This window comes from Syzygium oleosum, unplaced genomic scaffold (genome assembly GCF_021117445.2).
Source record: "Syzygium oleosum isolate NSW1041296 unplaced genomic scaffold, Sole_v2.1 Sole_v2.14, whole genome shotgun sequence".
NCBI lineage: Eukaryota > Viridiplantae > Streptophyta > Magnoliopsida > Myrtales > Myrtaceae > Syzygium > Syzygium oleosum.
Genome location: NW_026607498.1, coordinates 6,655,252 through 6,719,333, shown reverse-complemented (window position 1 = coordinate 6,719,333; position 64,082 = coordinate 6,655,252). Strand labels below are relative to the sequence as shown.

Below are 64,082 nucleotides of genomic sequence, written 5' to 3'. Positions count from 1 at the left end.
CTGGGAAAATTGGCCGGAAGGATTACATTGAATTTCTCATAGAGGTTTATGACAAAATTGACAAAATGAAAAATTAAGACTGAATTGACATATGTATAATAGATTTAGTCCATCGGTGCCGTCAGCTTCCATTGGCCCTATATTTGGGGCGGGGTATTGAGCCCCTCTATCTTCATTGAGAGAGAGAGAGAGAGAGAATTTGATCATTTAAGATATGGAGGTAACTCCTTTAACTTTAAATGATCCCATTGTCCTTCATGTGTTATGATATGAAGGTCATTAGGATCAGATAGGTGTGGCTTGCAAATTCAATATTCGTGATTAATTGCACGAATTCAAGTTATAAACGGAAGAGAAGCACAAAAGAAATTGAAAACTTTTGTGAAAGTTGGTAACATAGGTTATATTAGCGTATATATGTTTTGCTTACTTCATCCATGATGGATTCTGGAAGAAGAAACTGCAGGATTTTTATTTTTCGGATGATCAATATTTAAAGTTTCAAAGTTAAAAGATATATATAAATGTACACACATATGTATACATACATAGACCAATAATATGAATGTCGCATGGTTTGTATATGTTATGCTTCGTCAAACGTAAGGAGCATTTCAAAATTTGGAGAAAGCAAATGATGCATGCATGGTTGGCGGTTGTATGCAATATTGGCACGCCTCGTTTGGTTTGGAGAAAATAATAGGTTAAATCCATGTGGAGTACGTAACCACAAGCGGAATGTGTTAATAATTCCATTATTCTAAGCTCCACGCAAGACTCCTTAATCATCATCATCGTTTTAGATACACCAAACCTAAACAAAACAATGCATGCAATTGACCTAGCTAATCAATTAATTTATTTGAGAATAGCAACTCAATATTATATTTGGACCGGCCAAATGAGTATGTGATACTTGTGAGGTTCGAAGAGCTAGATTTTGCACATTAATATTCAATTTTATTCCGCTAAGAAACATATGTTATTATTTCCGAGAAAACTTAGGTTATTAATCTTATCTAGACAACTATGATGTTAGGAATCCAGCACGCATTAGCTGCACTTGGACATCTGACCATGCACAAGTCAACTGTATATATTAGAAGAGCCCTGGCCAAATGAGTACCGGTTGACTTTTGCTTCGCCATCTTTTTCATTGACCTAGCTAACTTGATCTAGCTAGCGAGGCTGAAATTTCTCATATGAAATTTCAATTGGCTAAGCACATCTAGATCATGGGTACATAAGAATTCTCACGTCTAATGACTTCGGAATTGTGCCGATTCGAAGCAAACCCTTTTTCACTAACCTAGCTGATCATGGCATTTCGTGCACTAAATTGAGGATCGATTTGGAAATGACATGCTATGTATTAGTTCCCATGCTATACCAGAACACCTATACACTTTATTCTTGAGGTTGACCTTAATATTACTTCAGAAAATAAGGGTCGAGAGGACGTAGGTGACGCCTCCATTCACGAAAATTAAATCGTTGACTTGGAGAGATTGGTGACACGAAATGGCATGACATGGCCACCGCACGCTAGTCAACTTAAGACAAAGCCCTTTTTTGTCTCTATTCGAACGAAAAGTCAACCGTTTTGTAATCTACATGCTGAAGGTCAGCAATGATTTTTGTTTTTCCACAAACAAGCTTACAATGGCATATGTGAAACTTTATTTTAAGCAATCTCATTTCCTGCTTTCTTAGTTTATTTAACACTTGGATTGCGTTAGGACGCTCACGGGTAATTTCTGAATTGGAATCTTCTCAAGTTAGGTCGTAACTGCATCTTTTCAAGTTCTCCCCTTGAGAGATGGACATTTTAACAATAATGAAGTTTAATGCTCCAAATTAATTCTTCCTTTTTATGTTTTTTATTCTTTCCTTTTCTTCTTCTTTTGCTTCAACTCTTCTCCAATAGAGCGACCCTTGCAAGCAAGCTCGGAGCGTGTGCCCATATGTAGAGAGAGAGAGAGAGGCGACGAGTAACTAAAGTGAGATGCGATGATCCGGGGAGTGGGCGATGGAGGCATATGGCCAAGGTGGCCACGGCCCGGAAAATGGCGAAGGGGAGGCAGAAACCCAATCCAAGTAGAAGATTTCTATCTGTTAAGAACATATCTCAAGTTTGAGCCTATAAAAGAAACATGATCCAAGTAAGTTTTCTAATTTGAGCAAATATCCTAAAAGGGTTTTCCCGTGTTGGGTACAAGTATTACATGTATAAAAAAAAAAGACAAAATTTTACTAGGTGATTGCACACTAGAGCAAATAAGAGAAGCGTTGGGGTTTTCTTTGTACGAGAAAACGTGGACTGCATCCCAAGTGAATACTCGTCCACGTGGCACGGAAATGGAGGTGTATCATGCCATGTCAGTCAAAAGAAGGCGATTAAGTCACACTATGGGATTTGGGTCTTGAGGATTAGGTGCTTGTTTCACGTTTGAACAAAGAAATGTTAGGTAGACTTATCTACGGTCGCAATGACTCGTTCACGCGACCAATCATATCATTACAACTTATGATATTCGTATCTCTTTTCCAAACGACTCAAACATAAATTCTTTTCAAATTCTCTGCCACGTGATTGACTGGACAATCACCACACTACACGTATTTAGAATTGCAAGACTTAAATGGATTGCATGCTCCAAAACATTTACGCTAAACCCGGAAAATATCTTGAATAAAGTCAGCACAATTAAGCTAAATAAATCGTATTAAGTAGAAAAAAAACACTACCAATTAAAATTTTCAAGAAAAATTACCAATTCAGTTCTATACTTACAGTACGGATGTCAATTTAATCATAAACTTTTACATTTTGCTAATGTAGCCCGTCCTGCCTATTGCCGCTAGAAATGGTTGACGTGGCAATCGATGTATGATGTTGTTTCAAGTAAAATTGTCTGCGTTAGCGTGCCATGTAGGATTGCTAGTAATGGTTGGATGCCACGCCAGCAATTTCCAGCGACGATTGCCAGAAGAATTACATTAAAATTGAAAATTTTAAAACTGAATTAACATCTGTATGATAGGTTTAGTACTATTCTGACACTTATCCGAAATTTTCCAGCTTCATTTTTTGGGCAACTTTTTCGGACACGTTCGCATTAGTAATACCGCACGTCGCGTTTGTACAATATCATTGCTTCCATGGCATTCTTTCTACCAAATGCCCGGCGTAAAATGAAGACGAAAAACAAAGGGCGATTCGATTCCGTACCAAAACAGAATTTCGATTGGCAGTATGACATAAGCAGTGATGCTATCCGCAACTGAAATTTGGGCGGATAAAAGTCACGTACCAAGTTTTGCTTTCTTCAGTTCAATGTATAAATTATCTTCCCGTGCAATCACTATTGCCGGCCAAACTTAATTAATTTAATTATTTAGTTATGGATAAATTGATATGTGAAAAATTGAAATAATTAATTAATTCACATAAAGCCGTCTTTTCGCATAAGAACTTTGTCTAATCTTAGAATTCTAATATTACAAATGCTTATGCGAAGGAATTGTTAAATTGGGTAAACTCCTAGGAAAATGTTTTACCTGTGTGCCAATGGATGAAACGGTTTGGCTAAGTGCGGAACGGCCAAAGCGGATAATAGCTCTCGATGCAATGGAGTATCATACATAGTAAGATCCTATTTAACAGGTGTGCGGTATAGGAAGTGGGTGGGTACATATCAACTTAATCCGATGAGGCTGAGGAGTAATCATCAGAGCGAGATGGGCGGGCAGGGTATGACTATCGACAGGCTTTTAGGATGGCAAACGGGCACGAATGAATAAGGTCGCGCATCAAATAGGAAATAGCATTTTTTCGAATTGCACGAGTTAAATTATGATCGATTAACTCATGAGAGACGCCTTCATTCCGAAATCAAGCCTACTTAGACGAGACCAATATTACCGACATGGGTGAAATCCCGCACATCCTACGAGTTCACATTCATGCTCAGTTATTCTTATCCTAAACACTCGTTAACAGAACTCATCATAAAAAAAAAAAGGGTCCACGAGCAATGTCGGCCCGGGGAATTCCGGCTGGTCGACTTCTGTCCGCCGACTACCCCTACCATGGGGGCCCCCCTTAGAAGCTAGAAAGTCCCTCTCGGACGCGCATCCCAATGGGTGGCGCGTGGACCCATTCCGGCGTCAAGAATGGGGGGGGGGAAAGCCAAACCATTTTACAGAGGGAAAAAAAAGAGAGGAAAAGAACAGAAAAAGGAAGGTGAAATGAAGAGAGGAGAGAAGAACGGGTCCACGAAAAGGCGATTTGGCATTCGCATTCAAAGACGAGGAGAAGGTCCAAGGAAGCGCAGTCCCGGCAGAAGAAGACAAGGGGCGCACAGATTGGCATGACAGTGAACGGTGACAATTCGTCTCTTTCGCCTTTTAAAATTCTTCCTTTTTCTTCCTCTGCTGGGTGGGCGGATAATGGCCAATTTGCTTTCATGGGTACGCTCCTACTGTACGTTCAATGCACTCAACGAGGGGTCGCTCCCCCCTCTGGCCCCCCTTTCTTTCCGTCGTCTTGGCTTTCGAGATTCGTAAAGGGCAACTTAAGATTGAATTTGGACAACTTTGGGCGTATGATTAGTGAAGGGGTAAAGGTTGGCGTATGGTACGGTCCAGGTGTCTTGCTGTTGGTACCTGTTCCAAGAAGTGTTGATGAATTTAGTCAAACCTACGATGTGGGTCCACTTGGACTGGTTCGTGTGGTCAAAAGAGGGGGTTGAGTATTGGAAGCATAGGTTCATGATCCTGTAAATTGTCGTCAAATTTGGAGCTTCTTTAGGGGAAAAATGGATTAAGTTGGTGAACTTATTATCACAGCCCCACCAAGATGCTTGCGATCAGAAAGTCACTTCATATATAAATATGTCGTGGTCATAGGGTCTCTTGTCACGAAGGATCGAATGATTTGAAATCAAAAATGATTTTATTGTCTAGCACAATGCTAGATAAGCACACATTTAGACCTGTTGTTTCATTCAAAGCTATTCCACACCACTAGTGAACTCAAAGGTTTGGCGTTAGCGAACATGTTATCGCAGCCCCACCAAGATGCTTTCAATTAAAAAGTCTCTTCACACGAGATATGTCGTAGTTATCAAGTCTCTTCTCAAGAGGGATAAGATGATTTGAAATCGAAAATGGTTTTATCGTAATGCGCTATGCTTGCTGCACATATTTGACTTAATTATCTTGTGTACTCATCAATGGGATTCTAAATTCTAAACCAAATCTCACAAATGGAGATTTTGTATTTGTTATTCACATTCACATACTTTCTCATATATCTTGCCCATTGCGCGCTCTCACAAAAAAAATATTGCATAGTCTAGAAACCAATTCGACTAAACTTATCTCAACACTTAATCATATGGATCCCACCATGCAATCCACGTAATCAATTATTGAGATGATATTGATTCTTATTATTTATAGATCATGCAATAAGCTCTCACGCTCACCAACTTATATTTCTCACTGTGTAAACAAAACACTATCCACATGACTGATGAAAACGAATGTGTTTAATACCACTAAAAATCCCAAACTGGTACACGCATACCACATTTATCCCAAATTAGTTTTCGTGTTAAGAAAAATCCCAAACTAGTACGTTCATGTCATATTTACCTCAAACTAATTTTCGTGTCATAAAAAATTCTAAATCGGTACAACTGGCCACATATATTCCAAACTAATTTTCATGTCATAAAAAATTAGGGATTTTAGCATATTTTTGAAACTTGAGGGAGCTCTAAAGAAAAAATTAGCAGATTTTAACAAATTCTCAATTTAAGATTTTTGGTAACGCGAAAATTAGCTTGAGATAAATGTGGCATTGGTGCACTAATTTGGGATTTTCTAGCGACAAGAAAATGAGTTTGAGGTAAATGTGATAGGAGTATACCGGTTTGAAATTTTTCGTGACACGAAAAATTAGTTTAGAACAAATGTGGTACGGGTGTACATCAGCAGGATTTTTTGTGGTATTAGCCAAATGAATTACATGCATATGAGTACATAACCAAAAACGACCGCCAGCAATTACGCATGCAAATACGCATTTAGTGCAGAAAATTTCCTTCGAAGAGAGTGACTCGACCGACAGGGAATATTTTATATTTGTGACGTCATATTTTTCTTTTTGCGGTGGTCGAGTTCTTTCGTGACGTTACTAATATAAAGATAATGTGCAGAAAATTGACCGGTAAAGTGAGGCGATAATCTTCAAATGGGCAGTTAAAATAGTGGGCTACGATCGATCATTTTTTGGAAAGCATTTTACAAATCATTCATTTTCCTCAAAACAAATGGAACATAACTTTTGCAATTTAACAATAATATAATCTCTTTTACATGAATGATCTCATCCTAATATAAAAAAAATTAGAGTTCAATGCATCACGGTCATTACATTATCATCCGAAAATTCATGGAAAATAAGGCATTTCAAAGTTATGAACGGACGGACGGCTTGAGGATGACATAGGACTTAGGAGTCGACATCAATTGTTCTAATCTTTAAAAGAAAATTAAGCATGGTCAAAGCTCGATTTGGCTCCATAAAACATTTGAGGGCGGTTGCCCCCCAACCCTAAAGTCAATTAACACGTGGTAATATTTTGTGCAATTTACGAAATAAAAATGCAAAAAAGTCAACGAATTACAGAAGCTTGCACCATGCATCTAGAAAAATAAAGAAAAAAAAGAGTGCATGGGGCATGGGGTCTTCGTTCAATTTCCATTACGTTGGTCGTTAGATTTAATCATGCCACTTAATTAGTGATTAAGCACAATAATAAACTATTGGTTGCTTGAGACACATCTAGGGTTTGGGGGAGTACTAAATAGTGTTATTATCATGCCACCATGCAAGAAAGTATAGTGGACTTATCAATTTGTAAAGTTTCTCGTACGATATTGAATGAATCAAGACTCAAAATTTGCAAGAAAATATTGATTGTATGAGCATTGTAATTCATGTCATTAAGAGGAGCGCGACGTATTAGACTTCGACAAACACCTATGGTCGGTAGTCACACTCCATTAGCTGATGGCGTGGCGTGTGAAGATCGCTCGCTTAGATTATAGATTGAGCTGGAAATTTTAGGCATCAATTAGCAACATATCCATTTTATACGAATACTTTCAGCGATAAGTGGAATTACGCATATCAAATGATATATATGCATGACTATGCTTGGTTCGATCTATTTTTATTTTCCTTTATTAGACGAAAATATTCTTCACAAACATGTTCAATTGGAAAATTAATCAATGATAGGCTGTTTCACTGATAAGTGTCAATGAAATATCTTTCCTAGTGTAACGGAACAATAAGTAAATCAACAAAGGGTTCGAAGGATATTTTGTTGATTTTTGGGCGGGAAATGTAAATGGGGAGAAATCTAAATATATTGAAACTGGGAATAATCGATGCCAACTATGTAAAGGGTTACTCAAATGTAAAGATAAACTGAAGGTACAGATGAAGAGTAGGTGTTCTTTCATTAATTGGTGGTCCTTTACAAAGAATACAACTTTAATACTTGTACTTCTACAATCGAGGGTTATTCAACAATTAGAATTGAAAACTACTCTATGTGACTCCTACTATTTAGTAATGCCTATATGCAAATAGTTACAACTTTTGGGATTCCTCATCTCCACGGTTGCATCCAGATCTGTCAGCACACAAGTCTATCGGCTCCATTACTTGATAATTACTTCTTTGATGATTGCATACCAGTCTATCGGCGCCATCTCTTGATGGTTACATCATGTGCCCTTCCATTAACTGAATTTACCGACTTCCTCACTCTGTCACGTAACCACTGCTCATTGACATCTCTCCGTTGGTCAAAAAACATTTATTCTCGTTAACTGATTACACTTTACCGACTAATCGCTCTCAATACTTAGCCATTTCCAGCTTCAGTCGTTGTTCAAGCAAACTTCCTATCGATCAAATTGCTGACTCCAACACTTAAAAGACATTTTTTGGTATCAACATAAGCTCCGATCACAGGTTATGAGAATGGCAAAGGCGCGAGGTGTCGTACTATACAAGGCGCAAGACAAACAATTAACCTTACTTTCCCCATGGAAAATCTTAAAAATTCAGATAAAATCAATGTAACTTTCATTCCCCACAAAAGCTGTTGAGATATTAATTCCACTAGACGACCATGCACACCTTTTTTCAAGATTTACATTAATTGTTAACTTATGTAAAGTGGTGATTTCCCATCTCAGCCGATTTGTAATCATTTCCTCCACAATAAATGCGAAAAGGAGACTAATGTGGGTAGGGCAAAATCGATCCACATGCATCCAATCTATAAGCTGCGGCGAAAAAGATGTTAGATTAGCTTGCGGGACGAACGGCGAATTTTAACGCAACGCTAGATGAGGTCGATTCGAACCTTCTTATTCTGAGGGGAAAAAGTCAAGCCTCTCGTGAATTTGTCTCTGCATGCAGGTTTTTCGGTTCGGATCGTCGTGAACGAATGAAGGTCGCCATGAATTTCCTCCCAAAAGGCAAAGTCCGATTAATCGGCTCCGATCCCATGCACCGCGTGCATCAGATGTGCGTGCGTGGTACCACTCACCCCTGACACGTTTCTAATCAACATCGCATAAAACTTTGATTTAGGGTTTGCATATATGATTCAAAGAGGGGAATTTGTGTAAAAAGTTTTAAATTTACTATACGGAGACCAATTCGATCCTGAACCTTGTAATTGTACCATTTTAGTCCTAAATATTTTGACTATTTGCTAATTAAGATGTAAAGATTTCAATTGTGTCACTAAAGTCCTAAACCTTTTGATGATTTGCCAATTTAGTTATAAACTTTTTAACGATTTGCCATTATAGTCATTCTGACCGAATATCTAAATAATAGGTTTAAGACTTAATTGGCAATTATCAAAAGGTTTAAGACTAAATCGACACGAAAAAAAGACCTAGGTTTAAATTGACAAATCATCAAAATGTTTAGGACTAAATTTGATACAATTGAAATGTTTAAGACTGAAATAGCTGCCGTACAATAGATTTGGGACATTTTGGACGATTATCCCCTCTAGAAGACCACATATATATCGACTACAACTAGAGTTAAACACGAACTTAATTGATTCACGAGACATTCTTGTACTCTTGTCGGTCTATGTCATCTCAACATTAGTATAGGACATTGTCTTTCACGCGCTTGCTCCATGAGAGCCGTTCGAGAGAGAGAGTGAGAGAGAGAGGGGTCATTCTCTCTCTAGAAATTCAAGTCATGAACGTGGGTTATACCCATTCAAAGGAGGAAAAAAACCCAACTTGCATGGTCGTGTCCCTACCATGCAGACGACGCGTGTTGCATAGAGACTTTATCACTTCTTGGCCAAATACCTACAAAGCGAACCGCTCCCAAAACGTCGTCACCCTTAGCCCCACCACCTTCGGAACTACGCTCCAAAATCCGTCGTCCCGCGTATTATGTGCGTCGTTTGTGTGTGTGTGTGTGTGAGTGTCTACTTCGGGACTCCCTCTCTTGAATGGTATGCTACCCCATTCTCCAACTTTTCTGTCCCCATTAAATTGCAAAAGGTTGCCTTTTTGAAAACTCGTCATCCTTCTCTCACCCATCTCCCCGATCCCGAAGCTTCCCTTCTTCGCAACACGCACCTTGTTGTCATCGACATTGATGGGTTTTTGGCCTCTTTCGTCTGGTTCTGGGGTCAGTGCGTCGTCATGATCGAAAAGGGTAGGATGGATCTTTGTTTGCTCAAGTCGGTACGAGGGACAAGCTGTAACTTTTTGGGTCTTTTGCAAAATGTTCATTCTCATTTGAATTTTTGGGGCTTTTTCTCTGATTGTTTTGATTTTGGGGTTTCCATGACTATCGTCCTTGCGAAAAATAGTGTTTCAAAGATAGTTGATTAGGAATAATCACCGGAGGAGGAGGAGGAGTCGTCTAATTCTAGATGGTCCGACCAAATCCATCAATTGATTGCGTGTTTGAGTATATTAGGAAAATGGGGACTTCTCCTTTCATGGTCCTTGGTCAGCGCTCTTTGGTCGCAACCTGAATTTATGATCATTAATGACTTATGCCTCGACAAGTCATCAAATACAAGCACGTAGCTTGATGTGTAGATACGCCATTACTGACTCAATGACTCCCAAATGGTTCCATCTCATGTGGTTACTCAAAGTATTTGTTTTAAGGGCTTGGCCACGTGAACCCGAACGGACCGATAAGTCGTTGCAGACAGTCTCAAAATAGGACTCCCTCCCGCATGGATGAACTAGGTCCATGCCCAATCCGGCGAGTGCAGGAAGTGATCGTTTAGAGAGAGAGGGAGATGGGTTATTACGTGGGGGTGTTTGGTGTAGATGCGGTACCAATCCAATGGTCGATAAGATGGTAACAAGAGATGGACATAGGTGTGAAAATAGTGTCTCCATAGCTCAATCTGCACTTTCAGTATTTCAATGTGTGGTTCTTACGATAAGTGAGTGAGGATTCTCTATCTTGTGCGGCCTTTCTATTAATGTCTCAATAGATTGTATGTAAATAAGGTACACAAATCACGATTGAGATATGTCGAGAGATTCATGAAAGTATCGTTCGGGTCAGGGGACCCACGTCCATTATTTTTCATATGCTAACTAACAAGAGCTGGCAAATCTCAATAAAGGGTCATGGTAACAGTACTTCAATTTGGTACATATATAGTTCATCGAACCCTGTCTGCTCGTTTTCTATGATACAACTAACGGTGGAATCACATCTAAGGCATGAACACGTTTATGCATGAGAACGAACGCAGGCAACTTATATGCTGTAGTATAGGTGTATTGAGCAAATGGTCTTGCCATTTCATGTATAATTAAGTGAAGTTATTGGAAAATTAGTCAATCAGTCATAAGCTTATTGTACGGATTCAAATTCAATCTTAAACTCCCCAATTTTGTCAATTTTGTTCTAAACTTTTGCGCGAAATACCAATGTAATACTCCTAGTCAATTTTCGCCAGAAATCTTTGACGTGATGGTTGAGTCATCGATGGCCGTCCTACTTAGCATACCGCCACGTCAACGATTTCCAATTAAAATTGACCGGAAGGACTACACTCGGATAAAAATTTATGAATCAATTGGCAAAATTGAAAAGTTTATGGTTGAATTAGTATATGTACAATGAGCTTAGGGCTGATTGGATAATCTCCTCGCTAAAATTTTCTCCCATCCTACAACAAGTCTTTTGATTACCAGATATCAAATTTAAATACCATTCATATTCATTTTTATTTCAATTTTATTATAATTTAGAGACATAAGGGTAGAGACCGGCTACCTGGAACCTCAAGAAACACCCCACAAGTCCATGAACCGGTTAATTTTCGGGTTTTTATCTGGTTGGAAAGATTACACATGGATTGAAACTTAGAAAAGAAATAAGAAAATCGACTTTTGGTTAGACACTCCAACAAAGTAATGGCAAATTACGACCTACGTACATTATCAAATACATATTGATGGGGAAGGCATGTAAGTGACTCGTTGGCGTGAGCACATATGGATGGATATCTATATCAATCTCAGATTAAACTACTCATCAAAGGTCAACACAATCTTTTTGAACGTAGCCCTTTTACTCTTTCTTCATGGTTTATGAAATTTCTTTGATTACTTCTTAGGAGATCGTGTGTTGGTGAGTCATTCGCCACGTGTTACGCTTGAATGCTACATAATCTCTCTGTCGAAGAAGAATGCTTCACCAGATGGAGAAAACTTGGCAGGCGCGAAAACGAATTTAGAGGGAGTAAAAGGATGAGGAAGAAGAAGAATAAGTCAATTTGCGCACGACATTCAAGATCTTGTTAGAATGGTAAAACCCTAATGACGTAGAAGATGCGCACGACATTCAAGATCTTGTTAGAATGGTAAAACCCTAATGACGTAGAAGAAGCGGGAATGATTTGATCAACCGAAGATACGCACATGACGAATGACGAGTGTCCAAGGAAGAAATACGACGGGGTCGCCATTTTTGATTTCGCTTCGTTTGAACGATGTAGTGAGAACTAAATTATTGATTATCATGCGGAAGGATCACTCTCCACGAAATGGTTCGTCGTGAGGATCGGTATTCTCTTAAATTATAAGGATAAATTAAACTTATCTCGCAAGAAAATCCAGTCAGCAAGCAAATTTTTCAAGATTTAGATTCATTCATATTATAAAATTATTTTAACAAATTTGAAAAACTCTTGATTGATTTCGCTTCGTTCGAATGATGTAGGGAGGGCTAAATATTTGATTATCAGGCGGAAAGATCACTCCTCACGAAACAATCGTCGTGAGGATTGGGATTCTCTTAAATTACAGGAATAAATTAAACTTTTCTCGCAAGAAAATGCAGTTAGCGACCAAATTTTTCAAGATTTATATTCATTCATATTATAAAACTATGCTAACAAATTTGGAAAAACTCCTGATGAAATTGAACACTCACAAGAAAAGCCTAGAATCCAATAGTCACAACTCAAGCCAAGCGCTACGTTGCCAGTACACGAGCCTTTAGCAGATAGAGGCTTCTCTACCTATCTCAATTATTCTTCGTCATAAGCGATTCTAATGAATAAATGGATCTTGATTGTTCATTGCATAGCTTCAAATGTCGAATGACTACTTTGTACAAGAATTACGACAAAATACATGTGCGGCATGACTGGATTCAATAGCAGAGTGGTAAATAGCGCTATCTGGGAATGTTGGAAAAGAAAGAAGTAAGGGAACAAGATATCGTCCAAGAGGATCTGTGTTCTTATTTTTGTGATTCAGAATAAGAATGTTTTGATAATTATGCCTATAGAGAAATCTAGATTTTGAAAACTAATATGACATCCCTAAATTTCTACAGCACCAATAATTGATATTCTCAATTTAAGCGTGCTGGAAAAAAAAAATCAAACCCTCAAATCACATGATGCGATCTTTGCCCCTGTGCAAACCCGTATCTTCCAATAGTGTCTTTGCCAACGGCTTTCTTTGAAGAAAGGGTTTTGCGATCTGAGATTGCCCGTTCGAATTCAGGATCTATAAAATTCGATGCCAAAGAATTCACGAACAGATTCGACATGTAACATCATGATGCGCAAAACAAAAGAGACTGAAACATTTTTAAGTACCTCCAACATAAGTCCAAAAACCAGAAGATGGACGGATCAATCAATTCAAAAAAACAGAAAAGAAGAAAGGAAGGCAGCATCATGTCCCCAATACCAATACCATCCGAACTGTTTTGGTCAACAGGAGCAAGTGGTATCGGATTCAAAAAATGCCTAGGAACAGGAGGACGAGTAGAGCCCCCTCTTACACCCCTCTAGGGGGCTCATGCTAGGTTGGAGATGTGGACTGCAAAAGATATCGATTAAATTCATCTAGTCGTAGACTTGGAAAACTCCCCCTCTGGCTGTGGCCAAAACCGAAGGGCTGTTTCCGGTTTCCTTCCGCCCTTTCTTGATCCACTAGGCGCCAGTCGCCCTCACGGTCAACACCCCTTACTTTTTGCCATCGGTGCTGACACAAGCTCAAGCGCAAGCTCTCTCTCTCTGTCTCTCTCTGCGGTTTGGATCATTCGATGATGATCGACCCCAGCAACGTTTTAACGATTTTGGATAGCTCCAAAAGTTACATCCACTCCACTCGTTCATGCCCATGAGATTGGAGGGGGGAGGGGGACATCATTTGTCTTTTGCCTTAGATGAATCGAAGGGACGGAAGTTCAATTGTCAATAGCGATTGGATAGCATCGATTGGAACGCGAAACCGTCAACAGATCGAACTCACAAAGATACGAGCCTCGTGTATGCAGAATTCTCAATGCATTTGGTTTCGATTCTCTTTACCGTGTTAATTACTAAATAGTCGACTCTTGACTCGAATTAACGGAAGGATTTTAACCGTTACACTAGGATTTAGGTACCGACACACGAACAAATCTCGATTTTGGTAGCCATATTCCTTTTACTAACAGGTGAAAAATTTTCCATATCGGTGTACCTTATGTAAAATCTTCAATATAATACACATTTTATGGGGAGCACACACCCAGAATTAGCTGGAGGGAGCTTCCGTATGTGAAGCTGGAGCTGACAGTGAAAGGTTTCTCTCTCTCTCCTCTCCTCTTCTCTTCTCTTCTCTTCTCTTCTCTCTCTCTGAAGAAAAAGCCTATAAATACCCCCTCCTCCTCCGCTTACTCTCCTCACACCAAACCATTCCCTCCTCCTCCTCCTCCTCCTCCTCAAACACAGAGAAGAGAACCAATATCGATTCCCTCATCCTCTGTTTCAGTCGAGAGAAAAACAGAGCATGGAATTGGCCACCATCCTCTTCTCCGCCGTCCTCGCGGTCCTCGCCGCCTCCCTCCTCCGCTGCGCCCGCCGCCTCCTCGCCTCCGCTCGCCGGAGGCTCCCCCTCCCGCCGGGCACCCTCGGGTGGCCCTACCTCGGCGAGACCTTCCAGCTCTACTCCCAGGACCCCAACGTCTTCTTCGCCAAGAAACAGAGCAGGTCCGGCCAGAAAAAAAAAATTTAATAAATAAAAAAACAGCACTCGCTCCGAATTCGCAGCATGCTCGAAAGTTACCGGAATTGGGTTTTTCGCGTTTCCTGAATTTTTTTTTTTTTGGGGGGATTTTCTTCGTAATTTCGGCAGGTACGGTTCGATATTCAAGACTCACATACTGGGGTGCCCCTGCGTGATGATATCGAGCCCGGAGGCGGCGAAGTTCGTCCTGGTGACGAAGTCGGACCTGTTCAAGCCCACATTCCCGGCGAGCAAGGAGAGGATGCTGGGCAAGCAGGCCATCTTCTTCCACCAAGGGGACTACCACGGCAAGCTGCGGAAGCTCGTCCTCCGAGCCTTCATGCCCGAGGCCATCAGGAGCAGAGTCCCCGACATCGAGTCGCTCGCCGTCGATTCCCTCCAGTCCTGGGAAGGAAGATTGGTCAACACTTTCCAAGAAATGAAAACGGTGAGCTTCTTCTTCTTCTGATCCTTCGGTTTTCCGGTCGCCTTTCGCGGCGTCGTCGATTTTGGTCGGCGCAAAAGGGAGGAGAGAAAAAAAAATGGGTTTCCTTTGTTTTTCCACGAAAACAGAGCGATTCAATCTCCTCAAATTTTAAAAAAAGAATTTCCTCAAATTAATAAATTATTGTTTGGTATAATTACGGTGAACGAACAGTGAACTTTCTCATAACAGTATCAAGACAGTATCTTCCATCTTTCCGCACGTGAATTCGTACGTACACAAAGACGTGGCAACCTATGATTACCTTTTGTGGAAACAGAACATTTTTGGATATAGCGGAAAAGTAAGATGCTGCGTCTTTTTAGGAGTCTCGGGACTGATCGAACTTGTTATCTTTGCAGTACGCGTTCAACGTCGCGCTACTTTCCATTTTCGGAAAGGACGAGATCAAGTACAGAGAGGATCTCAAGAAGTGCTACTACGTGCTCGAGAAGGGGTACAATTCAATGCCCATCAACCTCCCGGGCACCCTGTTCCACAAGTCCATGAAGGCCAGGAAGGAGCTGGCTCAGATCTTGGCCAAGATCCTGGTCACTCGGCGGCAGATGAAGCTCGACCACAACGACCTGCTCGGGTCCTTCATGGGCGACAAGGAGGGCCTCACCGACGAGCAGATCGCTGACAACATCATCGGCGTCATCTTCGCTGCCCGCGACACCACCGCCAGCGTCCTGACCTGGATCGTCAAGTACCTCGGCGAGAACCCGAGCATCCTCGAGGCCGTCACGGTAAATCTCCCTCGTGGGAAAAATTTTTATTACCATATTCATGCGGTCCACCTACACCTCGAATATAGATGAGACCCACAATTATGCGAGAGGAAGCATAGGCAGAGGAAAAATCTCTCAATCATGCTGAATATACAACTATAGTTTTCACAGGGCACACAAGCTGTAACGCATGGAGAAATAATATATAAAAATGAGCAATTGTTTAATAATTTCACTATTCAAAAAAAGCATTTGTTTATGCTTGCGTTTGTGGCTTTACAGGAGGAGCAAGAAGCCATAAAGAGCAACAAAGAAAAGAGCGGTGAAGAGAACGTTTTGACTTGGGCAGACACCAAGAACATGCCGATGACTTCAAGGGTCATCCAAGAGACACTCAGAGTCGCCTCCATTCTATCTTTCACCTTCAGAGAAGCTGTTGAGGATGTTGAATATGATGGTGAGTAGTGAGATACTTCAACACTTGGACCGTACAGTTAGATTATTAAACATTTATCTACTTGCAAATGCTAAAGAAAATTTGTTTTTTCCCCCTGTTTTTTCTGCAGGGTATCTCATACCAAAGGGCTGGAAAGTCTTGCCCCTCTTCAGGAACATTCACCACAGCCCGGAAAACTTCCCAGAGCCTGAGAAATTTGACCCCTCTAGATTCGAGGTAATGTTCTTTGACAGTGACGTACATGACCTGTTCAAGAATTTTTTGACCCCCCGAAACAAAAGGAAAAACAACAGTCATTGAACAACATCTAATCATTGTTATTCTTTTTAACCACTGAACAGGTTGCTCCAAAACCCAACACCTTCTTGCCATTTGGAAATGGAATCCACTCATGCCCAGGGAATGAGTTGGCCAAATTGGAGATTTTGGTGCTTCTCCATCATCTGACCACCAAGTACAGGTTAGTCAATCCAAATATTTTTACACAGTACTCTGAAAGAGAGAGAGAGAGAGGCTCAGTTACTTTAAATAATACAGAAAATCTGACATGGGCTTTTTGTTTGTTTATGTTGCTGTGCAGGTGGTGTATAATGGGTTCACAGAATGGAATTCAGTATGGGCCATTTGCTCTTCCCCAGAATGGATTGCCCATCAGATTATATCAGAAGTCGTGAAAAGAGAAAAAAAAAAACAGTACATGAAAATATTGCTCCAGAAAAATAATCCAATGCATAATATTCAAGCAATGGGAAAACAATCTACTTGCCAGAAAAGGATCACTTGGCAGTGAAGATAATAAGGAGAGACAAGCCAAAGTCTTCCTACAAGAAGAGATCAATTCCTCTGTTCTTTTTCGGTCAAGACAAGCTCAGAGAGACGGAGAGAGAGAGGGGAAGATTCAGATCAACAAGTCTCATCCCAGATGGGAGTCAAACTGTACAGAAGAGTGAGTGAATAGGTCAAGAGTAAAAGGAAAAAATCTCAAAAGTCCAACCATATCATGCTCAATTTTTTCTTCATAGGATAGGAAATAGATTCCCTCGGAATGGTGGGATCAATTTAATCTAAGCGGTCGTTTTCGCAATTTTTTTCGCTAGTTTTGTCACTGCCTACAAATGATGAAGTCCGCAAGGCATTCATGAAAAATATTTAATGGATTCTTGATACAGATGACTCTCTCTCTCTCTCTCTCTCTCTCTCTCTCTCTCTCTCTCTCTCTCTCTCTCTCTCTCTCTCGCCTTCAACAACTTACAAAATGCCACATTGATAGTTTGCATGAAATGGACATGTCAAAGAGATGACTTTGAAGCTCTGTTGCAGATTTTTGAGAATTTGAGCCTCAGAAAGCTGTGTGATTGCCAATAATTCAGTCTGTACGACCCAAAAATGTGAAATGCATGTGTTTCCTTTTCCATAACATGCTTGGACAATCTGTTTTCATTGTCGAAAGCGCAATGTTAACCAATCAAGACTAAACAACAATCATTCCGCGAAACTCAAGACAAACGCGGTGCACACATTGACTAAAATGCTGTAATGCATTTCAGTTCAGATGCCGAGGATTATTCGCTCTATTTTGGCATTTAATATGAAAAAAAATTTGTGTGAGAACTGCTTAGAATCAATGTTGCTGCTAATCAATCACCCGTGATTATTTGCTAGACAACTAGATTTGCAAGTTTCGTCGGCCGTGAGGGGCGAAAGTAGTTCCACATGAATTCTAATGTAAGTCCTCTCAGTTAACCATCTAGTGCAAATACTTGAAATTATCTGGCAACGCAAACTGTCACTCATCTAGTAATCAACCTCTGGAAAACACTCTCGGACCAAAGTTAGGGAATAATTTTCAGGACGAACTATAGCAGTAATGAAGAAATTTCAACTTCATCTCGAGGGAGGAAGAGACGCCGGAGATTGTCAGTGCCGCCGCCGGTCGATGAAAATATGGTTAAGGATTACCATTTGGCGACGATAGTAAGTGAATGACGCTCCGTTTCTCGGTCAGAGGTCACTGCTACTTAGGTTTTTTCCCGGATTGCACTGCAAAATCAAAACAAGGTGGCATGCTGATCACGGAAGGAAAAGCCTCAATGAGTTCCTATTTATTCATTGCCCTCTTCCTCTTTCTCCGTCTCTCTGGAATCTTACGAGGGGAGGGAAATTTATTCCATGGACCCGGATGTCATTTGAATCATAGAATTTGTGGCCCTATCTTGATCAAGTGGACCCACCAAATTCAACGGTGTAGACATATGCATGCACCTCTTTCTCTTTCAATTTGCAATTTCAACAAGGAGTGTGGTCGGCTCATTTGTACTGTGCTGTCTTGAAGTATGTAGCACATCAAGAAAGCAATAACACATTTGTAGTTCGATGGACAGATATTTCCTAAACAAAGCTATGTTCAACTATATGATGCAGTGACAAATGCGGTCAAACAAGATGGTTTTAAAATGATGAGCTGTAATGCATAATCAGTAGGCGGGAAGGCCAAGACGGATAGCGACATATACTAGCAAGCTCCCGCATGCCAGATACAATTGGGTTAGCAAAAGAGAAGAATTAGCAGAATCCGTCAGCTTGCCACAGAAGTAATCCAAAAGTATGCAAATGAACTAACTCTTGAGATGGAACTTATTCCTTGACTCAACAGCATGCGAGAGCGCAGAATATTGCCTAGAAGCTTATGGCCCTTTGGTTGGAGGGCTCGAGTTACATGTTCGTTCTTCGCCAATTGACTATATATGCCGCCCTGAGCGATTTTGGCTGAACTGCTTTCGCCGTTATGGCTAGTCCACTACTTAATGATTATAATAACGCCATCTTTATAGATTGTTCAATACCTTGGCTAGTATTACGCACCAGTAGAGATCAAGGAAGACATTCCCAAGCTTTTTGGGTGCTTCAACTGATGGTCGGCCGAGAAATATTCAGAAAACCCGAAATCCTGTCGTGTCATAAGAACCTAATACAAAAGCGACATTTTCAAAATCTGTTCATTCCTTGCTTTACTAGCGACATTATCAAAGCGTCTATATAGGAACATGGTAGATGCTTTCAGGCAGGAGTAGGGTTGGGGTGCTGAGTGTTTTATAGGGAAAATTGTCCAAAAAGTTCTAAACCTTTTAAGTTTGCCAATCCAGTCCTTACCCTTTGTCGAATATCTAAATTCGATCCTATCAACGATGCAAGAAAGTAATGAAAATTCGCACAACACAAGAATTTACGTGGTTCAGCAGGGGAGATGTTCCGCCTACCTACGTCCATGGGGAGAAAAGATCCGTTTCACTAATAACGTGGAAAAGTGTACAGCCACTCTTTCTCACCTCCTGCCTCTATTCTAGAGACCCGTTTCGCCCTAAATATATATAGCGAAACCCTACATGGCACAAATTACAAAATTGCCCACATAGCCTAAAATATTTAGCTTTCCCATATAAATCTTTCTATGAGTGAACATAAAACGCCTCTGGCGGCCCGGGGGCACTGCCCCCACGACCCCCACCGGAGCGGGACCCCCGTGCTGTCCAGTCGTCAAGGGGCCTTTCGGAACCGCCTCATAAGGATCTTGAATAACAGAATACAAGACATCAACCTCAACACCCTTTTCACTTCTTGCCAATTGAGTCCATCCGGCCAATTTGACCAGCCGATGTTGACGTGGTAATTTTTTAAATTTTTTTTAAATTTTTTTAATCTTTTTTTTTCTTTTTTTTCTGACTTCTTCCCTCTGGCCGGTCCGACGACTAGCAACCAGCCAGAGGCGAGGGCCGGCAAGGTCGACCTCGCCGGCCAGAGGAAAGAAGGCCAAAAAAAAAAAATTTGGAAAAAAAATAAAAAAATTATTCGAAAAAAATATTTAAAAATTGCCACGTCAGTGTTGGCCGAACGGCCGGCATCCACGTCAGCTCCAGGCGGCCAAAATTGGCCGAATGGACTCAATTGGCAAGAAGTGAAAAGGTTTAGGACTCAATTGGCAAACTTGAAAGGTTTAGAACTAAATTGGCAAAAATGCAATAGGTTTAGGACTTTTTGGATAATTTTCCCGTTTATATGTCATTGGATATTTGGTTTGGTATAGGTAATTGGTTCTCTTAATGGGTTCTAGATCAGGCTATAGATGAACAATAAGACAGTTTCAAGCAAGCACAAAAAGGTAGGATATTCAGCTAACAAGGAGCTGTAGTCTCATTTAGGGGAGTTCATTCCTTCCTTATGTACGGGTACCTCCCTTTTAAGTAAAGGTAAGCACTATAGTTATAGCAAGCAAGCATATCCTTTTTTTTCTACTTTACAACTGTTGTATTATTTAATTGTAAAATGTTTTAATCCTGAAATTATAGACTAGACCTATACTAGTGCGCAAGCGGGTTTAGGCTATAGGGCCACATATCATTAGGTTTATCCCCAGGTGATCAAATCATTACTGTGAGGTGACTCTGTCCTTCTTTCTTACGACAGAGTTCATTTAATCCCTTGACACCATTATCGAAAAAGAATCTATCTAAAACCTAGGAAAGGGATTTAACCAAATTAGATTTGTACATCAAAGACATTATACGCATTAGACCGCGAGGACCACTTTGTGAATGCTCGTTTTAGAGAAGCCACTAACCAGCAAATATTGGCTCCGGTTAATAGTTCGACTTTACCCTGACCTCATATTAAGGAACCAAAAGTGAAGTGCTAATACTAAGCTCCGAGAGTTTCGCTTTCCTCTGGTAGTTTTTCATCCTATTTTTCGATGAAAAGATTTAGCTACGGCGAGATCAATACAATAGATAGAACGACTCTTACTAATCAACCACCAACATGCTAATTCCCTTAGGTATGGGCTCCTCTGATAATTAGTTTTGAGGAAGGCCTTCAAGTCGAGCTTCTAAGTTTCATCCCTAAAGAAAGTCCATATATCGACTGGTGCTGTCTTCCTACTATAATGCTTCTAATCTCATAAATAGATCGCAAATGGATACAGCCTTCTGAGCTCCAAAATACAGAATGTCACGTATAAACTCAAGTCTAACTCCCATGGTTATAATTCTTCCCTAGCCCCACTATTCCGTTTCTGTATTTTAGAACGGAGAGCCAGCATGGCCTCCAAGCATTGAAGCCGAGCTATTCGGACTTCGGTAACGCTATCCCGTAAAACAGTCTTATTGAGGCTAGGATTAAGACCGAATACTTCGTATTATTCAAGAGCGGGGGAACTTCGGGGGAAGCTATTTTCTCACCAAGAAAACTCGAGAAATGAAAGAAAGACCTGTAAAGTGCTTCTTTGCTCACTACGATTGCACTATGTCATTATATTACACAAAAGCTCAGGGGAATTATTCCCGACTCTTTCGAACATGAATAGTGAGTGAGATCCCTCAGTATAAAGGTCTTCCTTGGCTAAGTTTTTGAATCCTCCTGCGGAGTGACGTGGCCCCCGGGCGTAGTAACAGTTTCGGATGCGGATCACAAGTCATCCAAACCCCAACTTGCCTTCGCAATCGTGAAGACGCTAGTCAATTCATACCTATCATGGGAATCTGCACACAGATTCACTCGCTATCGGATTCTGATAAACAAACAGACTAGCTCCCCAAAAAGTTTTGCCATTTGTACAAATTACATATGGCACACATTGTTCGACAGTTGGCCGAATAACACACCAACAAATGGTCATTTTTCGGCCCCTCTTTGTCTGACCCCAGACAAAAGCAAGAGATTAGAAAACCAAGATCATCCATGAGAGAGAAAGTCAAAATTGGAATCGTAGGTTGCCCCTCGTTAACAAGGCTAGAAAAGATTTGATGGACTTGGGACACCATGCATGCCTTGCTGTGATTCTCTGCTGGGATACTCTAATATTTTTATATTCCATTGATTGAATTCAGATGCCTCTTCTATCATGTGATGTCATGGTGATTTCTAGATTAGTAAAAGTTTCAATGTTGACAGTCAAGAAAAATGTTCAACCTTGCCAACACAAGCCAAAGTGCTGACCAGACCAGGGGACTTTCAAGTTCTTTCAAGATAGCTGAAGTCCACATGTCTGTCAAGTATATTGTTAGGCGTCGATGTTGATGGAAAATTCAGGAGTGAGCGTCTAAATCCAAGCCTGTGGAGCATATTGATCGTGTTGCTTGTTTAGAGCGAGTTTGATCTCTTCGTAGGACTTCCAATTGAATGAACTTCCTTCAAATTCCAGTGACGTGGAAATAGCTGTTTTCGGCTGACCACCTTTTCTAGAATCCGACGCCGCGGTATTTGCCCACTGCATTTCGCCGAAACGCTTTCCTCAATCGGTTTGTTGCATGTGTTTTCGTTCTGTCAATCATCTTTTAGGCATTCGATATAGGAAAGAGAGGACCATTTTGTTTTCTTGCATTGTACAGTTGGAATGAGGAAACAAGAATCCTCCTGGCCTCTGCCCAATATAACATGTGATCTCCCTAAACTGCAAAATCATTGTCCTTTAAAGCAAACTTTAGCTTCAGCAAGCTTCCAAATGTTGGTACCGCTTTGCCCATATGGTGTTTGGGAGTTGCCAAACTTCTTTGCACCACGATGGGCATCCTTACAATCGTTTTTGTTTGGCGTATCAAAGTAGGAAAATTATTAGCTGGCAAGTTTCCAAACTTCGTACCGCTTCGGTTGCTAGCTCTCACGACAATTCATTCGAGAATTAATACCTCTAACTTATACTAATCAAAGGTGTTTGAACAAAGCAGCTTCCCTCGTGCTTATTTCATTGGATAACGCCTTCGACAGAACTATGATGTGGATTGTGAAGGAGCAAAAAGGATGTACATACTATATGAAAGCTTAATTCCCGCCCCGCAGTATTTCAATAGCATCATACAGTCGGTCCAAAAGGCATACTTTCTTTCACACAACAAAAGGAAGTGCCAGGGGAGAAATTATAACTCAGCTTGTTGACTCGTACAAATGTTGTATATCAACACAAAAGTTGGAGCAATTTCCTCAGAGCGATTGGAGTTATGAGTTTTCTCGATGTAAGGGCCTTCAACTGCTGAATGTCTTGTAACTCTGCATCTCACTCATCAACTGCTCGATTTGCATTAATCCAACAGCTTCACAATGTTACCTTAATAAGCTTAAAAGGAACTAGATACAAATTTAAACTGTAGAAGAAAGGGGAGACCTAATCACACCTTCTGAAGAGCATCTTCAGTGACAGATAATTGTTGTCTCCCTTTCTTGATCAGCTCCAGACGAGAACGGATTTGGAGATTATGCCCTTCAGCCTAATAAAAAAGGTGTCAGAAACAAGTAAATCAATTATAAAACCGTATTTCTGACAAAAGAAAAAATCACGAAACCATCTTCATAAACAAGCACAAGCTAGTTCATTCAATAAGAACATCTAAACTTTCTACTAGATCTAAACAGAAGCCAATTATCTTGAAAGATTTAAAGCTTTTTCTTCCCTCCATGATGATCGGATCCTTCTATGGAAAAGTGAGAAAGGTATTTTTTGGTTTTCTCATGTTCCACATATACAATTTCGTAACTCCATGGTGAGGCAACTTTCAAACGTCTGGCAGTATGTACTTGCTTAGTTACGTATATCCTGGTGTTGGAATGATGCACCATCTCATTTCGAGTTCTAAGCATTAGACTCCAGTCCATCCGCTATACTCTCGTCCTACTAAAATACCATTAAATGCCTACGCTTTAGTTACTGTCAAATATCTCTATCGCAATATTGTAAGTTCCTTGTATGTAGGTAGAATCAAAATATCGAAAGGGTTAGAGTCACGGTGCTTATAATGACTTGTTGAATCCATTTGAACAAACATAACAAAGTATTAAACACATTTTAGGGGGTAAAACATAGGTTTCTGAAGTATGCCATATAATTTGGGCAAACCATGAGGAGTTCCACCCTCCCCTAAATATACAGAATCAAGGCATCAAGGCACCACGCTTACTTATTACAACAATAGCGAGTAGTACCTAGAAGGTCGCAGTAGACATAAACCAGGCAAATCATCTTATGATGTGGTCTTAAGGTATGACCGTTAACTAATCAGATTCCATGTACCACAGCATGAATACTAGATGTGGTCACTAAGTAGTTCAAAACATCCCCTAACAGTATTCTTGTGAACCTTGATAAACTTGATTCTAAAGAGGCCGCCATCTATAGTACAGTCAAAATAAGAAGATTTTAAAAAAATGAATAATGAAATGAACTAAATAATCCTTCCTAGCCAAAATATTAGTTGATGACATTGTCACAATTTATACAGTTTCCTCTTTCCTGCCTGTCTAAAAACCTAATAAGGCTGTATGTGTAATTGTAACATACCTTTTCCAGCACTTCGCTCAAGTGCTGAATCTCGTTCTTCTTCGACACTGACAAATCTCTTGCGATGTCCAATACGTTTGTGCTGTACTCGGACAAAAACACATTATAGGACCAAGATATAAAGTACTTCGCTATTGCTAAGTTAGAAAAGAAGCATTACTGTAAAGAGACTTTTAGCGATCCAATTGAATTAGTATACTTGCAGTAAGCCCCTCAACAAGGACTTCATCGTCAAGCAAATTGTCTATCTACATCAGATTAATTGCTAAAAATGAATATGGGCTCGTGAGCACGCTCTATTACCAATAAAAGGCCTCAAAATCAAAGATAGGCATGTGCCCAAATCATAAGTGATACTGGCCACACATAATCTTCAACAAAAGTAAGCACAAAAGGGCAATTTATCAGTATAGAAACCACTCCAGATTGGCAGGTTTCAAAAGCTAACATGGTGAATAAAATCTTCATGGGGAGGACAAGAGGATGGGGAAGGGACGATGACTCAGTAAAACATACATTATGCCGCACGAACATGGACAGCTTCTCAAACTCCTTACAGGCTCATCAAGTACAAAGTCCTACCATTATACAAGCCTAATGATCATTTAGTTCAACCGCGTAACACATTATATATCACCAATCATTGGAGATTAGATGCTTCTGTCTAATGATTTAATCATAAAAATTAAAATAGATATTTTTGAGAAAAATTAATAATTTCCTAATTGTTACCGTAGGCATATACATAATATTATGGTTATTCCATAACAACTTGGTACATACTTATCTGACTTCAGAAGGTCTAGACTCTGTTCCTCAACAAGTTGTTCCACAGTATCCAGAACTGTTCCCACCTGCAAATATAGCGAGACATGACATGCGAAGCTGAATACATAAGAATCACATTGTAATGTTCTTGAGGCGCTAGCAAGAAAAAAAAATCTCACAATCCTTATGGAATGGAAAGTCTGAAAACCATTATCAGCCGTCTAGATTATAAAAGACAGTTTTATGTCCAAATGACCCAAAAGCATAGGAAAGCACAAGGGAAAGCACAGGTAGCATCAACTTCTCTATGTGTAACTGCGCGCATAATTGATTTCCTTGCACAAACCATAACCAAACTCTTTTTCCAGACACTAATGAAATCCCCAAATTGAATGCATGTCCTACTCAGTAAAACTCTACCTCCATTTGTCATCCTTGTCCCATTCTAAATAAGATTATTTGCTGACATGGAAATTAGGCTACATGCAAAAATTGAGGTAGGAATCCCACAAATAAAAATCTGGACACGTCAATGGCATTAACAGGATAACAAAAGTACCTTCATTTCATCACAGAGTGATTCAAAAACATCCTGCAAATAATGATAATAGATGGTCAATGTTCACATTCAACGTACTAGCATGCAATACAAATCATTTACAATGTTGTGTACTCTCTACATACTATGTGCATAAGGCAAATGATCCCTATTTCACATTGCCAGCAGACAAATGAGCCAAATATACAGCAAACGCTGACCATTTTCTACATAACAAGGATGCTGCTTCATTTGCTGAATAATGAGTCATTCAAAAAAAAAAAACTGAGCCTAGCACCAAAGAACATGGGGAAGAATCCTTAGGAGATGCCTAGAGGATCAGAGGTTGGAGTCTCAATGGAAGAACAAACGAATCAACAAAAATAGTCGAGACTGGGAAAAGGGCAGAGCAACAGGCATGTTGTGCAAATGGTGAAACGGTATAACTTTGGAACCTTTTTTGCTGTCATTTATTGGCATCATACTCTTTTTTTCCAAATGCTAAATCATGAACGAGAGGAGAAGAAAAAGGAAAAGATTAAGTAGAACAGAACACATGAAAGTTTGATTTGCTTATATGTGAAAAGAACAAGGCAACTACTGCCACAAGAACATGAGTTTGAATAAACTGAAGTATCTAGCAATACACATTCGCTGATAATATACACCTCTTCCTTCCTCTCATAAGTTTCTCCAAGAACGTCATTAGCTTTAACAGGAGCACCAGGCCACAACTACAGATCCGTAATAACAAACTTACCTCTATGTGTCCATGCAGTGAAGTAATAACCTGTCAAAAATTTACATACAAAGTCGATAGTTAAGTTTCAAAAGTACAGGAAATGCATCCAACGAAAGATACAGCAATTTTATAAATTACACAGAATCAAATATATGTTCTTAAATGCCTCTCCTGCAAATGGCAGTCGCCCATCTCCATTTTGTCGTCAAACCATTCTTTTAGCTTTAGTATTATTCTTGATCGACACTTTGACAAGTGCCAAGAAGACACAGGACCATCAAGATACTAGCCAACAAAAAAACTGATGCTAGCAATACGGGTGACAGAATTCCTTTTCAAGAAGGAAACGATACACGTCGTGTTACAATATGGTTGGATGAAATTGCTGGAATTAAATAGCAAGAAGACAGAGTACATACGGTTCATATCTAGTGAAACACGGAGAGTAAAGAAGAATTGAATAGTTGTGTACACGAGCCCAATAATTTCTTGGAGATAGTATCCACCTTTCAATCTAGTAATGATCCTAGAAAATCACCATTATTATATTAGGCTGGAATAATTAGACCCTCTCACAAATCTAGATTGCAACTATTGCATGACCTTGGCAATCTTATTATGTTCATATCTTGAGAGATACCTGCTTCTCAAAGTTTTGTACATTGCTTTTTTGTGAAGACAAGTATATTAATAAGCTTTGTCAAGTACGAGACAGCCTTTGCACCTTGATGAATAACTGCTGGAGACGTTGTTGGTCATCACTTGAAAAACTTGGAAAGGCTTTGCGGATCTCCTGTGAAGTTAACGTAAAGAAAAATTATAAATGCAAAACAGCCTCAACGTAATCAATTTAAACGAACTTCTAGTCCTACACGCATCTGAATGCAATAGTTCCCCTATTTACCTTAGTAAGAAACACATCCACTCACTTTGGCGAACTTTTACAAGAGCCTTAGATATCAGATACACACGTCTATATATCGAACAGAATTAGATATCAACTTGTCAAACGAAAGAAAAGGGAAAGATCAAAGAAGAGTACCACATAAGCTTCTGTTTTGACAACAGGGTGTACCCAACAAAAATCAACTATCTAGGACCAATCAATAATAGGAAAAAATTGGGAATTCACAGTTTAGTTTCAAATCCAAGCAGATCACCGTCTTATCACTTTCAAGTTTGGAGGTCGTACAGATCTTCTCGTACTTGCACTAACTTCTAGTTCATGCTAATACGAAGAGGTATGCACTCTGAACGAACATATTGGATGATAATTACAAATCTTTATTCAACTTTGGGGTGGATTTCAATCGTAGGTTACTAAAATTTTTGTCGAAAGATCTGCATCAAGAATCCCAAACTTAAACGGACCAGTGAGGCAGCTTAACCGGCACTGCTTTCCGCCATTCCCATCATTTGGAAAGGCAGAACATCCACCCTTCCGCAGCGACGAACAAAAAGCAGAAAAACTCCAAACAGTTCTCGACCCATTTCCAAAAGGACTTGAACACAGGACACTGCCGTAACATGAAAACGCCGGAACGGAGCTGAACTGCTCAGCGCTCAGCTCCCATTTAGTAGAAGCTCGGGAAAAAATGCGAAAAAAACACCGAGGCTGTCGCCATGAGCTTCAAAAAAACAAAAATTTTCCTCATTCGCAAGCAGTTATGACATCCTCCCCCCCCCCCCCCCCGGGCGGGGTCCAGACACCGAGGCGAAGTAACGCGACAGCTCCATTCATGAACGCTGCTCAGACGAATCGAAAAAAACATCACGCGCAACTGTACGGATGACATTCGACATGTCGGCTTCGAAATCGGGTACCGAACGACTTCGATCCCGGACGCTTGAAGGGGTCCCAAACGCGCACCAAATTCTACCCGTTCGATCGGACGGAAGCGGCCGGGACAATCGGTTTCGGACCCTAAGGGATCGGGAGGGAGGGAGGGCTGGGCTGGCTAAGCTAGGTAGCGAAGGTTCGGGCAGAGAGAGAGAGAGAGAGAGAGAGAGAGAGAGAGAGAAGAGTACCTCCATGGAGCCAGTGGAGAGGAGAGGAAGAAGGGCGCGCTTGAACGACTTGTCCACCCTCGATCGCGCCGATCCCGCCGGGAGAGACGCCGCCTTCCCTTTCTCCGCCATGAGAGAGAGGTGCGAAGGGCGGGAATGGCAGCAGTTTTTGGGTTTTGGATTTGGACAAGTAGAGAAGAAGGTCTTCTTCTTCTTTTTTCTTTTTTCTTTTTCCTTTTTTCTTTTTTCTTTTTTTGAGTTGTATTCAACTCTTCATTGCTAAAAAATACATGAAAAAGTAAATAAATTAATATATCGACCTCTACATGTACTTCACCTCCGTCTCTCGAGCTTGTGAGCTAACCTTGATGATTCCTTTGGGAGTTGTTCCTAATTTATAATTTATAAAAAAAAAAATGAATGTCGCGATCGGGTCTTGAATTTCAATTGGCGATGTTCGTTTTAATTAGTTGGTGTAATGTTGTTAGAGTCAAATGCGTGAAGTGCCATTTCGCTCCTTACTAGTTCAAAATTGATTGCAGAATTGCTCACTACATGTTCGACGAAATGCACAAACCGAAATTTATCTGAGTTTGTCTCTAGCCGGTTCCCAAGTGGACCCTAAAACCGCAGGTTCGGTGTACATATTGAGTTCTAGGTTCCAAAAATTGAAAATCAGTTCCCAACAAGTTAGGTTTCAATTTTCAAGTGAAACATGTACCGACCCTGAAATCGCTCACCTCAATTTACAATTGAATTACTTTTCATGCTTAAGAATCTGATGTAAGATAACATTTTGGCTTGCTGGGTCGGTTTCATTATATGTGAATTAAGGCAAATCAAGTTCAAAATCAAACTGAGAGTATTAAGTTGAACTTAATGGGTCGGGTCGGGTTTGCACGATACACTATGAAGTTCTCCTTTCTCATTTGAAAGTGATCCCAAAAGAAGCCCCCACTCCACCTTTCCAATAGGTAATATTTTCGTTCCGGTTTTCTTTGTTGGGGCGGGTTAGGACACCCAAACATTCGACTTCATCGGTCTATATGGATCGATGCAGGCCGCAACATTCGACTTCATACGAGTCTTGTGCGTTTGCACGGACCCGGCCTCTAAAGTTACTCTGTTCAAGGGAAAAACCTGTGATTTAAACACCGGATCTGCTTCGTCCGAATCGAGCACTTGAATTCTTCGACCAGATTTGACCCCCCAAAAAAAAAATACTCGACCGGCCATTCGGGAGTGACCAGGAAGCATAGTCAATGTCTGTCAAAGAGCCTTACTACGGCATGACACTCATGAACCATTTCTTCAGGATGATGCCCTCAGTTGCAGAACTTTGGAAAGAATATTTGGGTTACGCTTGCCACAACCCATCCAGCCCTGCTGCGCAACGCTTGATTGGGTAGCTTAAATTTCGTGTTCATCTTTGCGACATGTTTGTAGGCACGTGCGTATGTGTCGGTCATTCGATGTTTTTTTCCTTTTCCCGTATGCCTGCACTTAGCATAAAACCAGAAGGAAAACAATAACAATCACCATGGAATGTTTGTCTTGTAAGAGAGAAAACAGGTCAGACAACCTCAAACTCGGCCAAGCGAACCCCTGCTTGCGCTTGAAAGAACCGCAACTCACTCTGCGAATGTGTACATGTCCGCATATACAAGGGAAGGAAAGTAGTATCTGAATGTGGAATACAAGATATTGCCCCTTGTACAGGTAAATAATTTTAACAGCCACATGACTCAAGGGAGGAACAACCCAGACAATGTGCAGAGCTAACTCTCGATGTCTCCGAAGGTAAGCATTCAAAGAGAAATTCTCCGACCAATCTGCCGGAGGTAACACTCCAATTTACATGACCAAATCCAACTTATCCTACAAAATTCTACAATGTCCTGCAAAAGAATACAGACCTTGAACCGGATTTCAACACAGGGTTTCCGAGGTTGAATCAACTCCGAACTTTCGCATACCTTGGTTTTGCTTCTGAAATATTGCTCGGAATGTCAACGCGTGTATCGCCAATATACCTCTGCTGCCCGCTAAAAAACAATTATCATGTGCATTGCGCGGCAAGATGCAATTATCACCAGAAAAACCTGAGCAGAGAATCTTTTTCACATGACTCGTTTCAGCTGAGCAAATCCTTGAACAAGTTCGGGTTTTGACTAGTAGGTGTCACGCCCATCTGCCTGACAAGAGCATCCTTTTCCAAGGCATCCTTAAGGTTAGGGCCCTTGCTCAATGGAGACAATCCAGCAGCTCCTCCTGGAGAAACAGTTCTGTTGCTGATGCCCGATAAGCCACTCAACATATCATCTCCACTAGTTGGAACAGGATTCACAGCACCTCCACTTTGCCCACTTGCAGCAATTTCTGCATAAAGTGACATTATATCAGGCGCTTTGTTGGCATTGACTACTCCATGATTTGTAGCTGAGACGTTTTCTCCTTGGTCGAGAAGTCCTTCCAACTGTTTGAATGGATCTATTAATGGAGCACTACTTGTAACAGTGGGTTCACCCAAATCAAGCAAATCCGGAGGCGGTTGGACAGGAGTTGTTGATTTCTCTGATGCAGTGTCTGCGGCTTTGGCAACAGAGGGCTTTTCTGTGGTGTGGCTGCTAGATTTCACAACCTTATGACTACTGGAAGTCGGTCTCTTATCAGTTTTCGATGGACCACCAAAAAGTGAAGCTGCGAGCTTCTGTTTCTCTGGCGAAATTTCAACCTGAGGCTTCTTTAAGTCAAAAGAAGAGGTGGCCTGTGCTCTTGACGTGGACGTACTTACACTTTCGGCCTGCACAACTCCATTCACGGTTTTCTGCGATGAGGATTCCGGGGTGGATGTTGACCCAGAGGAATAACTTGGCCTGCCCCACTTTTTCTGAACACCATCAAGCCGTAGCTTGAGTTCTGTAGATCCTGAACTTGATATTGATGGTACTGCTGTGGAAGTGTGGACTTCCCTGGAATAAGATGGCTCAGGAACTGGAACGAGCTCTGTCGAGGGTGTGTAAGAAACTGGAGATTTTGAAGGGACCACGGGCTTGGGAAGCTCGTAAGCTTCAAATCTAAGACCATGCATGGACACTTCATGATGGTCTTCATTTCTAAAGCTGCTGATGTTAAGCATCCCTGTGCGCTCACTTTCGGGAATATAAGGCTGGGCACCTTTCTCCAAGGATTCTTGGACATAATGGTTGAGGAAGGTGAGACTTTTATCAATCTGCAAAAATAGCCCCCATGAATATCTCAAAAGAGAAGTTTATTAATGCTATAGTGCCAGGAATATGACCCAATTAGACAACCAGTCCTGAAAACTACAGCAATGCAAAGCACGAAAAAAATAAAAACTTATAGTGTTTGTATAACTACTACAAATGAATATTTGTGTCTTGCTAATACGCAGATGAATAATGGCACATGGAAAAAAATTGTCAAAAGGGGAATATTACATTAGACGTGGCAAAACATTCGCAAAGATTCACTAAGTGTAAGTAATACAAATGGAGTATTCCTATTGATCGGTCATGAAACTCGATAGGAGCTGTTCTAACGAATGGAGTTGACAGCATTGCATTGGTAAAGGAAATTTTATAATCGAAACTCGAGAAAAGGAAAGGACAAACCTATGTATGTACGTATACATACTGCTCCTTTAGTGAGATAATATGAGCAATGAGAGGTGCCAGCGGGGAAGAAAGATGATAAACAAAAGCAAAATTAACTGAATGACAAGAGCACAGGGGACTCGTCTAGAATTTCATTTGACACTATCAAGTGCCCCTCAAAGATGAAAAAAAAATGTCTGTATCGATAAGCGACCATTGAAGCCAAAAAAGTAGCAGACAACTCCTATAAGTCGAGTAAACAAATACATATACTATGATTGCTCTGCCCACATAAATTTCAAATTTGCACCTAAATCCCGCAAAACTAATTTGAGTACTCTTCAAGTCTCCATGTGCAAATCGGAGGCCCAAGAAAATTTGGCCGAAATCAAGTACAAGCAAATTAGTTCGATACAGGTTTAATGAGTATACTATAAGTTTCTAACTGGATGAATCATATCTTGAACAAACAACTCCTTGTAGAAAATAAGCAGTTCAATAAATAATTCAAGGATAACAAAACGAGAATTCTAGCATCACCAGAGAACTGAAATAATCTATCTTGTGCCAAATGATACTTCCATAACTGAAGGTAAAACTGTTGCTTACATAGTTCGGGGCATCTTTTCTAATGCAAGGGAAATAAAGGAAGACCCATAGAGAGACGAAGAATCAATCATTGTATGAGCATGACTCACACAAACAAGCATGCATAGCAACACAATAATGAAATTAGACATGCTTAAGTTCCCTAATCAAGGACCACCTCAATGTCTTCACAGCTGGCATCTGATGGCATGACACTCTCAACTGCGCGAACATCTAAGCCAATGAGTGCTTGAAGTTCATATGCACGTTGCTGTAAATCTGTCGAGTGGGAGACCGACAATTCTTCAATTAAGGATTGGCACTGCACCAAGCAGAGAAAATTAACGTGGTGATCACACTGCATACCCAGAATGGCTCAGTAATCTCACCCTCATCAATATCATCTCTAGACACCCCCGCAGAGGTTTATTACTCACATGCAACCAAAATAAATAACATCTACTATTACTAGCTCAAAAAAAAAAATTGCCAAATTTAGGCACAGAAGCAAAACTTTCATAGACGACTATCAACTAACTGATGCACAAGTCTACCCATTACCGCTCTGTTACAGCTATACAATTATGAGCCATTCCCTAATGCTCCTTAACTGAAGCGCAGAAAAGAAGCCATCAGACCAACCCAAATTTAAAAGTAGAAATGTAAGCAAACAATTTAAACTCTCGATGCATGTTCAGCAACACCATATGGCATCAACATAATTAAAACATTTTTCTGCTCCTATTCATAGCCGGTGGAACAAAGAGCATCGATTTCAAAGTACATAAAAGTATAACAAATAAACAAGGCCATACAGTATTGTTAATGGATAATGGCAAAAAGATTTCCAAATCTACCACTGGAGCTCAAATCAATTTCTTTTACAAGCAGAAAAAATCCAAACAGCCTTCTACCTTCAAACGAACATTCAATACGTTTATTGTCAAAGCTTTTCTTAAATCTTAATTTACAGGTATATATTCCACTTCAGGTTGTAATTAACTGTACTGAATAAAAATCAGCTGAATTTGATATGAGCCAACCAGAGAAAGTTAATCAGAAGAGAGAAGGGAAAGCATCTAGAAACTATACCTCAGGTAGGATATCCACTTTTCTTCCAGCAGCAATCTCATATGCATATAGTTTCATGAACGCTGTAATTGCATAAGCCTTCAAAAACCATGGAAAAACGTCAACCTTGAACCTTAGTGAGAGAATAAAAACATTCATAATGATGTAAGTAACACATATTTTGGTTTTTTTGCAGATAATGATGTACAGAACACATTATTTTTAGAGGAACTCATCAAATGAACACCATAAGCTACCTGCCCTTTAAACTAAGAGATGATTGATTTTCAAGCATCAACCTTAAGCAGATGAGCAAAAGTTGCATAATGGAAATGGAAGTGACAGAATCAGATAAGCCTACCAAATATTTTAAGTCAAGACAACAAGGTTGGGTAGACCCTAAGATTGCCATAAGTCGACGCATGAAAGACTTAATCTTGTCTCTACTAAGTCCTGGCCTCAACCCAAGAATGAGCGCCTTGTGCACATGCCTTCATGGGGCAATGCCAGTCTTAACAGAACCCACATTCAGTCAAAGTACGCAATGTTTTTCAGCTCTTCAAGTGAAGAAACAAACCCAGAGGTTGTGGTAAACCTCTAGACTCAATTTCTCAGCAGGTGACCATTTGAGGTTAGTCATTTTTCCCTCCTCTCCTACATTCTCTATTTACCCAATATACAAAATAGAGAGAAAATAACTGATCTTTCATAACCATATACGTCAGGGCTTATAATTGCACAAGGAGTTTGCAAAAGTTGGGAGGAAGTACGGGAAAATTCCTAACAGATAGTGCTTATGTGCTTTTATACATGTGTACTATGTATGTAATAAGCCTCGTCATTTAGTTCAAGCAAGGACGTGGCAACTAGAATCAATAAGACACCTGCCAATATATGCTTTTCAGGCCAGTGTCCACTTGATTAAGCAAAGATTCAAGAATATTAGGATCAGCATAATGAAAAAAAAACAAAAGTTCTTGGCCTATGTACTTGTACATAAAGATGATAAGAAACTTATACAAGTATAACAATTTATTCGGGCCGGGCATGTGTTTTCTTTTCATTTTTGGATCATTGAAAGGCAACTTACAGGATGACAAAGACAGCACTTGAAAATAAGAAGAAAAGCTTCCAAAGTATTTTATTGCCTTGAAAGCATCTCACTGACTCTGTCCAACCAATAAATCTCTCAACTCATTTCAGGAAATATCCAACAACTCAGAGAAATGCCATCACCAACTCACGTAGCCTCATGTTTTTTCAAGCATCATATTAAGTTTATTTGATTGCTGCCATAGCTTTTAACAAAAAGTACATATAGCAGTCCAGTTTGGCAAGCACAGAAAGTGGTCCAGTTTCAGGGTTGAGAGGGGCAACCTTTATTCTCGCAAATAAGGTTGTATCCCTCTCAACACCATCCTGGATATTCATAAATTGCCACCCAAGTCCGGCCACGGGATGTGTGTGCAAGAGTGTGGTGCTAAAGCGTTAAAAATATGCACAACAGTTGACAAGGCAAACATTGCTGCAATGTTAAAGTAAAAACATTCATCATCGACGCCTCCCTACAAAATGAGTTAGCAAACACTCCAACCCTTATAACACCCATCTGCAAAACCATTCAACACAAGATGTTAGGAGCCTACCTTCTTTCTTTGCTGCCACACAAAAATATCTTTGAATAGAGAAAGTTTAGGCCTAAGTCCACTAAGAGTTTTAACTCAAGTCCCCAGTGGAGTGGCCAAGCTATCGCGACCTTCGAAGAGGTGAACCACTAGGAGAAAGCTAATGCATTACTAAGCATCCACTTAGCGTGGACTCTCCCAAGCCATACTAATCGCAACTTTGGGGTTTTAATTTCATCAATTAAACATGTACTTTGCTATTGAAAAACTTCAAAAATAACTGGCGAATGCAACCGAACTAATTTGTTCTCATTCAAACGGATACTCTAAATAAGGCGCCTGAAGAAACAATGAGATACCTTAACAGTTTCATCATTTGAATATGCCTCTGCAACATCACATAATTTTCCCGTTATGTAGGATGCAGAATGTTTTCCATCGGCAGTTCCGTATTCCCCCAAGACCCAGCAGATCACCTACAAATGGCCAAAGATTAATAAGTATTGCCATTTTTCTCAAACTCGTTAATATATACCTGCTCCAAATTAGAAGGGCAGTGAAATAATATGAAATATGTGAAAAGCTTACTTGCAGGAAAACTGATGGAAGTTTTGGCTCAGCAATAATGCGTAGATATGATTCCACCTACACAAAACAATATAGCATCAAATTCAAAATATAACACACAGGAAAAAGAATGGAAATGACTAGAAGCCTAAAGTGTTTATGAATGCACATACGCAAATGAATCTCTAGCCAATAACCTACTACATAACATGCACAAGCCATATGCTATTACGACTGTTGCATTTGATGCAGCAGTAAAGAAAACATCTTCTTCTTCTTCTTCTTCTTCTTCTTCTTCTTCTTCTTCTTCTTCTTGTGCTCACAGTTAACATTACAGAAAAAGTAAAGAAGAACGAAAATCTTTCACAGCAGAGTGATCGATGGTCACCATCAACAGAAATTGCCAAAAAGGAAAAAAAATTAACAAAAGATAAAAACAATGGAACGAATTAATAGCATTTTGTTCCTCTGAGGATTGTTTCCCCTACCAAACTCTACTCGAGTTGTTTTACTCATCAAGCTTAGCTCATGTTCTGTACCTCCATCAAAGAGAAAGTAACTACCTTCCATTCATTATTTTTGGGCCATTTCCCACTTCATAATCTTAGATTCAAGGAAATGTCTCAAGTCATTTGGAACTGAAAAGTAAAACCACATGGACAACACCAGACAATGGCAATCCACACAAGAAGCACAAAAAGGCTACTCTGAGCAAAAATTTGGAGACTGCCCTAGCAAGCAATCTAGCATGTGCAATTTGTAAATAAATTTTAAACAAGATCTATTATGGGCATTGACAAGAGAAGTTAGAACTTAGGAACATACAGCAGATGATCTTAACTGACTGTCTGCGGTATCATCGTCCTCTCCGAAACCCTCAGCAATCAACCTCATCAAGTTATGTGCAACTTTTATGTTCACCAAATCCCCAGCATGCTCAAAGACTTTATTCATGGTCTGCATAATTAACATACCACAAATGGATTAGGTAAAATGTAAAAATCGCACAACTTTGATGCTCTTTAAATGAACTAGAAAGTGGGAGAGATTGACACAGTACCTGAATAAACCAATGGTTGCTAGGTGCAAATTGCTCCGCAAGTTCAACGCATCGAGATGCTATTTCAGTTTTGTAGTGATTATCGTTGATGCTTATCATGTAATCAATCATGCGATCAACAATCACTTCAACATTAGAGGACTTTGTCATTTTGTAGAGCAGTTCAAAGGTTTTTCGCTTTAGAGTATCATCTGGGTCCTGGTATAGATGCAATTTATCAGTTACCAAACGTCAAGCAGATCAATAAACTATGCAATCGCAGAATTGCTTTACCACAAAACTTCACATGAAAACGGAATTCAGAGACCAGTGAACACAAAATCAAAGTGATGATCCCATGCCCCACAACTCAGACGACATAAACAAGTACTGCATTCCTAATCATGTATGCTTTTAGTTACTGATTACTAATTGCCTAGACCTATCAGTTCATGTAAACTACGAACCACACAGTAAACTACACAAGCTGTTAATGTGCAAAGAAAATGGGAAAAGAAAGGAAGTGGCAAGAGGAAAATATAAAGAAACCGAGTCTGAACAAGTTCTTGAAGAAGCTATTTCTAAGTAAGTGAAGAGCAATTCAGAATTGAATCGCAAAGAAAAAAAAAACTCACCTCTAAGCAATCGATAACAGCCAATTGGTGTTGCTCAGCAATATCTGGACTTATCTTTATCAATCTACCAAGGGCATCAATACCCATATACTTGAGATTATGACTGTCACTCTGTCCAGAAAATAGTGATTCATGTGAAGTTCATTAAAAATGAAATGCTAAACAATGAGTTTATCATTGAACTGATAAAGGAAAACCACCAAGATTAGGCAAAGAACAAACCTTCAAGAACTTGGAAATTGCTTCAGCAGCAGCTTCTAATAATTTGGTATTTGGATATATACAAGAGACACAACATATGCATTCATACAAAACAGCATTCCCTATATTACTTAACGTGTCACATTTCTTGAAGATGTCACCCAAAACAGTATACATATGCTCACTGGCCTGTTTGTCACCACTTCCCAGCAAAGCCAGTATTTTTAACAACTTGATCTGCAAAAGCATCATACTTGCAGTGAGTCAAATCTGAAGAAAGCTGACGACCAGATGGCATTAGAAACTTGAACAAAAACTTTATGTTTCAACCCATGCACCTACCAGTAATTGCAAGCTTTTAAGAATCGAAAAATACCAATCAAGACATATCACACACTTAGAGCTGTAGCCAACAAACACAATACAACACACTTGCTGAGCTAAGTCTAAATTTAAGAAGCACCAGGAAAAATGGTTTACAAGGCTAAATTTCCTATGTCCAATAACATTCAATTGGCAGGTAGGAGCAATCTCCAGAAAAGCAATGGAAGAATGACCTGGAGGAGTGTTGATAATTTTAGTCCTTTAGCGTTCACCTCTGAACTCTAAGGTAGCTCCGTTGGACCGAGGAAACAATCTGGTGTTGCTACAACAAGTTTACATTTTCTAAGGGAATTTGACAAATAATTTTCTATCAGGAGACAATGATTGGTCTCCAGGAAGATCGGCTAACCTCACGTTCCTTACTGTACTCCCTATCTGGCAACTTTGTATATTCAGATGTCTATTCAAATGCAGCAGAAATTGGATCTTGTACTAGCTCTGAGCATGAGAAAGAGACTCCTCTCCCTTTTGCTACACTAATTACAATTGGTAAAATACATAGAATAGATATGAATTCCACAAGCAAGAGGTTTTTAGGAGACTCAAATATTTTTCCTTGTAAAACACATTACCATCCTTCCCTGTGTTAGGCCCTTACTTCATTAATCAATACAAAGAAGATGCAATAAATACAAATGACCACACTATTTTCTTTACTTATCAGAGACTGGATGTCCAAAATTTGAACTGATAGGTTTCCATTACCAGCAATCAATCGATAACCTTCAAAAGCAACATTAAAACAAATAAAATTTCCACCATATAATCGAAAATCCACACTTCTACATCATCCAGAACATGCTTGCACAAGTAAAAAAAAACTCTATGATGTTTCTGGAAAGATACTAATCAGTATATCTAGATTTAAACTTGAATAGATAAATTAAGAGTAATGTTTTAGAACAAACCTGAATGAACGGGGCAGGCATTTGATGGTAGTCATAGCTCTTCGGTAATCTTCTCTCGGCTACTTGTTTGAGAATGCTGATAAAACTGATAACCAAATCTTTATGAGAATTAACATCGATTGTTACGAGATCAAAGAGAGGGCATAGAGTTGCACCCATGACACCAGGATCCTTATCACAAAGCGTCTGCAAAGAGGTAACCAAAAAGAAAAGACATTCCATCAGATGAAAGAAAAAAATATTATTGTGCTCCCTAGAAAAGTGCTAAAGTTCAGGGTTATCGTATAAAAATCAGATAAGAGACTTCTAAAGCTCCATATATGCTGCTGAACCAGCACACAAAGGGAAAATGCATGATGAGCAAGAATAAGGTTCTGTATAACATATATTGCTTTTGCTCAAGTCTCTAGCTGCATAAGGTGCATTGAACAGGCAAAGGTGCATCAGCCCCATTTTCCTTGGATGTAGTTAACTGACTCGAGAATTACCCTCTAGTCCCAACAACAGAATCAGCAAGGGCAGGAGGAAAACCATTTCTTCAGCACAGGACGATAGGGTTTGACTCTATTGATGACATAAAATAAGGAAAGGAAGGAGCACTCTCCTATGAGTATTCCTCCTGCACAAGTGATTTCATTTTAGCATTTTAAGATTAGAGGTTGCAAAACGTTCATACGAAAGAGATATTGTCAATACACATGGGACAGTTAGCAGGAAGTCGCATCCAGATGGTTGTCGCAATTATAAGATGTTATCTTGCAACCAAAAGGGGAAAAAGATGCTTCCACATTTGCTGACTTTCAATTGGGCAAAATAGTGACAATATCACACTAATAACTGCAACAGCTTTGTTCATTCCACATCAAGTGGAAGCAACGGCACAAAAATCACAGGCCTAACTGCAACAACTTTAGAATGCTGCTCTAAAAGGACTATCAGCGTTTCCCCCGATGAAAAAGTATACGAATTGGCAGTAGCAAGCGATCCACCTAACCATGTAGGACAATGCAGATAGCCCGAACTCACACATCTCTCAAAAGATACGAAATTTCAGCATTTTGCATTCATGCCGTCATCCAAGCTCAAACCCACGGCCCAACCAAATATAAAGCTTGAAATTACCTTACGGAAATTCGATATCAGGTGCAATACCGAAGCGGGAGACTTCTGATAAAACCGGTGCAGCGCCATGATCGCCTTCTTCCTCACGGCCTCCTTCGCATGCCCCAGGAGCTCCACCACCTGCGGCAACACCGCCGGTATGGTCTCCTCATTGATCAGCCTACACACGGCGTTCAGCGCGGCGCAGACCACCAGGTAGTTATCCGACTTGAGATCCTTCTGGATGGTGTTGACAATGAGGATGATCAGATCATGATCCTCGTTGAGGAACAGCGTGACGGCCAGGTAACCGGTCCTCTTGAGCAGCAGGCTGTCGTCGTGCGTCATCTTGACGGCGTGGATGTAGCCGAAGGAGGCGTCGTGGCCGAGCATCTCGACGTAGACGAGGCGGATGATGTACTCCTTCATCTTGCGCTTGGGGATGTCGGGCTCGACGATCCGGCGCTTTAGGGTTTCGATCTCGCCGAGGATGATGCGGTCCTCCTCGGACTTGGATCGGGCCTCGCCGATGGACTTGACGAGGTCGAGGAACTCCTTCGACTGGCCGAAGCCGCCCTGGGAGCCCATCGCGAGCTCCCGCCCGATCGTCTTCAGCTGCTCCAGCTTTGCGGAATTTCTGGGCCCCCCGGCGATTTCCCTAACGGCGATCGGAGCGGCGGAGCATCGGGCGTGGGGGACGGGACGGCGGAATGCGAGCGCTTGGATCTGCGGAGCTGGAGGCGGCGGCGGCGATGTTGATCGGAGTTTCTGGAAGGACGCGGCGGCTCGCGGAGAGAGAGAGAGAGAGAATTGTTGCTCAGTGTGGGAGGAAGAAGGAAGGAAGAAGGAGGAGAAGAAGACGACAAAGTGCAGAGAGACGGAACCGGTGGCGGAGGCGCGGAGTGATTTTGACGGCGGCGCGGTAAGGGTGAATCCGTCTTTTGGGGGTGAAAATTGGATTAGACAGGTTTGGGATACTGTTCCTGCAAATTTAGATGGAAAAAAGCGAATAAAAGATTAATATCACGAAAAATCTCAAATTTATATTTTTGTGGTAAATTTACCACGAATTAATTTTTTAACCACTAAAAGTTCCAAACCGGTACACATGTGACAGTTTTACCCTCCGTTAGTTTCCGTTCAATTTTGACCGTCAAATTGCTGAGTTGGATGACACGTGCCAGTTGATGATTTATCGGTTTAGAGTTTTAGCCCCCGTTTATCACAGGTGTACCAAATTATGATTTTTCGTGGTATTAATCCAATTTAACATAAACTAACGGAGGATAAATTCGTCGCAAATTTACTAGTTTGGAGTTTTTTATGGTCAAAAAATTAGTTTTGACTAAATTTATCACATGTATACCATTTATGATAGAGGTTTCGAATGAGTTTAACAATGTATGGGTATGTATCTCATATTTGGCTCGTATATTAACAAATAACGTTATTAAAAGATGAATCTTCTATTTGAATATCGCGGTAAAATAGTTATCATTCAATAAATAAAAGAATCCGACATTACAAAACAAAAGAAAGAAAAAACGAAAAAGAAAAAATATTTAAAAAGAGGAGAAAGCAAAACAAAAAAGTCCATTAAAAAATTGTCCACGTTAGCATCGGTCGTGTCACATAAGACACCCGGCATCCATGTCAACAATTTTCGGCCAAAATTGGCCAGATAGACTACATTAACAAATTGTCAAAAGGTTTAGAACTAAATTGGCATACGTAAAAAGTTTAGGACCGAATTAACATTAATACAATAAGTTTATAACTTTTTTTAAGTACTTTTCCCGTAAAATGCTACGAGTATAGTCTTAGGCCCGTGTAATATTTTGGACCCTAGCCCTGTCAATTCACCACATGAGTCCCACGTTGTTTCATTTAGTACTTGGATACGAAATTTGACCGGCACCTTGTTGCCCACCTCGTTCTATGTACGGTTAATTTATCAATTTAATGGCCTCTAAGCACCCAAAAAAATCAACCAAACAAACCCAGGATTTTGCTATGATTAACCCTCACCTATATGTATTCTAACTACATTGGTAACAATTTTTCACGCGCGGGTGTTCGCCCGGTAAATTTCAACCATACCCTCAAATCTGAAACTAAGTCCAAGTTAGCAAAGTAGCTCGGGGGTAATGGGGAATTTTATAATTTTACAGATGCATTTTCATGATTTTTACGGCGATCGAGGTCGAAACCACGCCTCATTTAAAAGTGCAAAAAGGGATAACGCATCTGTTATCGAAACGTATAAGGGAGGACACTCATTCATAAGTCTCACGTGCACGAGAGGTTCTTTATAAATCAATTTCCTCTCCTGTTGGGTAGAACTTACACTTTTTCCATCAACAATATGAGTCGACGTGAAATGAAAATACGATTATGACACGCTTACACCAACCGTGAGGAATAAATTTTTGGTTTTTCAAGCAAAACTCGCCTCCAAAGGCACGTTATGTTGGACGACGAATCGGGTCGGGTTTGGGTTGGCTAGGTGGGCTTCTGCTTGGTTAGGCCCAACATCGGGCTCCAGGCAATTCATTAAGTAGCCGGGCCCATTCAAGGCCTTGACGAGGCGGATCGGGCCCATAAAGAGGGGCTGCCTGCCCAAGCCCGCGATTTTTTCGTCGGGTCGGCCCCGACCGACAAGCCCACCTAAAGAGTCGCGCCCCTCCCAAACAACAAGTTGGCTAAGCGAGCCCGACGAGAAGTTATTACATAGACTTAATCTATGTAGCCCAATACCATCGTGGCTACTGATTATGCAGCCACGTAGGCTAAGTCTATAGAACATATTCCCGCGATAGCAGATGCAGCGGCACTAATCACGAGAAATTATTGACCGAAAATTTTGAATAAGGAAATCTCGTCTTCTGAGTAGGTAATCCCAAACTCGTGAATTAGACTATCCCCACCTCATCGGCCATACGCCAAAACCCGGGCGGCCGGCCGGCCGGCCGAAATGGTTTGGAAAGTCGCCGACCAGCGTGATCGGATGGTCTCTCTTGACCGTACAGAGTAAGTTGCTACAGCGTATAGAAAAGTGCTTCATTGCCACCAAACATGCTTAACATGTTCTTCCGGCGAAGAATAACCAAAGATCTTAAAGATCATGTTCTTACCCTTATTACTAATTGTCGCAAACCGGAGCCGGGTCCCCTCGATTGGCTCGACGCGAAGAGCGAGCTAGCGACGGATCTCCAGCAAAAACGAGTCGATTCGTGCGTACTTTCGCGATCGATTCCACCCTCTCTTTTTTTTGTTTCAGCCCGCTTGCGGGTGCAGCTTAAGGTCTTGCTCGATCCGACCTTTCTTCATGGACATCACAGCTAGGCAGAGGGTGCTACCTGATGCAATCGCGACCAGCACGGCCGAGGCGACGAACACTCCGTCTCTGACCAGGTAGCATTCGCCGTTGAGCCATCCTCTTCGGTAGGGCTGATCCCTGCTCATGCTCGCCGCCGCGCCGAGCACTACTGTCGCCACTCCGAAGCTCGTCCTGATACGCGAAAATCAGTTCAGAGCCCATATAATGACCATCTAACACCGTTTTGTTCCCGCCATCTGAATCGCTCCGTATGGATGCGACAATCGACAAATCGATTTTATCCGTCGTTGTGTGCAATATGATTTCGGATGTACAGTTAATATTTTCTGCAGATTTGGGAGGTAGCCTAGGGAGCTCAACTAAATTTGTATGCTCGTGCTTAAAACAAATCAAATGATTCATGGCTTTTTTGGTTCATCCACATCCACAATTGTGCGATGCGAGAAGCATGTGGAAACGCCACGGTCCGACCCCTGCAATAATGCAACAAGTCCCACTTCAAAGGAGCGACAGGTGACCTACCACGAAACCACGAAGAGAGCCGCCTTAATCGTCAGCCTCTTCCCTTTGCGCCTCTCGACGCCCTTCCGATCTCTCGAGCAAAAGCCGGCGCATATCGCGGCGTACCCGACCACCTGCGCGACCGAGAGGCAAGCCAGCGCCGCGACCCCGTACTTGAACGCGTCGCTCCCGGGCAAGTAGCATAGCTTGCCGTCCCATTTGAGCTGCCTCAGCTGGAGAAAACAGAACGTAAACATCACTTCACAATGACATCACCAACCCCATCGATTCTAATGAAGCGACAACTTCCTCTCCCTAACGTTCACCTTGGTTTTCTTGATCTCGGCGGCGATGCTCGAGAGGGCCGCGGCGACGCCGAGGGAGACGATGGCCAAGGAGAGCAGCAACGCGGCGAGACCCGGCCGGCGGTTTCCCATTCCGGGATTCTTTGCTTGGTTGTTGTCCTTCTTCTTCTGGGGAGAGTTGGTGATGGGAAGAGGCTAGGAATAGAGAAGGCTTAGGGGCTACTCAAGAAATTGGAAGCGGTCCTTGGCTTGCGATGGTGGATGATCTGGTTGCTTCGGTGAGTGGTTGGAAGGATTGATTCATTCCTTCCAAGGGAGCAATCTTTCAGTTGCTTTGAAGGCGGGGCAAGAGGCCCACGAGCTGTGCTCGGAACGGTTTCGGTATATCAAATCATTAACGTCCTTGAAAAAGGGGGGTTCTTGCCCAACTAGTGCTTTTCCCATGAGGCAGGTCGAATTCACCTAACATTAGGTGGACGATGGCGAGGACTCGATGTTGCGTAGCCATCGCTAGAAGGATCAAACCCGATATGTTATCTCGTATCGGCGAACAGCTCGCGACGCTAATCGAATTCCAAACACGGCCGGAGTAATGTCAATCGACGGGGGTCAAATGGCCCCCACTCTAAAGATTCCTAGGAAAGGACTGGTGGAAGAGCTTTTTGTTCCCTGGAATCGATTCGAGTGGGGGATAAATGGCCTCCATCACTTGGAAACTTCCTGGAGCTGGGACCTGATCTTTCTGGATGGAGATGCAGTCCAAATCCAATCACTACTGCAAGTTTTGTACGCAGATGCGGACGATGATGCGCCCCGTTTGTCACTCGTTCCTGCATGTGGACACGGTGCGGCGCTTCTGGGTCTGTGGCGAGCAATGGAAATGGCCAGATGGAGCCTTGCTCTTCACACGGTTTAGGGATGGATATCGACGGTTTTCTTTCGGGAACGGTAAAAAGGCTCCCATTTGTTTTGCCAAAAGACACTTTCCGGTCTTTGGTTCGCTTAGGAAAATGAGTCGACGGAAAATATTTTTTTAGTTAATGAAAAAAATCTATGCTTAAATTCAGGAAATTGATTTCCTCCTTAAAAAATTCGAAATCATTTTTTCAAAATATGACTAGGTATTAACGTTTGGGTCCGAAACTCTACGCTTGTGCACGGCAAGTCTAAGGCTGGCTCTTGGGTCCTGAGCGTCCATGACCAAGTCTCCTACGCTCGAGCCCGAGTCCATCGAAGCTAAGCCCGTGACCCTGGTGCCCGTGCCCGAATTTCCGGTGCCCTCGCTCGAGTCCATCGAGGCAAAGACCGGGACCCCGATGCCCGTGCTCAGGCCACTAGCGACCGAGCCCAATTCTATTGAGGCCAGGGCTGAAGCCCCGGTGCCTGTGCTCCAATCCTCGACACTTGGGTGGTCAGGGTCATCGCGGCCGGACTCGGGACTCTAGTGCTCATGTTCAATTCTCCGGCTGTCAATGCGCAAGTTACTAGCACCCGAATAGTGAATATCTATTTAGGAAAATCAAAATCAATTTTATTAAAACAAACTAGAGAAAAATATTCTTCCATTTCATTTTCAGGTTAAATATTGTCATTTTCGTGGAAAATAATTTACTGAAAAATATTTTCCAAAAATGTCACATTATTTGCGAAAGAAACGAAATCAATAACAAGTGACCGTTGGATAACGATGAGAAATTCATTTTTTTTTACGTGAAAATCTCGTCTCGATGACCATGGATAAAACTAACTGTTTCGGAAAAACAAATAAAATGTAGTCTATTATTTTGAAAGCGGAAAATTTTCATTTTTCATGTTCGGAAAAGTGGTTTTTTATGATTTTAATTCTGGACGCAGAAACGAAATTTTGACTCAAGATACTCTTTTATTTAAGAACCTACAATTTTGACGCGGAATTGAATTGAGATATTAGTGCCCTTTCGATATTTTCGTGAACGGTGAAATTGCAAATTCAATCGTAGTCACATTTCATTATCATCACTTAGTGATCTCTTTTATGCCATGCTGCGATAAGAGCTTTTAGCGCCTTCGAATTTGAATATTCAAAACTCTCTTTGATCTAATAAATATCAATCACATTACTCTATTGTGTTTTTTTTTTATATGGTCAAGAAAATACGTCGGGTAGAAATGATGCTGAATAAGCAATGTTGCTTGGCACCATCAAATGTCATTTTGATCGAGAAAACGACGAGTCAAATGGGGTTTGGTGATGACCCGCCGCCACTCTCGGCGACATTCCGGTTGGCCTCGCTCGCTCAATCCTCGGCGGAGCTTCAGAAGACCGGTCTATAGATGTGCAGCGTCGGTGTCAAAGAGGGAGACGATGGAACGGTTTACGAGAACGAGATTGGAATATGAAAGTATGGGTGGGAACATGATTTGAAGGAAGAAAAAATTGATCAGCCCTGAAAGCGACGTTCCAAAAATGCATAATGTCAATACTGGCCAAAACTTGCGTTGAGCTATGAGCCTTTACAAATGTTGGGCCTTTGCATTTTCCATCCTCAAACACCCTCGGCAATTTTGCCAAGAGGCCCCTTAATAGGTTTGAAAGGCCGTTTTGGTGGAGTGTTTTAAGCCTCTCTTATGAGTCCCTTTTCTCCAAATCGCGAGGAAAATGTCCATATGGTTTGCGAACGCCCCACGTCACTAGCGAGGCGGCGAACATTTTTTCCTGGGATGGACCACTTATAATTTGACGCGTGTCTCGAATGAAAGAGCGAAAATCTTATTTTTCCCCTCTATCTGCTTCCGTTCGGGCACCACTTGCTCCTCCGTCGAACCATTATCTGCCTAGCCACTTGAGAATCCGGCTTTGGCTGTCGCCGCCGCGCAAGTCGCCGCAATCTCCATCCATCCCTTGATACTGATTGCGGCGCCACGACCACTGTGCCCGACACGAGTTTTCTCCCCTCTGCCTTGGTTGCCTCACCTCCCTCGTGCCTCTAGATCTAGCCCGGATGATCTCGATAGAGACGCAAAGTTGATGGAAAAATAGAGGGAATGGCTCGGCTTGACGGAGGCTGCCGCGATAACCGTGACCCTTGACGGACTGATCACGGAGATTGCGATCCAAGAACGAGCGAAAGCTTCCGAATTTGGCGAAGACCCTTTACGAAGCCTTAATGGCCCCGGAGCCCAGGGGCTCAGACAAGAACTTTTTTTTTGTAAGTGATTTTGTTTTGAAAAGATGCACGCCACGTCAACCGGTGACATGGCGCTCGCAAACCACTTAATACTTTCGTTCCGTACAACGCTCTCTCGTTGGTCCGTTTTTGGATCCTAGGTTGGTTTTCTTCCTATGGTCAGATCGTGCTCACCCCTTATTCCGAATTACAACACAGTTGTGAACTTGTGATCACTATCGTATGGCATTTGGCCGGACTAGGCGGCTTGCGAGGGATAAAGATAGTAATCAATTTCTCTCTCTCTCTCTCTCCGACGGAGCTCCGCTCTTCTGTTTGCGCAGGAGCTGCTGCGCTCGGGAGGTTCAGCTCCTCGTTCGTCCCCCCCGTCTTCTCTTCTTCGAGCGTTCGACCGATGATCCCTCCCTCCCTCTGACCCCGAGACGATCAGTCGTAAGCTTGGTTCGGTCGACAGTCGCCGAAGCTCGGTGGGCACTGCTCGCCGCTATCGCTCTCGAGGTTCCTCTCTGCTCAACCTTCTCTCCTCCTCAGCACCTACATTAAAAAAAAAAAAAGGGAGGCACGAATCGTGCACACCCATATGAATTCCCGTTCGAAAAGGGAGAAAAGACTCGAACTTTGCGATTTTGCAGTGGATTGATGCTTGAAGTCGTTAGTGGGTATGGGAATTTGGCCGCGGTTAGGATGCTAGATTGAGAATTTCTGCTTCTGGGGTTTTGGTGTTTGGGTCTCTCGGTCTCTCTGGTTTAATGGAAGCCATGGCGGAACACTTCGGTCGATCAGGGCTTAAATACCCTCCTAAGGTTGTCCCCCCTTCACAAATTTTGACAAACCACGCGAACTTGAGACTGCCGCCGAACTTGCAGCCCCTTCGGTTCCCCTCCCATGTCCATGCCAATGATATCTCCCCAATGGCCAAAGCTGTGTGCGATATCCTCGTGAGTGCACCGCCCGGGGAGATTGAGACTGCGCTTGACTCCACTGAGATCCCCGCGAACCCGATCCTTGTGGAAGAAGTCCTTAAGTATTCCTACAATTACCCTGCTTCAGCCGTGAAGTTCTTCCGGTGGGCCGGCCAAAAGCACAAGCACTCTGCGATCGCGTGGAATCTCATGGTTGACTTGCTCGGCAAGAACCAAGCCTTTGAGCAAATGTGGGATGCTATACGCTCCATGAAGAAAGAGGGTGCGCTGTCGATGGCAACATTCGCGTCAGTTTTCTCAAGCTACTGCAGTGCTGGTCGGGTCAGTGAGGCGGTCATGACCTTTGATGTGATGGACCAGTATGGGATTCAACAGGATACTGTGGCGGTTAACTCGATATTGAGCGCTATTTGCGCTGAGGACATGCAGACGACAAGGGCATCGGAGGTTTACGATAGGATCAAGGGAAAGATACCCCCGGATGAGGAAACGTTCGCAATTCTGCTTGAAGGTTGGGAGAAGGAGGGAAATGTGGACAAGGCCAAGAACACTTTTGGGGAAATGGTTGTCTGCGTTGGATGGAGTTCGCAGAACTTGTCAGCTTATGATGCTTTCTTGACTACACTGGTTCGTGGATCGCATGCTGAGGAGGCCATCAAATTTCTCCAGGTGATGAAGGGAAAAAACTGCTTTCCAGGTTTGAAATTTTTCTCCACTGCCTTTGATATTCTTAGTAAGAGCAATGATTCACACAACTGTATCCTGTTGTGGGATATCATGGTCAGTAGTGGATTGATGCCTACCTTGTTCATGTACAACCAAATGATCGGTCTGCTGTGCAACAATGACGACACCGACAATGCATTCAGGCTGCTGGATGAGATGGTGTTTCATGGTGCTTTTCCTGATTCCTTGACATATAACATGATTTTTGAATGTCTTGTTAAAAACAAGAAGGTCCGCCAAGCAGCCAAATTTTTCATTGAGATGATCAAGAATGAGTTGCCACCAACTCATTCTAATTGTTCCATGGCCATATCTATGTTTTTCGATGGCGACGATCCTGAGACAGGTGTCGATATATGGAACTACATGATTGACAACCGCTTCTCGCATCTTGATGCAAGTGCCAATGCCTTGCTTCTTGGCCTCTGCACTTTGGGTAGGTTCTCAGAGTTGAGGAAATTTGCAGAAGACATGTTTGATCGAAGAATTAGCATCTATGAATCAACGAGGGAAAAGTTGAAGGATGCCTTGTATAAGGCGGGAAGGAGGAGTGCAATGGACACATATGATTTTCTTTCAAGGAGATGGAGAGCTTGAAGATATCCCCACACAAAGTTGTCCCCATACAATCTTCTTTTTCAGAACCTTCTCATGTTTACATCTACTTTTTCTCTCTATTTTGGGAAATCTCCTAAAGAATTAGATTAGTTGCAGTGAATAAAAATTTCTTGATGTGAGCATCTCTCTCTTTCTCTCCCTGGCATTTTGTTGTTTACTTTTGCATTTTTTGTTCGTTTGATTCCTCTACTAATTGCATAGCTCCTGATAACTCATTCTGCAAATCTTGTTTTCATTCTTTACCTTGTGAAGGGAGCTTCGATGTTCCTATTCTTGAATATTTGGTTTAGAAGAATTATTATTACTGGGGAGTGCTGTCATGCAAAAGAGCCAGGGAGATGGCAGATGGTCTCCTACTTCACTGGTAGGTTGCTTGGGACCTCATGTTCCATTTCTCTTCAAATAGTCTTCCGTGGCTTATGCAGCGAAAAGTGAATGGCTTTTTTTGGTTCCTGGAATTTGCGGAAGTCCATACAATTATAAGGAACTTTCAAAATGGCCAACTACACATCTTTTTGACCATTTGGTTCGAAAGAGATGCACAAGCTTGACCTCAAAAGTAATTCTCTGATGTCAAGCTGAAGTGTATTCTGGCTTCTACTGGTGGATTGTCCTAGCTTTGACATTTCACCTTTGCCCACAGTCACTCCCCCTCTTACCATTCTATCTCTTTGTTCTTTTCCTCTCCTTTTCTTTGCCTTTTCTTCTCTCCATCTAATTCAAAAGTACATCATGTACTTTTCTCTCTAAAGAAATTCTGCGTAATAAAAAGTCCTATAGTGTTTAGCGTATTCTCCTTATCACCTGCTCTTTAGAGCCCTGCTTCATTACTTTATAATTCTGGTCCTTCCCATCTTTTATGGACTTTTGGGTCTCTTGGGAACATATCTTTGGTTTGGTTTCTCGTTTCCTACATTACTTTTCTGCGTACTCCTGGAGTCTAGGGATTGTTAAGTACATATTTCCCTTATGATGGAGCATGGTGTCAAGACATTTCTATTAAAGAAATTGACATTATTGCCTTGCCTGACCGTCCATGCGCCTGTTTCGAGACTCGAAATTGAATATATAACTACCATTTTCCTGGTTGTGGTGTTTACTGCTTGGGTTAATGGCCAATGAGGTATGGACTTTAAATCTTGAACTGCTGGTTTAATTACGGGTTGCTCCTGCGAATAATTTTGCTACAAAGTCCAGTTATGCTTTTCATCTTCTCAGGCCATTGTGCTGGAAAATGCATTTGTTATGTAGAGCTATGATCAGTGAACTACTGGTTGCTCTCATGATTAAGTTTCATGTGTACAAAGTCAAGAGCATGAAAGCCTGAACTGTTCTCTATTATCTTGCCCCTGCCTTTTGATGTTGGTAATAAACAAAATGTTTAATTCAATCTGGCCATAAAGAGATTTCCTTCATGTGTCCTCTCACAGTAAGTGGAAGGCCATCCGCCTTAACTTTAGCAACCTATTTGGCGGCGTGGCTGTGAGGGATATAACCTATAATTTCTTTGTGAACAGCCAAAACTAATCAACTTTTAAGACAAGTCCTTGCCACCGGGCATGGTGGCCTAATGATATGGGTTAATATTCTATACGTGAGGTCAATTGTTCGAATCCGCTTGCGGTAGTAGTGAGTGTATCTCACTTTGGTGAATGGATTCCGGTCCTCTAGCACCTTGGAGAGCTTTGTTGATGGGCACGCCTACTTCGGACTGATGGTGGCACATGGTGCTTAGTGACAATTTTTCCACCATCTAAAATTTGAACATTTTCTAGTGGGTATGTGACTCTAGTGACAACAGCTAGAAGGAGTAGCTATGTTGGTTGCCCCTTCTCACCCTCTCAGTTTTATTGAAAAAGAAAAGGGAATCTTAAGAAAATTTCCTTTTTGTAACACTTTTCTGAATAGGACACTTTAAGATTGTAGAACTCGGTAGTTCTGTCTATATCCCATGCTTTAGACAATAGGAATCTCTATAACTCTAATTGACAAACTGTGAAACCTTGTAACTGCCACTCCCACCAATCCTATGTGTGTAAAATGACTTGAATGAGATAGGGATGGTGGAGTTCCAGGTGAGCAGGATATCTGTCAGACTCCCTTAAACGTCAATTTTGAACTGTTAATTGAAACCTACCCATAACCTCTTGGAAGTTGGAACCATCCGAAAACCAGTGATGCCGGTTCCATGGGTTTTGGAAAATCTTGCACTGCCTTAAACCTCTTCGGCATATTTGTAAGTAGAAACTAAAAAATGTTGTAAAGTACAATTTTAAATGCATACTTGATCTGCAATTGCTTTAAGGGATAAAAGGTAAATACAAAGAGTCTACAATAAAGTATCAAACATTCTTTATATGATATGGGTAAAAAATGAAGAAATGCTCAACAACAATAATTATGTCAAGAGCATATTATAGGTTGTAGCGATGTAGGGTACAAGATGTACCGGTTTGGTGTGGACCGTGCCTTGGAATCTATCCTATACTGTCAGGTTCTCAATTGTTCGAATGTGGAACTTATCCTACTACCTGGTAAACTATCCAATCATGTCAATTCCATAGGTTCACCCAGTTCACCTTCACGAATTATTGTGCAGCCAGGAGCAAGGCCAGAATAGATGATTTCTTGCTCCTCCGCCTACATTTGGCATATGTGTTGCAGTGAATGCTAATTCATAGTTTACAACCTGCAAATGGCAGTTGGAGAAATTTGACTTTTTCTATTTTAGGAGTAAACGGATTTTTCTACTGGACAAATTCATCGTGAGGTATGAGGCTATTTGGAGGCAGCTGCTCATTGGTTCAATGATGCTTTTGCAGGAAAGTCAACTTCTCCTGTCGCTATGGATGTGATGGACACCATCTTTCTGCTTGTCTAAGTTGAACAACTTGATGATTAGATTTCGGATTATAAGCTCTCACAACTGTGTTTCTGAGTTTACATATATCTGGCTTTAGGCAGCCTTTTGTTCGTAATCTAGTGCATCTACCTAAATTGTGTTACATCTATGTGTGTTAGGTCTTTTCTTAAAATTTTGAAACTTCATTATTATCGTGCGCTGTTTGATAATTTTTTTGCATTTAATTTTTATTTGTTTTGCTTGTTCGGAGTGTCCATAAAGTGTTAAGCAGCTCTGTCTAGATGTTGAAATGTTATCACGTCAGGAGCCCTAGAACATTTTAAGCATTAGGTTTAACGGTACTAAAGCTTTGCTTAAAGTTGCGTGCCTGTTTATCAGTGGGGGAAAAAAGAACCTGTCAATTGAGCAACTGAATATCGTAACAGTGTGCAGCCTTGAGGATACCTGTAAATTGAATAATGTGCAGCCAAAAGCCATGTCGTCAGGTGATTTTTGCATTTTGGCATTAGTTTAAGTAGATGATTGACTGCACATCCGTCGTCACTACTATCCCAGTCTCTTTTCAATGGGTCAATGGCAATCCCTCAGTTTTGACTCCGAGATCTGATTTCTTAGGTTTTACTTTACCTTAGGCACGATCCTTTTTGCAGGCCTGTTTATCAGGGGGTAAAAAAGAACCTGTCAATTGAGCAACTGAAAAGTCAAAACAGATTGTAAAAATTGTCATATTTCTGCCAGAAAGTTATGAACTAGATCGTTTTTGTTATGATGAACTGTTATTAGCAAACTGAAGGGTAATACCTAGTACTTAAGCAGGACACTCCACCAAAAATGAAGAGAGAGAGGAAAATGTGTGCTTTTTTCTTCTGGCTGAGACTTTGGAATGTATTGTAACAGTGTGTAGCCTTGAGGATACCTGTAAATTGAATATTGTGCAGCCAAAAGCCATGTCATCAGGTGATTTTTGCATTCTGGCATTAGTATGAGTAGATGATTGACTGCACATCCGTCGTCACTACTATGCCAGTCTCTTTTCAATGGGTCAATGGCAATCCCTCAGTTTTGTCTCCGCGATCTGATTTCTTAGGTTTTACTTTAACTTAGGCACAATCCTAGATAGTATTCCTGTACCTCATATTATCATGATTGAGCCAGCGCTTCTCATTATCTCTCTCCTGTTTCATTTCAGCGGACCTTGGTTACCCTTTAAATCCTCATAAGGTTCCTTTCCATGCTCTATAATTTGTTTCTGTTTCTGTTGTTTCTATGAGCTGCGTTCAATTCTGAACTTGGATGATTTAGGTCATTCCTGGTTCTGGACCTCTTGTCTATGTTAAAGTTGCTCATGTCTGCCGTCTACCTTTTGTTAAAATATTTGGAAACCAACAAAGATGCTCTAGTTCATATTATATTTATTTGCACTTGTCTACTGACCCTATCTTGTTCCATTGGTTCTTTTCGTTGATTGAGGTTGATACTCTCTTAACATGTGGGCACAAGCTAATGACCTGGTTCTATATGTTGCATCCCTTTGTTTGTGAGAATTTCCTCAGTATTGGGGCCTTCATATCTTTACTAATGCGGTAATCCATTTGTTGAAAAGGGCAAGATCATGCCCCCAAGTTTCAGTTGGAAGTAACCCGGCGTTGCCGAGATGGGCGTAACAGAGCTGAGTTGAGATGAACCCTTTTATTACATGAGCTTTTGAATCGAGAATCCAATGTTTTCAATTCGTTTCGAGCTTGAGCAAGCTTGACTTTTCAAGCGCAAGTCCAATAGGAAATATATGGGAATTCAACTACTTGACTGCGCTATTGGGTGCTTGAATTAAGTATTGCAACAGTCCAGCTAGAGTAGGTTTGATACTCGAGTTACTTGAGCTCAACAAAATTGAGTCATGTTAGAGTTGTTAGCAGTTGAGCTCAAGAAGATTGAAAGGGTCGTTAAGATAGCATAGAGTTGACGGTAGATTGTGGCCATTCAGATCAACAATTATGGTGGCCAGTTGGTGGTGGTGATATGTTGTGACGTGAACTCTAATTGATCGAAGTGTTGATTAATAGCTTCACGAGCCAAGAGTACACTGGCCATGATTAGTTTCCATCAGAAGAAGCCTTCGTCAATATGACGTCAGGTCTTTTCATCCCTCTGACGGTTTTCTTAATTACAAAGCCTATTTGTAGGCGTAACGTTACCACATGACTATTGACCAGGATGATCACATGACCCTCCGAGCGAATGTGTTGTTCGACACTGATGGTTTTTGGTGTGATTGTGCTCTTTCTTCAGGCTGATTCCGCAAGAATAGTAGCAGGAGTTCCTCGATCGATGTCTGTTATGGCAACTGAGGAGAACACCTGGAGAAAATCGGTCATCGTGCAGAAAAATGTCAAGGCTCGATGGACATTTCTTTCTGCGAAATTCAATATGGATCTCTCTGTTTCTTAAATTTCATTGATAGGGTGTGCTGCATAACGAGGTCGACAATAACTTCGCCACCGAAGCAGCATGGGCAAGAATGCTCTGAAGAATGCTGTCTTGATGTAATTCTAGTTCCTTCGGAAATAGTAAAATCTTTAGCGCAAGAAGAAGGGGGTGATGTTGCAGACAAAACTAAAGCATCATATATGCCTGGAATATTTGAGGAACTTAGGCCCTGTCCTTTGATCCTGACATCCAAATCATTCTTGAATTGTATATTGATGATTAATAATTAAATATATTTTTAGAGTATCCGAGATACCTTGGAAGCCAATCAATGGATGTTTGTTTGCCCATCAGTTAGAACATTTTCAAGGATCCGTGTGTCCTGGAAAAAGGTATCTCTCGCCAGCGAGACAAAGGCGACATATGGAAGCTTTTTCTTGTCCAAGATGTCTTCCCAATGTTAGGGACTCCTCAACCAGCAGTCGTTGTGTTCGAGCATTGTGGTGTCGGATTGGCGATCCGGTTTCCTTGTCTCGGCGAATTGTACAATCCGTTATGTCGCCAAACCCTCCCGGGACATCAGCGCGACGCCTTTGATGCATCTGACTGAGTGTATTGATGTGGTTCTTAGCAAAAGACTGTTGGCTAATGTTATAGAATGGTTTAAAAGCAGAGTGAACCGACACCTGTGATCATTAGGTCTATTTCAATAGGGAAAAGTAGGATTGAACCCATGATGTTCCCCTCCACATGCAATCCCAAAATATGAATTTCCTTCTTTGTTAAGCACAAAGTGGGAAAGAAAACACTCAATTGGGTATTAAGTAGTGCATGCAAGTTTGGAATTTTTCCCTTCCCTTGTCCCCTCAATAAAGCTTTCCTAAGTAGATTCCTAGATACAGCAAGACTCCCAACCCCACATCACAACAGAAAGATACCAAACCGTCCCAACATCAAAACACGAGAACCCAAGCTAACTCCCTCTTCCTTCCCACGTCCCTCCCAACACTTAGAAATCATCTTTGGGGAAAAAGGAAGGAACTCCCGTTTGTGCTTGGCCCTCATGTTGTCTCTCGAGAGGCAAAAATCTAATCCCTCATCCTATCGTTCCCTCTAACATGGCAAGTAAAGAGCACGACCCGTGGCAAGAGCAGCGGACCCACCCAATCATCTGGTGCGCGGCCATCATCTGCGCCATCATCGCGGTGGCCGCGATCGTCGCGGGCATCGCCGTGTTCATCGGCTACGTCATCATCCACCCCCGGGTGCCCTTCATCAGCGTCGTCGATGCGAGCCTCGACATCTTCCAGGTCGACCTGGCCGGGGTTCTGGTGTCCCAGGTAAGCATCGACATCAAAGCCGAGAACGACAATGCCAAGGCCCACGCGAGCTTCCACAACATGGACTTGGTGCTCAGCTTCGTCGGGCTGGACATCGCACAGCTCCGCGCCGACCCGTTCGACGTGAGCAAAAATGATTCCAAGACATTCCACTACGTAGTGCAGTCGTTCCCGATCTCGCTCGCCCCGGAGCAGACCCAGATCGCCAGCAGTTCGCTGACGCGGAACCAGGTCACGTTCAATCTGAAGGGCACTGCCAGGGCTCGGTGGAGGGTGGGGCCTCTGGGCTCGGTCAAGTTTTGGTGTCACCTAGACTGTCACCTCCAGTTTCACCCTCTAAACCAGACCTACACGAACGCCAACCGTTGCACTTCAAGAGGCAGATGAGAGGGAAAACATTCAGGCTCATCGGCTCGGTCCGCTGTGAATCTTGGGTCAATTGCAATCATCGACGACGGCAAGTCTCGTGTGAACTTTTAATAAACGCGATCGAGCAGCTCCGATGACATCGATATTTACGAACCCGAACCATGCAAGTATGTCTCCATTTTCTGCACTTGTACCCATGATCCCCCTTGCTAAATATGCACACTTTATGCCTTCCATTTTAGGCTTAGAGTAACAAAGCTGTAATTTTTCTTTCTGGAGTAATAAAGCTGCTAGAGCTAGTAGTGTCGCTTTTTCTCTCTTTCTCAGTAGCCTTCTGAAACCACTTGACAAACTCTTTTGCTGCTTTTCCTTTGTAACGAAGGCAAAGCCTTTTGCTTCCCTAGCTCTTTGAACAACCCATGAACAAATAGACAAGTGGTAAAGCGAAACCAACTTTTGCTTCGCGTTTTTCATATTCTTAAATTAGTTTCTTCTGGATTATATGATTCGAAAAAAAAAAGCATTAATTGAACCTAGATCATATCTAACGTTAGATGAGACGAGTGCGTATCGGACCAACCTGATCTGACGGCACACGTGACCTGGGCTCACATGCCCCCGGCGCAATTATATGTCCCAACTCTTTACGAGAAAGATGTTAGTGCGTCCTTCTTGTTGTCAATGTTGGAGCCACATGTTCAAAAGGCATCGATTGACTTCTATGTTTTGTTTATTTTTCAGAAAAAGCAAAGGAAAGAAAGGAAAATTTTCCATGGAAGTTCTTGCCGGTTCATTCAATCATTCAACTTGAATGCTCATGATCTTTTTTCCTTTCCTTCGCGTTTGGTTTAGATAAGGATTTACGAAGCTAAAAACTTTATTGAGTGATCGATGGTTGAGATGTGGTTACTTCAAAACACCTAAAATTCGAAAAATCCCTATCGAAAAATTATTAGTCATCCAACCAATTGAAAAGGGAATGCTATCCCTATCCCATAAATTTGCGATTTGCTTCAATTTATATTGGAGTTTTTTTTTTTGGTCGGAATTTATATTGGAGTTCAATTATGGATTTGTGACGATTAAACCAAATGAGGCCTAGCACGCCATGAAGAATTGAAAGAATACGTGGGCATTATTAGGAAAGCATCATGCTGGGCCGGGCATGACTATCAGCTAATTCGCCACCGGCCAGCCTAGACCAAAAAAATGCCTTGTTGTCGTCCAATCGTCCTTCTGATCCGGCGGGTTACGATCATGGACATCGCCGGCACTCACGTTTAGTCGGTTCTGCATGCGAGTGATGTCCGCAACTCGTAACCCATCAATCAGAATGGTGGTAAGAAGAAGTTTGCTCCCACCGGGGTCGGAGGAAAACGTAGCCCGAGCAAAAATAGCAAGCTCTATACTCGAGCCGGGCCCGGTCCAAGGGAAACTTGGCCACTTACTTAAACGAAAGGGATTCCATCGCTTATCTGTGTAACCACCCATCCATCCATCGATCTTTTTGCATGGTGAAATCTTTCGGATTAGAAAAGAACTGTTGATGGAGAATGGAGAACCCCTTTTCTTCATGGACGGATTTCAGATAATATAGCCCTATAAACTTGTACATTTGATCCCACAAAAAGGCCCAAAGTCTTTTGTTTCTCATATTAAAAACGACGGTTCTTCTTTCACCTGAAAGATGGCAATATGGTATTCGTGTCTATTATTTGTATCGTTTTTTGCCTTGCCAAGATCGTATGAACTTGGTGTAATAAGATGAAGAGTTTCTTTTTCATGAGAAATGGATTGAAACGCATCTAAATCTCATCGCTTTCAAGTTATTAACATTTGTGGAGGTTCTCGAGCAATGATAACCTATCTGCAATCCTCTCTTTCGCTTCGTCATCGAGGCTGCGATAATCTGGGTTTGGGCGAGGCTAGCATTGCCTGCGGCCGCGCATCGCGGCGAGGGTTGGCGACCTCGCTGGCCACCGTAAGAAAAAGTAAGAAAAAGGAAAAGAAAATGAAGAAAAAATATTAAAAATTGTTCACTTCATTATTGGATGTGCCACGTAGGATAGCTAGTGTCAACGTCAGTGATTTCTAGCCAAAATTGGTCAGATGAATTCAATTGGTAAAACGTAAAATGGTTTATGACTCAATTGGCACATTTAAAAGGTTTATAACTGAATTGACAAAAGTGTAATAGATTTAGGACTTTTTGGATAATTTTCCAAATAAGGAAATAAAGGAAGTGGAAGGAAAAAAAGAATGGAATGGAAATTTTTAATTCCCTTATATTGTTTGGAAGTGCATAGAAGGGACATGATGCCGAGGAAAAAAATGAGTAAGGGCCCGTTTGGTAACGTGCCAAACAGTGAAAATTTCTGTTCTTTTGTTCCCAGAAATAGTTTGGGAACATAAATGCGTTAGGCAAACTTTTTGTTCTCGGGCACATTTTTGCAAAAATTTGTGCCCAGAAATAGTTTTCGAAGAAAAACAAGAAATAAAAAAAAAGTTGCTTCTTGTTTCTCGGCACAATTTTGAGAATGAGTTCTTTTTCTTTTTTTTCTTTTCTTCTTTGTGTTGTTCTTCCCTGGGCTGTGGCTGGCCGCTGGCGACCGGCCATAGCCCAGGGCCGACGAGGGCGTCACGGCCCTCGCCGGCGGAGGCAAGGGTCCCCCTCGCCGCCTGGGTGAGGCGGCTCGCCGTCGATCATGGCGAGGTTGGCCTCGCCCAGATCGGGCAAGGCCGAGCCTCGCGACTGATGGCGAGGTCGGCTTCGCCGTGGGTCTCGACGGCGAGGCTCAGCCTCGCCGTCGAGACCCACGGCGAAGCCGACCTTACCGTCACGACCGACGGCGAGGCTCGGCCTCGCCTGATCTGGGTGAGGCCAGCGGTGAGGCAAGTGGCCAGGGCCGCGACGCCCTGGCCTGTGGCCGGTAGCCGGCGCCGGCGACCGGCCATGGCCAAAGAAAGGAAGGGTAGAAAGAAAAAAAATATTAAACAATTTAAAATATTATTAATAAAAAGAAATTTTGTGTAGTTACCAAGCGTATTTCTGTTCTTTTCTATCCCGGGAATAGAAATTTTGGACAGTTACCAAACGCCTTCAAATGCTCAGAAATTGTTTCCGGGCACAGAATAAAAAAGAATCATTTCTAAGTAGAAATAGTTCCTGGGCACAGAATGATTGTCATGCGCACCCTAAATTTACTCATATATTCTTTATCTTGAAAATACACGAAGTGGAAGGGAAAAAAATAAGTAAATTTTTGAAGGAAAAAAAATATTGTTTGGAAGCGCGTTGAAGGGAAATGATGTGGAGGGAAAAGAGAGAATTTACTTAAAAATATAATTTATGATTAATACAATGAAAAATTCCAAATTGGTACACATGTGACAAATTTTATCCCAAACTAAATTTTTTACCATAAAAAATCCCAAACTGGTACACTTGCTACAAATTTACCCTCTGTTAATGTAACATCCTGAATTTCGACCCATTTTCGGGATCCAACGAAGTGGATATTATTTCTCATCTGATTTTAGTACGTCTCGCCCGGAGCTGGCCCCTCGCGGGATACTGACCAATGGGAAAGGCTAATTAGGAAAACGGTACGTGGACCGGGGACCCGATCGCGAATCAGGCACTAATTCCGAGAAACGGCAGGGAAGTATTTTGGGCCAGTGTGGACCGATTCTAGGAAGGTGACGGATCTGGTTTGGCCAACGACGTACGATCGGATCGCGGGTGATTCCGCTCGACCGAGAGTACGAGTGGCGAACAAATCCCGAACTTGAACCGAACGATCGTGACCCCTAGAATAACCAATAATTCCTTGCGTTCTCCCGGTAATCGAGACCGTCACGACTCGAGTAACCCTAGGTCGATACGCGTAACCCCTAAACAGCCACCCGTCAGTGAGAGGCTCTAAAAATTTGAATTGAGCAATTTTGATCGCCAAATTGGACCCGAACTTCGATGTCGAAATTATATGGGTGTTTGCGATTATTTTGCAATGCCAACGTCGTTTTGGTGTGGCCACATACATTTGGGGCTAGTCCAGCTGAAAATTGGAATTTCAGCCGAAATTAGAAAAATTACGATTTTGCCCCTCCAAACTTTGCAGTCGATTTTCGAGGGCTTAAAAGGTTATTTTTGCGAATCCGACGTCATATTATGTTGGCCACACACATTTGGGGTCGGTACGGTTGAAAAATGGAATTTCGACCCGGGACCGGAAAATTGCCGTTTTGCCCTTATGGCCTATTTTTGGGGTTCCGAATTTTGGACAATTTTGGGAAATTATGTGGATAATTATCAGCCCAAATGTATTGGACAAGAATACCCCTCAATTATTGGACTTTGAAGTAATGTGAACTAAGTGTTAAAAGGGCAATTTGGTCATTAAAGGAAAATTTGACTATTTAGTCAAACCCTCCACTCTCTCTCCTCATTCTCATCATTATCACCTCCGGCCATCCCCTCTCCCCCATGATCAGCCCCTCCTCTCCCGTCCTCTCCCTTGCTCGGCCGTGAGCCACCGCCATGCGCCGCCGCTCGCCGGAGCAAGCCGCCGGCCGCGCCGCTCGCCGCTTCGCCTTGCTCATCCCACCCTCACCAACCAGAACCTCCGCCGTGAGCTGCTGGAACGCCGCCGCTGATTTCGCCGTTTACCGGCAATCGGCCGCCCGTTCCCGTCGATTAGAATTTTGGGGAGCGTAAATAGGTGAATGGAAATCCTAATCCTTAATTAGAATTATGTGCACTTTGGACAAGTTTTAGGGGTTAATTAGTGGGGGCTGATTTGGGCTGATGTTGTGGTGATTTTAAGGGCCTAAGGTGATGATTTAGGGATGATTTTAAGGCTGTGGAGACTTGGTTCAGAGGTGTTTGAGCTGAATTTGCTTAATGATGCAAGTTTATTGATTTTCGGATTACTGATTTTACTGTACCTTTGCGCTTTGTTATTTTTGTTGTGATCATTGTGGGCTGAATCTGAAGAAGTGTTCTTCATGAAAGTTGTTCCCAACATATTTAAGTATGACATACTTTAATTTGAGAATTTTTGGAAATCATTTGAGGCCATTCGGAAGTCCATCTTTGGACCGAAACAAAACTGCCCGATTTACTGTTCACCCGACCTTCTGGTCTGTTCGAATTTTTATAAATTTTTTCAGGCCTATTTTCAAAATACTTACTTCACAAAAATTGTTGGGGACAGTTGTGGCTATAACATATAAAAATTTCAAGGCTTTGCAAAATGATTTGGGTACTGAATGAGTTGTATTTTGATGGCCTGAGGGGCTGTCCGAGCGAATCGGATTTTGTCCAACTTGGAGTGTCAAAACGAGGTGTTTACGATTAGAACTGGGTTTCTAGTTCTTCACGGAAAATGTTCATCGAGATTTTTTGTACAACATATCCAAATTTCATAATTTTTGGAATTGATTTACCATTTATTTCAAATAGATTTCTGTCACTGTGCAACTGCCCAGTTTGGATCCGATTTTGCATATTTCCGATTTTTCTCTCTCTCGGACTGATTAGTGGCTGATTTGGGTAAAAATTATGCTTGATTGTGTTAAATTTTGTGGTGCCTCGTTTGAGCGACTCGGTGGTTGAATGGTACTTTGTCGTGCTCAATTGTTTAATGCCATGCAGCCTGATTTCGTGTTCGAGCAATGCGGTGTGTGATTGGCCAATCATTGGTGTGAATGTTTATTGCCAAGTGCATAAATTATGTTTTGGGCCACATGGTACTAGTTGGCCAAGTGCGCATGTTATGCGAATAAGTATGGGCAATTGATTGGCTATTTGAGCACATTGATTTGGCATGTTTGTTGAAATGCCGTGCTGAAATTGAATGCTCATGTTGCATTATACGACATTGCATGGCCACGCATTGTGTATGCCTAGTGTGAGGCATGTGACGAAATTGTGCGAGAATGCGTGTCTGCCATGAGCATGTGATCACCTAACTATACCCTGATGCGTTTTACGCGGGGTTCAGATAAAAATTGGCAGTGTGCCGTGTGATCACTTATTGGCCTTCGGGTCGTGCCGTCCTCATGCACTTTGTAGCAGGACGATGCCCGGTATGTCCGGAAGACGACCAACCTCATGCACTTTGTAGCAGGCTCTGGTTCGTAAGGAGATCGGTGTTGCGCCTCATGCACTTTGTAGCAGGCTAGAGACACTGGGCCTGGGGCGTTTTTACGCTGGCCGTGGAGTGTTGTGAGCCTTCGGGCCGTGGCCTTCGGGTCGATTTCTAATTAAAAATGAGCTGTATGCCAGTGTGCAGTGTGAGCCAGAATGAAACATGGCATGATGATGACATTTGCATGCATAAGAATGCATGGGCCAGTGTACGAGTGTGCAAGACTCGGTGAATGGCATGCGAGATGAACACTTTGAGTATGAGCATGCGTATGGCGTACGTGTGAAAATGTGTGCCACGTATGTGCCGTGATTTTTATGTCGAACTGTTTAACCTGCAGGGTCAGCAAGGTAAGCGAACCGGGCTCAAGGGCCTACGTCATTTGATTGACATTATTGTCCGTTGATGTGTTGATTTGCTTGTCGGGAGGTGCATGTTAGCCTAGTTTCGGTTTAGGAGGCCTACTCACTGAGACTCGTCTCATAGTTGTTTAAACCCCGTTTTTCAGACTCCTGATAGAGGTTGCCTGGTGTACCCGATCGATATAAGGATCCGGAGCCCATAGAGCAGGATCCCGAACAGGTTGGCGAGGTCGAGCAAATGGATTTGGAAGATAAGATAATCGAGGCTGAGTCCGTGTCATCAGGATCTGATCCCGATTAAGTTTCCTAGGATCAGTCTTAGCCTCCCTTAGGTTGGGCCAGTAACCCTTTGATTGTAGCCCCACCTTAGACTGCCCCCTTGGCTACTTAATCATTTTGTTAGTAGTGGCCGTCGACCTGCTTTTGTTTGGAGATTTGTATTGGTGTATCGTGGACATTGTATATGTTTTGAAGTTCAATGCAAGTCTTGATTATCAGGCTTTTAATTGTTCGTCGTTCATGCTACCCTTGGTCATGTATTGTTTTGTACGGGTGTTTTAATTATTGCTTCCGCATGTGCCTTA

General features: G+C 41.8%; 6 protein-coding genes across 8 annotated transcripts; 3 read left to right on the top strand and 3 right to left on the bottom strand.

Annotated features, from left to right (window-relative positions):
* Positions 1 to 14,329: 14,329 nt before the first annotated feature.
* LOC115689993 (abscisic acid 8'-hydroxylase CYP707A2) lies at positions 14,330 to 17,474 on the top strand. The gene is made up of 7 exons (XM_030616205.2): positions 14,330 to 14,606; positions 14,752 to 15,070; positions 15,469 to 15,855; positions 16,120 to 16,294; positions 16,404 to 16,510; positions 16,636 to 16,754; positions 16,875 to 17,474. Exons 1-7 carry the CDS (start codon positions 14,407 to 14,409, stop codon positions 16,966 to 16,968), a joined length of 1,401 nt encoding a protein of 466 aa, XP_030472065.1. The 5' UTR covers positions 14,330 to 14,406; the 3' UTR covers positions 16,969 to 17,474.
* A 5,623-nt stretch (positions 17,475 to 23,097) lies between these two features.
* On the bottom strand, positions 23,098 to 28,857 carry LOC115689992 (uncharacterized). 2 transcript variants are annotated; one of them, XM_030616204.2, is made up of 8 exons: positions 28,691 to 28,857; positions 27,387 to 27,455; positions 26,681 to 26,710; positions 25,942 to 25,974; positions 25,398 to 25,468; positions 24,615 to 24,696; positions 23,455 to 23,547; positions 23,098 to 23,347 (listed from the first exon to the last, which is right to left on the bottom strand). In XM_030616204.2, the coding sequence occupies exons 1-8, from the start codon at positions 28,799 to 28,801 to the stop codon at positions 23,306 to 23,308; spliced, it is 531 nt and encodes a 176-aa protein (XP_030472064.2). In that variant the 5' UTR covers positions 28,802 to 28,857; the 3' UTR covers positions 23,098 to 23,305. The 2 variants fall into 2 exon arrangements, with proteins under 2 accessions (XP_030472064.2, XP_056173588.1); XM_056317613.1 differs by having other exon boundaries at positions 23,098 to 23,373; positions 28,691 to 28,856.
* A 1,427-nt stretch (positions 28,858 to 30,284) lies between these two features.
* LOC115689989 (AP-4 complex subunit epsilon) lies at positions 30,285 to 41,234 on the bottom strand. 2 transcript variants are annotated; one of them, XR_004006784.2, is made up of 12 exons: positions 40,427 to 41,125; positions 39,305 to 39,490; positions 38,034 to 38,249; positions 37,812 to 37,922; positions 37,198 to 37,395; positions 36,963 to 37,094; positions 36,159 to 36,215; positions 35,930 to 36,046; positions 33,967 to 34,044; positions 33,053 to 33,196; positions 30,646 to 31,901; positions 30,285 to 30,567 (listed from the first exon to the last, which is right to left on the bottom strand). XR_004006784.2 is itself a non-coding variant. In XM_030616202.2 (11 exons), exons 1-11 carry the CDS (start codon positions 40,991 to 40,993, stop codon positions 30,804 to 30,806), a joined length of 2,904 nt encoding a protein of 967 aa, XP_030472062.1. In that variant the 5' UTR covers positions 40,994 to 41,234; the 3' UTR covers positions 30,285 to 30,803. The 2 variants fall into 2 exon arrangements, 1 of the variants encoding a protein (XP_030472062.1); XM_030616202.2 differs by having other exon boundaries at positions 30,285 to 31,901; positions 40,427 to 41,234.
* A 2,222-nt stretch (positions 41,235 to 43,456) lies between these two features.
* Positions 43,457 to 45,102, bottom strand: LOC115689990 (protein MODIFYING WALL LIGNIN-1). Its single transcript, XM_030616203.2, has 3 exons — positions 44,573 to 45,102; positions 44,268 to 44,479; positions 43,457 to 43,916 (listed from the first exon to the last, which is right to left on the bottom strand). The coding sequence occupies exons 1-3, from the start codon at positions 44,681 to 44,683 to the stop codon at positions 43,682 to 43,684; spliced, it is 558 nt and encodes a 185-aa protein (XP_030472063.2). The 5' UTR covers positions 44,684 to 45,102; the 3' UTR covers positions 43,457 to 43,681.
* A 2,874-nt stretch (positions 45,103 to 47,976) lies between these two features.
* LOC115690011 (pentatricopeptide repeat-containing protein At1g77360, mitochondrial-like) lies at positions 47,977 to 50,107 on the top strand. The gene has a single exon (XM_030616232.2). The coding sequence runs from the start codon at positions 48,468 to 48,470 to the stop codon at positions 49,962 to 49,964; it is 1,497 nt and encodes a 498-aa protein (XP_030472092.1). The 5' UTR covers positions 47,977 to 48,467; the 3' UTR covers positions 49,965 to 50,107.
* Positions 50,108 to 55,755: 5,648 nt separating this feature from the next.
* On the top strand, positions 55,756 to 57,283 carry LOC115690012 (uncharacterized). The gene has a single exon (XM_056317722.1). It carries the CDS (start codon positions 56,394 to 56,396, stop codon positions 57,000 to 57,002), a length of 609 nt encoding a protein of 202 aa, XP_056173697.1. The 5' UTR covers positions 55,756 to 56,393; the 3' UTR covers positions 57,003 to 57,283.
* Positions 57,284 to 64,082: the final 6,799 nt, after the last annotated feature.

Excerpts from the sequence above, each read along its gene's own strand:
- LOC115689993 (XM_030616205.2), top strand. The coding sequence starts at position 14,407 with ATGGAATTGGCCACCATCCTCTTCTCCGCCGTCCTCGCGGTCCTCGCC. Across the intron at positions 16,295-16,403 it reads TGAGGATGTTGAATATGATG|GGTATCTCATACCAAAGGGC; the intron begins GTGAGTAGTGAG and ends TTTTTTCTGCAG. Across the intron at positions 16,511-16,635 it reads TTGACCCCTCTAGATTCGAG|GTTGCTCCAAAACCCAACAC; the intron begins GTAATGTTCTTT and ends ACCACTGAACAG.
- LOC115689992 (XM_030616204.2), bottom strand. The coding sequence starts at position 28,801 with ATGGCGGAGAAAGGGAAGGCGGCGTCTCTCCCGGCGGGATCGGCGCGA. Across the intron at positions 23,548-24,614 it reads TGAGCGAAGTGCTGGAAAAG|GCTGAAGGGCATAATCTCCA; the intron begins GTATGTTACAAT and ends CTTTTTTATTAG. Across the intron at positions 23,348-23,454 it reads CTGAAGATGCTCTTCAGAAG|TTGATGAGTGAGATGCAGAG; the intron begins GTGTGATTAGGT and ends CAAATCGAGCAG.
- LOC115689989 (XM_030616202.2), bottom strand. The coding sequence starts at position 40,993 with ATGGGCTCCCAGGGCGGCTTCGGCCAGTCGAAGGAGTTCCTCGACCTC. Across the intron at positions 37,396-37,811 it reads CTGTTATCGATTGCTTAGAG|GACCCAGATGATACTCTAAA; the intron begins GTGAGTTTTTTT and ends CATCTATACCAG. Across the intron at positions 36,047-36,158 it reads TTCCATCAGTTTTCCTGCAA|GTGATCTGCTGGGTCTTGGG; the intron begins GTAAGCTTTTCA and ends GGCCATTTGTAG.
- LOC115689990 (XM_030616203.2), bottom strand. The coding sequence starts at position 44,683 with ATGGGAAACCGCCGGCCGGGTCTCGCCGCGTTGCTGCTCTCCTTGGCC. Across the intron at positions 44,480-44,572 it reads CCGAGATCAAGAAAACCAAG|CTGAGGCAGCTCAAATGGGA; the intron begins GTGAACGTTAGG and ends TGTTTTCTCCAG. Across the intron at positions 43,917-44,267 it reads GCTCTCTTCGTGGTTTCGTG|GACGAGCTTCGGAGTGGCGA; the intron begins GTAGGTCACCTG and ends TTCGCGTATCAG.
- LOC115690011 (XM_030616232.2), top strand. The coding sequence starts at position 48,468 with ATGGAAGCCATGGCGGAACACTTCGGTCGATCAGGGCTTAAATACCCT.
- LOC115690012 (XM_056317722.1), top strand. The coding sequence starts at position 56,394 with ATGGCAAGTAAAGAGCACGACCCGTGGCAAGAGCAGCGGACCCACCCA.